Source organism: Corylus avellana, chromosome 11 (assembly GCF_965113065.1).
Source record: "Corylus avellana chromosome 11, dhCorAvel1.hap1.2, whole genome shotgun sequence".
Taxonomy (NCBI): domain Eukaryota; kingdom Viridiplantae; phylum Streptophyta; class Magnoliopsida; order Fagales; family Betulaceae; genus Corylus; species Corylus avellana.
The window spans coordinates 3,848,903-3,913,914 of NC_142500.1; the positions used below are offsets into that span (position 1 = coordinate 3,848,903).

General features: G+C 34.7%; 5 protein-coding genes across 5 annotated transcripts; 2 read left to right on the forward strand and 3 right to left on the reverse strand.

The window, feature by feature from the left end:
• Positions 1 to 6,943: 6,943 nt before the first annotated feature.
• LOC132165167 (uncharacterized) lies at positions 6,944 to 7,327 on the reverse strand. The gene has a single exon (XM_059575660.2). The coding sequence runs from the start codon at positions 7,325 to 7,327 to the stop codon at positions 6,944 to 6,946; it is 384 nt and encodes a 127-aa protein (XP_059431643.2).
• Positions 7,328 to 10,706: 3,379 nt separating this feature from the next.
• ABCG32 (pleiotropic drug resistance 4) lies at positions 10,707 to 25,128 on the forward strand. The gene is made up of 24 exons (XM_059576046.2): positions 10,707 to 11,213; positions 11,794 to 11,914; positions 12,036 to 12,124; positions 12,210 to 12,294; positions 12,797 to 12,956; positions 13,032 to 13,108; positions 13,209 to 13,262; positions 15,290 to 15,380; positions 15,492 to 15,793; positions 15,868 to 16,149; positions 16,570 to 16,886; positions 16,971 to 17,131; positions 17,211 to 17,314; positions 17,779 to 17,938; positions 18,059 to 18,181; positions 18,277 to 18,368; positions 18,450 to 18,782; positions 18,856 to 19,146; positions 19,394 to 19,477; positions 19,574 to 19,707; positions 19,804 to 20,031; positions 20,871 to 21,042; positions 21,128 to 21,382; positions 24,556 to 25,128. The coding sequence occupies exons 1-24, from the start codon at positions 10,939 to 10,941 to the stop codon at positions 24,826 to 24,828; spliced, it is 4,263 nt and encodes a 1,420-aa protein (XP_059432029.2). The 5' UTR covers positions 10,707 to 10,938; the 3' UTR covers positions 24,829 to 25,128.
• Positions 25,129 to 27,245: 2,117 nt separating this feature from the next.
• GA3OX3 (gibberellin 3-oxidase 3) lies at positions 27,246 to 29,602 on the forward strand. The gene is made up of 2 exons (XM_059575659.2): positions 27,246 to 27,727; positions 29,008 to 29,602. The coding sequence occupies exons 1-2, from the start codon at positions 27,246 to 27,248 to the stop codon at positions 29,600 to 29,602; spliced, it is 1,077 nt and encodes a 358-aa protein (XP_059431642.2).
• Positions 29,603 to 30,659: 1,057 nt separating this feature from the next.
• Positions 30,660 to 40,738, reverse strand: LOC132165467 (transcriptional corepressor LEUNIG). The gene is made up of 18 exons (XM_059576048.2): positions 40,470 to 40,738; positions 39,693 to 39,790; positions 39,463 to 39,572; positions 38,255 to 38,629; positions 38,083 to 38,171; positions 37,883 to 37,970; positions 37,684 to 37,759; positions 36,798 to 36,847; positions 36,076 to 36,363; positions 35,806 to 35,955; positions 35,104 to 35,346; positions 34,588 to 34,705; positions 34,357 to 34,466; positions 34,064 to 34,213; positions 33,301 to 33,453; positions 33,082 to 33,198; positions 31,514 to 31,720; positions 30,660 to 31,106 (listed from the first exon to the last, which is right to left on the reverse strand). Exons 1-18 carry the CDS (start codon positions 40,499 to 40,501, stop codon positions 30,963 to 30,965), a joined length of 2,598 nt encoding a protein of 865 aa, XP_059432031.2. The 5' UTR covers positions 40,502 to 40,738; the 3' UTR covers positions 30,660 to 30,962.
• An 11,296-nt stretch (positions 40,739 to 52,034) lies between these two features.
• On the reverse strand, positions 52,035 to 57,941 carry BASS2 (Sodium Bile acid symporter family). Its single transcript, XM_059576053.2, has 13 exons — positions 57,548 to 57,941; positions 57,191 to 57,305; positions 56,763 to 56,886; positions 56,568 to 56,609; positions 56,370 to 56,483; positions 56,226 to 56,288; positions 55,755 to 55,882; positions 54,614 to 54,695; positions 53,652 to 53,703; positions 53,418 to 53,515; positions 53,135 to 53,293; positions 52,435 to 52,524; positions 52,035 to 52,308 (listed from the first exon to the last, which is right to left on the reverse strand). The coding sequence occupies exons 1-13, from the start codon at positions 57,654 to 57,656 to the stop codon at positions 52,231 to 52,233; spliced, it is 1,254 nt and encodes a 417-aa protein (XP_059432036.2). The 5' UTR covers positions 57,657 to 57,941; the 3' UTR covers positions 52,035 to 52,230.
• Positions 57,942 to 65,012: the final 7,071 nt, after the last annotated feature.

The following is a 65,012-nucleotide window of genomic DNA, read 5'->3' on the forward strand; positions in this document are numbered from 1 at the left end:
AAAGACATGTTTTTATCTCGTTTAATAAGTGTTGTTTTTCTAACATCTTCGACACACTTGCTCAATAACAGTTTTGTACCTACTTGACAATATATAACTTAATTGCTGGATGAAAGTATATAAAAATTGAGATTCTTCATCAATTGCACATAAAAAAACTTTACAAAGTTCTTATCAACTTCCACGGGTTTTTGACATTACTCTCATAATGTTCAAAAACTTTCAATTTAAAGTATTGAACTTTTAATTTTTTGCAATATCTCACTTTTATTATAATTTTTCATTAAATCTTGTCAAAATTTTTTAAAAATACCCATGTTTTTTTTATTATAATAAAATAAAAATTTTAAAACTTTAAGCATCGGTTAGAATTTAAATAAATTTGTCAGAATATTTATGCCTTATTTTTTTCGAATTTTCAAATTAGATATATCATCTTTAAATACATAAAATAAACAGTATCCAATCCCTGTCGGAAAAATGAGGTCCTATTTTTTATCGAGACTTTGAGATTTTTTTTTTGGGCCACTAGAAATTGATTTGATAGCTATAATGCTATATAGGACAAACCTAGCCTAGCCCAATATCATCATGATCACTACTTGAAAGATGCTTCCAAAACACAGTTTTTTTGTTTTTAATAATTATTATTATCCTGGTCTCCAAAACAGATATAGTTATTTCAATGATTCAATAATAAATTCAGTTGCCTAATTATGTTGGCTATTAAATTTGAAGTATGATAATGACCACGAAAGTCCATGTGAAATTAAATGAGCCTCACCAACCCATTATCGCCACCCTTGAAAATGTACTACAGAATTAGAACTTTTTATAATTCTTTAAAATTTTAGATTCTTAAATTACGTAATTTATATCGTTTTTAAGAATCAAAACGTTTGAAAAATTATACATATTAAAAATGTGGCTTATTAATTGAGATAACCAAAAATATTTTTATTTTTAAAATGCTTTATTTTCACTTTTATAGAGACGATTCTTATTCATAAAATCAAAAGACATTTTTTTGGCCTAAAGCTTTTTTACAACATAGAGAGTAAGGGTCGGTTTATGAGTGCATTTTTTAAAAAATAATCTGTGTTTTTAAACCAAATCACAATTTTGGATTGTTTGGAATTGTGATTTTAAAATCGTGAAAAAATTCGCGATTTCTACAAGCTGATTATAGGGTACTTATTTGAAAATGCGCGAATTTAAACCAAAATCACTATTTCGCTTAAAACAATATTTGGCGCAATATTTATCTATTTGGCCATGAAATCATAATTATATGCTAATGTTATTCAAACATTCAATTGATAAAAAAAAAAGTACTTCTTAACATATTTTATCAAACACTTATGCGATTTTAAAAAGCAACGATGTCGAAAACTTAATTTTTAAAATCGCACTCTCAAACGGGCACTAAGAACTTGACGAAAATATACTCAATTTTCAATTATAATATACCACATTTTTAATAGGTGAAATTTTTCAAGCGTTTTAATGTTTACAAATAGTCAAAACTGCATAACTTGAGAATCTAAAATTTTAAAGAAATTGTAAAAAATCCCAAGCCACTACGACGTATCATTTCCCGGGAATGTTAGGCAAAATCCCAACCTTTTGCCTCAACCGGCTCCCTTCGCTTCAGCTTTTTAAGGGTAGCGGTTATTGTTTTTAAGCGAAAATTTGGAAAGAGTCGAGAGAATTTTCGAAGTTCGTGTTTCTTTTTTGCTTTAAATACCACTTTATGCTACCCTTACGATTTAGTTGTATTTTCTTGTTGATGAGTCCATTTCTTTTTTGGTGTTCTGATTAAAAGGAAAAGGAAAAGGAAGTAGCTGAGTTAGAAATTAGGGGAAGGCTGAATATTGGTAGACTTTGAACAGTCTTTGTGGAAACTTTGAAGCTAAAGCACATGGGTAGTTAATAAGCTTGCAGTTGAAGGTGGAGGTGAAGTTGGAGGAGATAGATTTCCTTGTCTTTCGTTGTCGATGATGGAAAGGCAGGGACAGCATGGTGCACTCTTCAATGCTGGGCCTTTTGCATTAACTTGCAATTAATAGGAATGACAATGTATAGGTTTAGCAAACCCTTTTCCGGCAATAGGATATTTTTCACTATATTTGAAAAATATTTTTATTTTTTTATTTTTTAAGGGGATAAAAATATTCATTCACTATAACTAACTGAATATTCTCCAGTTTAAATTAAGATTCTAATTCCATTTTCCTCCCCTCGATACTGTTTACGCTTTTTTTAAAAAATAAATAAATTAATTAACATCAAAATTTTATTTTTTATTATTATTCAAATAAAATAAAATAAAACTACAAAACAAAATTTTTTCACTTTTTAATACAAAACATTCAAAATTTTATACCACGTTGATTCACTGTGGTTACGATAGCAGAGGCAAAAATGATTTTTTTTTTTTTTTTAACAAGTTACATTATTTCGAGCATGTAGTTTTTGAAGATTTTATAAAGATTATCATTGAATTTTAAAGTGAGATTAATTTAATGTATATCAAAATTTGCTATTCAGATTAAGATCCAAAAATGATATTTATTCATTTCCAAAAAAAAAAAAAAATGATATTTATAAAAACACATATTCTTTTATGCAAGTAAAGGTAACTTTGGTATTACAATTAATATCATTAAAAGCTCCCTTCCCATTCCATTATGGGAGGGAGGATAGCATGGTTGCGACTTTTGCGCTTGCGCGGCCGCCTCTGCCCGGAAGAAATACCTAGAAAAGCTGAAGAAGATAAATAAATGTTATCTTTCCTAATAATGCATTTTATTTTGAGCTTACTAAAATATTTCCAAAAGAAACGTTAATATTATTATTAATGAGCCACGACAGAACACTTCCATTTAAGATGGTTCATTTTAGGTGCAAATCATAGCAGTAAAATAAATAAATAAGTGGCTTTTGGATTTAAGATGGGTCAGTCACACCCCAAACAGTGGTTCAGAAGTATTCAAACAACCCCTAATTAGGATTGGAGGTGACAAGCAAGGCTGGCAAAACAGGTACATGACACAACTCGATTACGAACCGTGAGTATCCGTTACATGATTAACGTATACAGGAACACGACCCGCTTAACTAAATGGGTTAGCGGGTCTGACACGATTATAATACGAAAAATAGCCGGGTAACCCGATATGACCCGTTTAAAATAAACGGGTCATATCAAGTAGACAAGACCCGACACGACCCGTGCTCTTAAAAGGCAACCCGACCTGATCCAACACATTAAAAACACTAAATCCTAAATTTTTTATTTTTTATTTAAAAAAATAAAAGACACAGAGAGCATGCAATTTTTTTGACAAAATCGGGGCAATACACTGATTCAACCATCTTAGCACAAAAAGACACAAACAACACGCCTTATGAAGTGGAGGTCACTCGTTCGAATCCCCCCTCCCCCTCTTGTGTGGACATGTCAAAAAAAAAAAAAAAAACATTTTTTTTTGTCAAAATCCCACTTAGAACATCAATCTTAATATAATGGACAAAACCAAATAATAAATTTTCCAACAAAGAAAGCACAATCTAATGAAGAGGCCAAAACTATCTTCTCCTTATCTTCCTCAAAATCAAAAACTAGAGCTGTACAGATCATCAGCATCAACCAGAACCTCCCACCACCACTGTTTCCACCTTTCAGAGCAAGAGAGAGAGTAAGAGATATACCGCCGTGACGGTGATGAGAGGTGGCTGACGGCGAGGAGGTGTGGCTAACGGCGACGGCGAAGAGACAGAGTGTAGACTGCAGAGAGGCTGAGAGAGAGAGAGAGTCGAGAGGGAGAGAGACCGAGAGTCTCAGAGCAAAAGAGAGAGGTGCGGGCGGCGTACTAGGCAAGGCGTAAGGCATTTAGGTGACTCTTTAGAGTTTTTTTGACCTTTTTTTTTTCTTTTTTTTTTTTACCGGGTTTGGCAGGTCGACTCGCTAGACACAAGATTAACCGGGTCTTAAACGGGTAGACTCGATCGATTAAAACCTAAACTCGATAAGGCCAAACTCGATACTTATTTTTTCGTATAGAGTTCGCGAGTCGTGTCAAAATTGTCAGTCTTAGATTGACAAGACCACTAATGGAAGTGATTATGACCATCCATGATAGCTCGGTGGTTGTCAAACCACCTCTGATTCTGGTTGTGACCACCTATGATAGCTTGGGGTGGCACAACTAATCATTATTATCGGGTGTAGTTTGACCACCTCAAGAGAGACCCACAAGCCTTTTTTTTCTCTTAAATTTTTTAATCATTGGCATGATGTGGACTGTTCATTTTAAATGAACGGTCTAACAGTGAATCCAAGTCCAAAACACCTCACGTGCTAGCTAGAAATCCTAATTAATTTCTTTTAATTTTGGAAGTCAAGCATATTTGTTTTCTTTTGTAGACTTTAGACAAACTTATAGATCCCATCCTCTACTCGAAACCATGATTTGATATGCGGCATAGATTCGAATGATTGATGAAAGAAATAGAAATATAAAATTTTAATATAATCATTATGATAAAATTTATTTTATATATAAGATTTTCTTTTTTGGAAAAAAAAAACCCCCAAAAAGCTTAGAAGGATCAAATTTATTTTTAGTTAGGGTGATGATTATAAGGATATTAGGAGTAAGTTTGAGGTTGCATTTCAGCAAAATAGAGCTTTTAAGTTAAAAATCATTTTTCGACAAAAGCTTCATTCTTAAACTTTTGTTAAAAGTCTGTTTTGACTATTTTTTTTTTGACTTTTTTAACTTTTAAAAGCGTTTTCAATATTTTTTTATCAAACGGGTTTTTTTTTTTTTTAAGCAAAATTTTGTGTGTAAAACTTACTTTTAGGGCCTGTTTGAGATTGCGTTTGAGTGGCTTAAAAGTGCTTTTAACACTAACACTCAAAAAGTCTGTTTGAAAAAAAAAAAAAAATTACTCAGTAAAAAAAATTAAAAGCGCTTTTAAGGGTTCAAAAAAGCCTAAAAATAACCAAAAAACACATTTGACAAAAACTTAAAAATGAAGCTTTTGTCCAAAAGCTCTTTTTGACTTAAAAACTCTATTTCTCAAACGCAATCTCAAACATGCTCTAAACGCATATTCTAACATGCAATAAGTCAATAAGATAACCTTACATACTTTTATTAGTAAATGAAGGTACCTTTAGGGTTAGAAAATCAGTTTATGGGGGGTAGTATAGGATCGGTAGTTGGCGAGAAAATCACCCGTTTGATCGAATATGCTACCAATCAATTTTTACCTCTTATTTTAGTATGTGCTTCTGGAGGAGCATGCATGCAAGAAGGAAGTTTGAGCTTGATGCAAATGACTAAAATATCTTCCGCTTTATATGATTATCAAGTAAATAAAAAGTTATTTTATGTATCAATCCTTACATCTTCTACTACTGGTGGGGTAATATATATATATATATATATATATATATATATATAAAAGCTTAAAAATGAAGTTTTTGTTCAAAAGTTTTTTTTGACTTAAAAGCTATATTTCTCAAACGCAATCTCAAACAGGTTCTAAACGCATACTCTAACGAGCAATAAGTCAATAAGATAACCTTACATACTTTTATTAGTAAATGAAAGTACCTTTAGGATTAGAAAATATATATATAAAAGCATTGTTTTTTTTTTTTTTTAACATGTCCGCACAAGAGGGGGGAAGGGGATTCGAACTAGTGACATCCACTTCATTAAGTGTGGTCTCAGTCGATTAAACTACCTCTTGGGGACATATATAAAAGCATTGTTATTCCAATATATCGATACATAAATGAAACTATCTCTAGAGTTTGCTTTCAAGGCTTTATTAATGTAATATATATATCGATACATAAATGAAACTATCTTTAGAGTTTGCTTTCAAGGCTTTATTAATGTAATATATATATATATATATATATATATATATAGTAGACATACTGTTTAGCCGCGCATTAAACGCTATGCTCATTATCTTGACTTCATGAGTGTTATAGCTGGCTTGCCAAGACCCGAACAAAAATGGCTTTGACTTTATACTCACATGCGTAGAGTTCAGTTAGTGAGATGCAGTACACTGATATGTATCAACAGTTATGCACACTAGTGTTAGAATATATATATATTTTTACTGTTTAAATAATTATTTAATTACATTTTATAATTAAATAACATTAGCGTGCATGATTGTTTATGTACGCCAGTGTGCTATAGATCACTGCTAGCTTGTAGAGTTCTTGTAGCCGTAGGTATTCTTGTACATAAACAAAATGATTAAGTACATGTTAGAGTGTGCGTTTGAGGAGCCTAACAGTTTGTTTAATATTCAAAAAGTTCGTTTTAAAAAAAGAAAGTATCAATTTGATAAAAAAAATTGAAAACGCTTTTAAGGGTCTAAAAAGCTTTAAAATGACCAACACGTATTTGAAAAAAGCTTAAAAATGAAACTTTTACCAAAAAAACGTTTTTTTACTAAAAAAATATATTTCTCAAACACAATTACAAATATGTTCTAAGAGTTTTACTCAACGTTTCCTTTTCAATACAAGACTAACACTAAAATTGTAATTGTTCCTCTTAATGGTCTAATTTTACAAAGGTAACACAATAGTTATGTCCTCATGATCATACACTAGTAGTACTGCCCGAATTATAATGTGTAAATTGCAAATTATGAACACTACCTTAAACAAATAATGTGTAACAACGGAAAAGGAGAATAAGCAGTAGTTTGAACGTCTGAAATCATAATTTTCTAGAATTATAAGAGCAGGTTTTTTTTTTTTTTTTTTGAAGAATAATTCGAAATCTTATTAAAGTTCAAAGAGAGCAGATCAATAAAGGAGGGATGTTTCCTCCTTTCTAATAATATCACCAATGCATGGTGGAATACAATGCCACCAATATTTATCAGTGACATGGGTTCAAGCCTCTTTTGCTAGATTATGGGCAGCGAAATTTGCTCCCCTAAGAACATGAACAAAACTTGATGTTGCGAGATCACTCATATAACGTTTCACATCTTCCACAAAATGACCATAGCTGCTCTCGCATGATCTAGTGGAGTTTATTGCATTCACAACCGTTAGAGCATCTCCCTCAAACATTACATTTGAAAATCCTAGCTCCTTAGCAAAGATCACGGCATGAAGGGCAGCAATTGCTTCAGCCACTGTAGGGTCCGCTGCTATCCTCTTTTTGATACCACGAGCAGCCACAAATTGCCCATTTGCATTCCTTGCTAGAAGTCCCAGCCCAACACAAGAATTTCCTTGATCTATGGTAGCGTCCCAGTTCACTTTTATCATATTCACCGGTGGTGGCCGGCTGCCAGTTGGCCGGGTCACCTTGTTGTATTGCACTGCTCATCCCCTCAGGCTGTGCATTTATCCGCTGAAAATACTCCAAACCAGCTGCGGCATTCGTGAACATTAAGGATTTTAGACTATTAAAAAATAATTGTTGGAAAACAGTCATTAATGTTAAAATTTGAACAAAAAATGACTGTTGGAAAAACAATTGTACATGTTAGAAAAGAAAAGATGCATTAGATTTTACTCGGGAAAATAATAGGTTAAAAAAGTGAAACAATCATTTTCATTTTTCGATCACATACAGTACTCGTCATACATCCACTTTGGTGGCGCTGAGCAGCACAATTTATGAACATTTATATCGGCACCTTTTTGAAAAATTCAAAAACGTACAAGACTCCCCACAAGAATAAAACATCATGTATGAAATTCAATACTTCAGAATTTTTAGATAATATTTCATTTCGGAACCGGATCCCCTCAAATTGAGGGAAGAATTGGAGAATCTCTAATTGTAAATTTTGGCTGTCCATTTTTATCAAAGAGCCCACATCACGCCATGTGTCTCAGTTAAATTAAATAATAAAATATTAATTAATTTTTAAAAAGAAAAATATTAAAATCAAATGATAAAAAACTAGGTGGTTGGCCACCCCAGTTGAGCAAAACGCCGGTCTAGGGTCGCTGAAGCCATCCCCAAGGGCCAAAAAAATTTCAAAAAATTTGTTTATCTGGCCCTTGGGAGTGGCTTCGGCCAAGCCACCCCATGACCCTTGGGGGTGGATCTGCCACCCTTAAGGTCCAAACCCATTATTAAAAAATGATGGGTTTGGACCTTGGGGGTGGCAAATCTACTCCCAATGGCCATGGGGATGGCTACCCTAAGGGCCAAATAAAAAAAAATTTTGAAATTTTTTTGGCCCTTGGGGGTGGCCGAACCACCGCCGCCGAAGCCACTCCTAGACTCAATTGAGGTGGCTGGCCAACCCAATTTTTTATTATTTGATTTTGATTTTGATTTTCTTTTTAAAAATTAATTAATATTTTATTATTTAATTTAAGTGGGACACGTGGCATGATGTGGATTGTTGGATAAAAATAGAAGGCTAGGATTCACAATTGGAGATTCTCCGATCTGCATCCGTTTCAAAATATCATTTCATTAAAAAACTTAAGAACCATGCATTAATGTTCTAATATTCATTTATTTTTGTTTTTATTAGAACTTACTAATCATGTGAGGGTAGTGTGTTTGTTAACAGACTCTCTCTTTCTTTTTTCTTTCTTTTTTTACTAAAAAAGTCAAAACATTATCAAATAACTTTCAATACAAGTCACTAAAAAATAAAAATAAAAAACCCTTACGTAGCTTCAATAAACTTCTCAACCCAAAAACAAAAAAAAAACATCCTTAATTAAGAAGTTATCTAACACAAATAATTTAGATGAAAATATTGGTTGGATGGATGTAATAATTAAAAGGGTTTCTGAAGCCGTGTTGTATATATTATTGTCAAAAAGCACTTGAGCTTTTGGGATGGCATAAAGTTGATGCTTGCGTCTGAGTAGCCTTTTGTTGGTCATCATTCATCGAGATGGACATTTGCTTGGTTGCGTCTTATAAATGCAAAAGAAAAACAGCAAATTTTGCTCTATATCTGGCCCATGACAAAAGAAAAAGTTACCTCAGGAGTTGCAGATTTCTGTGATAATTCACCGATTATTGAGAGATAAAGTTCACAGTTTGGTAAGAGTTGAAAAGACTTGTAGACGGAGTGGTAAATGCCGAAGGGTTGTTGTGCCAACTATGCATAAAATTCAACCTAGTTTATTCACCCCCGCCGGCCCTCAAAAGTAGATAGCCAGGATGGAGACGCATGGAGAGGTTAATCGGCTTTAAATGTAGCAAAATTCATTAGTGCTTTTTTAGTTTTAAACCAAGATATTAATGGCTTATTAAAAGATAGAAGCTTTTCTTTTTTTCTTTTTTTGGGTTGGTGGATAGAAGCTTATTTATAGCTTGCATGGCATGAAGTTGTACGCTAACAAGCTACACCAGAGTTACATATATAGTACTTTAGACGCGTAATTTGCATCCAACTATGACTATTGGTTTCCTGATTCATAATATTGCTCGTATTAATTTGTGTTTCTTATCACCTATAATTTAAATTTAAGAAAATAATTTTAAAAGAACATTGTTGGCTCCATGGATGCATTAGCAATTCAGTGGCGGAGCCATGGCACCCCAAAGCTTTAAAAAAAAAAAAAAATTTGTTATTTTTCTTCGAAGTTTCACACAGTACTTCCAAAACAAAGAAAAAAAAAAAAAAGAATTCTCTCCTACTTACGCAAGTTACCATTTGACACTTTCAAAAAAAATTTAGCGTCACCTTCAATATAAATTGTCTGGCTCCGCCACTGATTAGCATCGAAATATTTCAACTTTATTTTATATTTAGAAGGTAAACCTAATGGATATAAGATATAAGGATCATGATAACAATATTCAAACTCATCACTAGTGGGAAATTTTGCCTCCTTTTTTTCGTATTACCAAATAACTTTTTTCACATTATAAAATAACTTTATTTAATTACTTTTTGTAATAAAATATTTAAAATTAATATTTTATATCACATCAATTAATTTTTATTATTATTAAAAAAAAAAAAAAAAAACTAAGAATGATTTGCCAAAACACAGGCTTTATATATGCAATACCTTATTTTATTTTTATTGTATTGAATTGATCTGATAGTGTTTACCGATTATTATTATTTTTTTATATATATAATAATTAATTTAATGACTGATTGATTTTGTCAGATAGAAGATTCTGATGATGAGTCTTGACTCTTGATTCATCATCGGTCTCCAGCCAAGGTGAAATGACATCAACTGGGTAAATCCAAAAAGAGATCTTAAAAAAAAAAAAAAGTAAAAAAAAAAAAAAAAAAAAGAAAGGGATTTTTGGCTTTCCAATCTCCAATCTCCATGCATGCTGTGTGCCTGAAAGACGTGAAGTGAGGTGAAGAGATTATTAACTTTTGACAGTCACCCCGCGAGTCTCACGCTTCAGTAAAACAGTTAAAAATCGCTACTTTCCAACCGTTCAATTCAAATTCTGCCGTCAAGTCCAACGACACTCGCGTCTCCGGTCCAACACAGACATCTTCGTTTTAAATGACCAGAATAGCCTCATCCCATACGTGGTATTCCCCTATAGCGAGTGCAGGATCGTTTAGAAAAGCGCGAGTACGGATTGAGAGGAAACCCGCCACCTTTTTGTCTTTCCCGCGGCCATTAAATGAGTCACTCTGTGCCCAAACTGTATCACACTTTAACGTGCACAGCGGAGCTGAGAAAGAAAGAGAGGGCGCTCAACAAACAAAGACTTACTTGGAGAAACAGCCATTAATGCAGACCTCAACCACCAAACCTTAGAAGAAGTAGTAGTAGATATTCACACACTCCACACGCTCGCTCACCAAATTGCCAATCTCTCACATTCAAACCCTACTTTATACTAAACTCTCTCTCTCTCGCTCGCTCTGCGGTTTATCTCTTGGCCGAAGAAAGCATTTGGATAGATCTTGATCTGGATGTGGAACTCGGCGGAGAATGTGTTTGCTAGGTTGCCGTCGTTCAGGGAGGAGGGCGAGGATGAGGAGGCGCTCCGGTGGGCCGCGCTGGAGAGGCTGCCCACCTACGCTCGCGTGCGGAGAGGGATCTTCACGGACATTGTTGGAGACACCAAGGAGATCGACGTGAGCGAGCTCGAGGCCCAGGAGCAGAGGCTCGTGCTGGACCGGCTTATCAACTCGGTCGACGACGACCCCGAGCGGTTCTTCAATCGAATGAGGCGCCGATTCGACGCGTAATTCTCTGTTTGGATTCGGTTCTTGATTGTGCGGAACATTTTTCTTTCCACCTGTTTGGTTGCTGAGAAAATGTGGGAAATTAAGGAGAAGGAAATTTGAATTTCACATTAGAAAGAGAAAAAAAAAAAAAAAAAAAGCAAAAATTTGAAGTTAATTTCTCTGTTTTTCAGCAACGAACAGAGGATTTGGAGTTCACGGCATGGTCATTCTTGTACTTGCATTTTCTTTTCCTCTATCTATATAGTTTTCTTATAAGTAAAGGCTATAGGCAACCTTATAAAATCCTTAAACCTACTAGACATATAGCAAGTTCTTACAGTAACTGTTTCTTGTATATGATCTGAATTATTTGGCTTTTCCCATTTTTCAATTGTGATTCCGTTCCCGGTGTGCGTTATGCAGGAGTTCTGATTAATTTTGTGCTCTGTTTCAGTGTGAAATGTGTCGTCATTGTCTTTCTTAGTGTCATTTCTCCTCTCATAATAGATTATCTTCCAAGCTGAAGCTTTTGATTGGACATTTAATGTGGTTCATAGTTTATTGATTTTATTCCTTTCTCCAAATGTGGAATTACAGAGTAGATTTGGAGTTTCCGAAGATTGAAGTTCGATTTAAGAATTTAACGGTTGAATCTTTCGTCCACGTCGGAAGCAGAGCACTGCCAACAATTCCAAATTTTGTTTTCAACATGGCTGAGGTCGAATTTTACTCATTTTATAACCATTTTTTCCTAAGGGTCCAAGTTCATCCTATGGTTATTGTTTCATGTTATGGTTCTGATTACGTTTTCAAATTCGCTTTGTTCTAAAATTTCTTAGGAACTTTTAAGGCAGTTGCGGATATTACGGGGGAAGAGAAGCAAGTTGACAGTGTTATATGATATTAGTGGGGTTGTTAGACCTTCAAGGTGAATTTTAAAATTAAATCAGAACGCAGTTGTTCGATGTTCGTTCAGGTGTCTGTGTTTAATAAGGAGTTGTGCTATCTTATAGATTGACATTGTTATTGGGTCCTCCAAGCTCCGGAAAGACAACTCTACTGTTGGCTCTTGCTGGTCGCCTTGGAGCAGATTTGAAGGTATCGAAATATGTTCATCTTGCACAACCCTGAATATGATGCCTATATGCCTTTCTTCTTGGTAATCATGCTGTTCTGTTATAGTACAGAAAGAATTGCTTTATATGTCAAGTTATTTCTGACCCCCTGCAGGAATGACCTATTATTCGTCTCAGAATCATGGACTAATTTAATCACCATAAGCTGTTAAATTTTATGCATTTCAGCCTATACTTTGGTCTGTTCTGCCATAGTGAATGGTAATAATACTTAAATGGTTCTGAATAAAATAGACCGTGAGATGTTATGAAGTTGTGCTATATTGTTGGTTTGTTCACATCATTCTGATATTTGTTCATTAGATTAACAATCACGAACTATTGAGGCATCAAAAGGATGCATTTTTGAGATAATTCAAGTGATCACATTCAATTGATTTGCTGATTAAATGAAATTTGCTACTAATTTCCTTGTTGGATTTATCATTTGCTCTTTTCCACTGGTACCTTGATCCCCTCTGAAGATGTCAGGTAGAATCACATACAATGGACATGGCCTTAATGAGTTCGTTCCTCAGAGGACAGCTGCTTATGTGAGCCAACAGGATTGGCATGTTGCAGAAATGACTGTAAGGGAGACTCTTGAGTTTGCTGGTCGCTGTCAAGGTGTTGGATTCAAATATGGTAAGCTTTGGGTTTCATGTGTATGTCTATGGATTATGCTTATTTAGATGCTGATTTGTGCATACTTCTGCTCAGATATGCTATTGGAACTTGCAAGAAGAGAAAAGATTGCTGGGATAAAACCTGATGAAGATCTTGATATATTCATGAAGGTAATTACAATGGTTAGATGTGTCTGGTTTGGTGTCTTTTGTTTTTTGCTTGATAGTTTATTGCTGCTAAGATTGTTAATAATATAATTTCTTCCTGTAGGCATTAGCTTTGGGGGGCCAAGACACGAGCCTTGTAGTGGAGTACATCATGAAGGTATTCTCCAGCATGAAAATCTAGTTGGAAGTGAGTAGGATTACTTTAGGTTTATGAAAGGAAGTCTTGCACAGCTACATGAATAGTGCTTGTTAGGTAGTATTAGTTTTGCAAGCTTACATTATCCCAATTCAAGTTTAAAATGACACCAAACTATCTCATTTTCTAGCATGGTGTTGAACAATATAAAAGGACTCCTGCAGAAGACCATGCAAAATTAATGGGAAATCCAACTACATGATTATGTCAGTTCCCATCCTAGTTCCGCGGAAGGTCATCAATTGTAGAACTTTTATAATCCAAGTTCAAGCTCATTTAAGACAAACACCATCTTTTCATCAATCTAGAGCTAGGTTTTTTAAGCTAGTGCAAGGCGGTCCTATTCATGTCATGACTAGAGCCTGGTATATCCTGGCTGTCAAACAGACCCTTGAATTGTCCACAGATCTAAATCTTCAGCCACTGGTTTGTAAATTTCAAGTGATTTTGAGATGTTTCAACTACATTCAGGGCTACAACTTTTGCCCATTACTTTAAAAAATAACTCAACCAATTAGAAACTATCAGACTGTGAGCTGCCATTTCACCTCAAACCAATTGGTGTTTGAGGAAGCAAACTTAAGTCTTTTATGGACCTCAACATCGTGCTTAAAGGGCCTGTTTTTAGAGCGGTGGCAGGGAGTGGCATTGTGTCCTAACAATCCCTCCCTCACGATGGCACTCTCGTGACTCGATCCCATGACTTCCTGGCTCTAATACCATTTGTCGAACCATGAGCTGCCATTCCACTTGAAACCAATTGGTGTTAAGGAAGACAAACTCAAGTCTTTTTATGGACCTTGATATAGTGCTAGTGAGCCTGTTTTTAGAGCGGTCGCAGGGAGTGACATTGTGTCCCAATAGAAACTTGTCATAGACTTGTTCTATGTCAAGCTTGTCTTTTGAATATGAAAGAGGTTTCAGACTTGAGTGAATAGGTTGATAAGAACTGGTTTCATAGATTCCAATATCAAGGACATGACCTTTTGAAAAAGGCCATGAAATGGCATCAGTTCAAATTTCATGAATTCTCATGTAGGTTAAGCCACTAGGAACTGATATGTTTATGAAAAAACAAGTCTTTGGAGCTTTCTAGTAGTTCCCTTCAGTGGAATGTAAGCTTTATTAGAGTGGCTCACGATTGAGAGTTGAATGTCTTTGTTTCGTTCTTCAATTTGCTATATTCTTTTAGAGTGAGACAGGGAGGCGAGGACAAAATTCAGTGGGCTCCGTCCAAAAGAAGGTTGTTTGAAGTTAGATCCTCTTACAGTGTCCCTGTTCGTAATGACGACACTCCCTTCCCTTGGAAAGTATTTGGCAAATTATGGTTCCTTTGAGAGCGGTTTTCTTTACTTGGTCTGTGGCCCAAGGGAAGATCTTTACCATGGATAATCTTAGGAAGCGGTTTGTCATTGTGGTTGATTAGTGCTGTTTGTGTAAGAGGAACATGAAGATTTTGGATCATCTTCTCATTTGTGAGGTTGCTTGTGCCTTATAGAATGATATTTTCAGTCGTATTGAGTTGTCATGGATTATGCCTAGACGAGTAATAAACTTGTTTGCTGTTGGAGGGGGACTTTTGGTAGCATTTGGTTTGCAGTAGTGTGGAAGATAGTACCTTCTTGACCCTTGTGGTGTCTTTGGAGGGAAAGAAATTATAGAAGTTTCGAGGACCGCAAGTGAGTGGTGGTGGAATTTAGGTCTTTTTTACTTAATATTCTTTATCTTTGGAGAGTTGCGTCTGTTTATCCTTGTTTGCTTAGTTTTTATGACTTTCTTGTTCTTTTTTCTCCTTCTAGCTAAGTGTTTCTATTGTATGCTTTATGTGTACCTAGGTTGTGCCCTTTGCTTTTTAATGATATTTCGTTTACTTATTGAAAGAAAGCATGTCTTTATAGTTTATATAGTAGTTGTTAGAAAACTGGACATGGTAAGTTGTTACTGAATTTATTTCCTTAAAACATTATCGCTAATATATTATGGCAAAGATTTTAGGGTTGGACATCTGTGCTGACACATTGGTGGGAGATGAAATGCTCAAGGGGATCTCTGGGGGCCAAAAGAAGCGGCTTACAACAGGTGTTTACATTTTTAATTTTATTTTTAATTTTTAATTTTTTTTTACTTGTAGTGTACAGGTCAACTTCATATGTTTATTTATGGTGATTAAGCAGACATGTGATTTCCCAGGTGAATTACTAGTTGGTCCAGCGAGAGTGCTATTCATGGATGAGATATCAACTGGGCTTGATAGTTCTACTACTTGTCAAATCATCAAATATCTTAAGCATTCAACTCGTGCACTTGATGCCACGGCTGTAATTTCTCTGCTTCAACCATCTCCCGAGACCTACGAGTTGTTTGATGATGTTATACTTTTGTGTGAGGGCCAGATTGTATACCAGGGACCTCGTGATGCTGCTCTTGATTTTTTCAAATACATGGGATTTATTTGCCCTGTGCGAAAGAATGTGGCAGACTTCTTGCAAGAAGTAAGTGGTGGAGAACTTGAGACGTGACTTTCTGCTATATTATGAGGTAACTTTGTTCAAATTTTTGTACACAGGTTACATCGAAGAAAGACCAAGAGCAGTACTGGTATGTTCTGGATCGCCCATACCGGTACATACCTGCAGGAAAATTTGCTGAAGCTTTTCGTTCATATCCTGCTGGGAAGAATTTGTCTGAGGAATTGGAGGTTCCTTTTGATAAACGCTACAATCATCCAGCAGCCTTGTCAACATTTAACTACGGAGCAAAAAGGCGTGAACTTCTCAAGATCAGCTTTCACTGGCAGAGGCTTCTCATGAAACGAAACTCGTTTATTTATGTCTTCAAATTCATTCAGGTAGTACAAGTTATTAATTATTACAACAATCTTAAATCATATCCTAGGATTCTGAGGTGTTTTTGTTGATATGTCAACTTCTTGGTCACCAAAGCAGGTATAAACTGCTTAGCTTTCAGATTTTATTCTTAAATCCATTTAGTTTTGTTTTGTGTCAGATATATGAAATTGTGTTTACTTCTTTGGCCAATTATCAATAGTAAGTTCCAAAATTGTACATATAAAAACCGAAGGTATTTTCGATGATATGTCAACATGTTATATTAACTTCTTTGTCACCAAAGCAGGCCATTTATATCACTTACAGTTTTGACTTTTATTTGCAAGGCCATTTTTGTGTTGGTTGGGTAAATTATCTGAAACAAGGAATTCTAATGAAATTCTAGTGCTGATTCTCAAGTACAATGTACTGTTTTACAGCTTCTTTTGGTTGCTTTGATCACAATGAGTGTTTTTTTCCGGACAACAATGCACCATAATACAATTGATGATGGAGGCATATATCTTGGGGCACTGTACTTTTCCATGGTTATTATTCTTTTTAATGGCTTTACCGAGGTGTCAATGTTGGTGGCTAAGCTTCCAGTGGTTTACAAGCATAGGGACTTGCACTTCTACCCAAGCTGGGCTTATACCCTTCCTTCTTGGGTCTTAAGTATTCCAACTTCGCTCATAGAGTCTGGTTTCTGGGTGGCAATCACATACTACGTGATTGGATATGATCCTTCAATTACTAGGTAAATCTTATGTTCACATGAAGTTCTGAATGTATTCTGACAGTTGATTTGGGATGGATTGTTATTTAACCCTTGAATATGCAGGTTTTTTCGGCAGTTCTTGTTATACTTCTTTCTGCACCAAATGTCAATATCTCTCTTCCGTCTAATGGGATCCTTGGGCCGGAACATGATAGTTGCCAACACATTTGGATCATTTGCTATGCTGGTTGTCATGACTCTTGGAGGGTTTATCATTTCAAGAGGTCAACAGGCATTCTTTCAATGTCTATGTTTTATCTGTTATTTCTTATGTATATTCATTTTCTTGTTACATTGTGACAGATGATGTACCAAGTTGGTGGATCTGGGGATTCTGGTTTTCTCCTTTGATGTATGCTCAAAATGCAGCTTCCAATAATGAATTCCATGGACATTCCTGGGATAAGGTACTATGACTATATCATCTTCTGTTCCATCTTCCTTGCTAGCGCTGGGATTTGTTGGTGTTTATTACCAAAAGGACAAAAAAAGAAATGAAAAGAATAGAAAAGGAAAGCTTGCGATTTTGCTAGTCTGGCAAGAATATGATGACATTTTGTAGAGAAAATTGAAAGGAATAGCATGATCGCTAAATTACATTCAAGGAGAGTCCAGATGCATCTGATATGTTATCCTTTCAACTTAGTTTTGTTCATGAATTCTAAGACATTATTATCTTTTAGTGTGATTATATCAGATGAAAGGTTATATTGAGATGTTCCAACAAAGTTTTCCTATACCAAGTTGTCTTGTATAATCTTCTATGGTGTAAAAGGAGCAATTTCGTGTCATATCTTTCAGTTGAGTTACTGTTCTAACAGTTTAAATTCTATCTTGAAACTTATAATTGTCTGTTACCTTATTTCTGTAGAGAGACAGGAACAACATGAGCTCACCACTAGGTGAGGCATTACTAAGAGCACGCGGTTTGTTTCCAGAGAGCTACTGGTACTGGATTGGTGTCGGTGCTCTGATTGGATACACAGTTTTGTTCAACATCCTGTTCACATTCTTTCTAGCTTACCTTAATCGTAAGCCATTTCTTTTTGTTAACAAGTTTACTAATAACTCCCTTATTGCACTGCATATTGGGCAAATAAGGTTAGATATGAAATAAAGGCTAATCAATATGTTCTTTTATATGCGTACAGCTTTGGGGAAACAACAATCAGTAGTTTCTAAGGAAGAGCTGCAAGAGAGGGAAAGGAGAAGAAAAGGCGAAACAGTTGTTGTTGAGCTGCGGCAGTTCTTGCAGCATTCGGGGTCATTAAGTGGTTGGGAAAACAAAATACATTGACTTTCTTTCATATTTTCTTTCTTCAGTTATTATTCCAAATTCTGACTCATTAGTTTATCATCAATTTGGCAGCAAAACATTTTAGGCAGAAAGGCATGGTTCTCCCATTTCAACCACTCTCTATGACTTTCAGCAATATCAATTACTATGTGGATGTCCCTATGGTGGGTATATAACTCCATTCCTTTACTCCATTTTGAAAAGCATGTTGACTACTCAATTTTCTGATCAAAGTACTACTTCAGGAATTGAAGCAACAAGGGATAGCAGAAGATAGATTGCAGCTGTTGGTTAATGTTACGGGAGTATTTAGACCTGGTGTTCTTACAGCATTGGTTGGTGTCAGTGGTGCTGGGAAAACCACCCTCATGGATGTATTAGCTGGTAGAAAAACTGGTGGGGTCATAGAAGGGAGCATACATATATCTGGTTATCCAAAAAGGCAGGAAACTTTTGCAAGAATTTCTGGTTACTGTGAGCAGACTGATGTCCATTCCCCTTGCTTGACTGTTCTGGAATCACTTTTGTTCTCTGCTTGGCTTCGGTTACCATCAGATGTTACCTTGGAGATTCAAAGGGTAAATATAAAAAATGTTTTGTCATATTTTGTATGCCTTGGGTTCAATATTACTGGAGGGTTGAATTTTGCAGGCCTTTGTTGAGGAGGTGATGGAACTTGTAGAGCTTACTCCACTGAGTGGAGCATTGGTTGGTCTACCTGGAGTTGATGGTTTGTCAACAGAACAGAGAAAAAGATTAACGATTGCTGTTGAACTGGTTGCCAATCCTTCTATAGTGTTCATGGATGAGCCCACATCAGGGTTGGATGCAAGGGCTGCAGCCATTGTGATGAGAACTGTGAGGAATATTGTAAATACTGGGCGAACTATAGTGTGTACAATCCATCAGCCCAGCATAGACATTTTTGAATCCTTTGACGAGGTAGTTATATGCATGTGTGTGTATGTGCATTACACACACACACACACATCTTCGAAGTGTGTGTATTAAAATTCCCCTAGGTTCTAGCTGGTGCATTTTCCGTCTCACAAAGATTTGCTGGTGCTTTGGTCACATCTGTACAGTGTAGAGACAGACCAAGTACAACATTTTATAACCAAGTGTTTCTAGATTGTTATGGTATATTCATTGATCCTCCCCTAATCTCATTACTCATATGTCAATGCAGCTTTTGTTTATGAAGCGTGGAGGAGAGCTCATATATGCTGGTCCCCTCGGGCCCAAGTCTCATGAGCTCATCAAATATTTTGAGGTCTGGTCTGCATGTTCATCTCTTAGTATATGTGATCTTGAAATGGTTATGATTTTGTCCCCAATTATCTGATGGTATAAATATTTGCTTCTGTAGGCAGTTGAAGGAGTGCCAAAAATCATGCCTGGATATAATCCTTCTACATGGATGCTTGAGGTTACTTCTTCTGCTGAAGAGAATCGTCTTGGAGTGGACTTTGCGGAAATTTACCGAAAATCAAATTTATTTCAGTATGCGCAGTTCCTGTGAATTCTTGCTATTGATTTTACTTTTTAGATAGAACTATTCCTTTCCTTGTATAACTTGGCTCTCATCTTCCATTTCAGACTTAATAGAGAGTTGGTTGAAAGCCTAAGCAAGCCGAGTAGTACTTCAAAAGAATTGAACTTCCCAACAAAGTATTCAAAGTCATTCTTTTACCAGTTTTTGGCTTGTCTTTGGAAGCAAAATCTGTCTTATTGGCGAAACCCGCAATACACTGCAGTTCGCTTCTTCTATACTGTCATCATCGCATTGATGCTTGGAACAATATGTTGGAGATTTGGTGCTAAAAGGTTTTCTTTATCTTTTGAAATATTTTTAGCTCTAGATTTTTATGAAAACCTTCTTTAGATAATTTGGTCCTTGGCTATTGAGTGCATTAGTACCACGTAATTTGCGTCATCACATGCTCCCCGCTAACTAGTTCTGTTACTTTTCGTGACTTGGAACTTGTCCAATAATGCTGCTGCTGCTGCTGCTTTAGGAGGATTAACAGAAACAGTCAAGTAATGGGGAGAATAAATTTATAAGTACATCTATCTAGTCATTTCAGTGGCAGATTTCTAGTATCAATGCCATGAACATGTACTGTTGGCATGGTGAATGGATCTTTTAAATTCTTAAATTGAGTGTCTTTCTCATTTGTAACAATCCGATGTTGTTTGACCATAACTAACACAAACCGCAAAGCTCTCTTAGGTAGCAGCAACTGAGAACAAGATTAATCGTTAAGTTGAGATGGTTTAGTCGCTTGCAATGAAGATCAATGGGTGTGCCAAGGCTTGATATGCTTTTGAATGGAAGTGCAGCAAATACGAGGACAAGGCAAAACAGAACAAGGGTCAAAGCTGCAAAGAGACATTTTGATGGCAGCTTATGATATAAGAGTAGAAATTTGCCAACTCTAAGACGAAGTCATATTTTGTTGGACTGATTTAAAGCTGTATAGTGCTATCCACATTCTAATTCGGTCATATTTCACTGGGGGCTGACGGTCAATTGGCAAAGTCTAGTCAGAAGTGGAGCATAGAACGTTGCCTACTGTTAATTTTTCCCTGAAGAATCTTCTTATGGTCTAAATGCCAGTCTGTACCATCAGATTCTTAACTCTTTTTTTTTTTTTTTGTGACAGGGAGACCCAGCAGAATTTATTTAATGCCATGGGATCAATGTATGCGGCTATCCTGTTCATTGGAATTACCAATGCCACTGCTGTTCAACCTGTTGTTTCTGTTGAGAGATTTGTTTCATATCGAGAGAGAGCAGCAGGGATTTATTCAGCTTTACCATTTGCATTTGCTCAGGTTTCCTTCTGATATTTTTTCATTATTCCTACTCATTGCAAAACATTGGATTCCTTAAAGTTAGCTAATGTTTCCCTGTGTGCAGGTTGTCATTGAGTTCCCCTATGTGTTTGCACAGACAATTATCTACTGCACAATTTTCTACTCCCTGGCTTCGTTTGAGTGGACTGTCTTCAAATTTATTTGGTACATATACTTTATGTATTTCACTATGCTGTACTTCACCTTCTATGGGATGATGACAACTGCTGTAACGCCAAATCATAATGTGGCTGCCATCATTGCTGCTCCATTTTATATGCTATGGAACCTTTTCAGCGGCTTTATGATTCCTCACAAGGTAATGAAGTGATATATTTCTTGCTTCTATAGTATCGGATTTTTTTCTTAATCAGACCTGCATGCCATGATTGTCTTGGATTTTTATATATTGATCAAAAGGAAATCTGCACGTCATTACTCACTTAATCACTCAAATTATTACATAGCATTCTTTGTTTAGGAACTCCTAGATATAAAAGCTGATGCTGTATTGTGCGCCAGTGTCTGATAGGAAGGATATATTAAATTTTTAGACCCAAAACTTACGGGCTGGATCATTCTTATCATTTGATTGGCTGATTTGTGGGCTAGAATCCAGTTTTGTAGTGTACTGATAATTCTCTTGGCTTGTCAACTTTTTATAGTGAGAATAACATGGCTATATAGTGAAATTATAGAGAACGTTTTTTCTTAAAGTTTATCAAAATCAATCTCCACCAATGAATTTAAAAAAAAAATTGTTTTAGACCCCAAATTACAACAATTCAGATTATAAAGCGAATCAGTGATTAAGCCAATAAAATCACCCCAACCAAACAATCATAAAACAAAATGAACACAAGGATTTGGTGATGAAGTAGAAATTTTTTGAAGAACTCTTCAATAGTAAAACTACTTTAAGGGCCAGCCAACTCCAAAGTTATCCACTATAGAAGATTCATGTTACAAATTAGTCAACTTACAAAACCTTTGTAACCCAAGGCTCAATTTGTAACCCTGGAAAGCAACGCATTCACTTTCCATTGCAGTAACTTCAGAACTTCTGGCCTTTTTTTATAGGAATCACCTTCAAGAACAACCTTGTTTGCTATAACCCAAAATTCTGGTGGCTGAAGGTATTTCTGTGGTTTGGTTTATAATAATAAACAAGGAGAAGAATCAAATATGTTTAGGCTCAATGGTGTTTATAGAACTCTTCAAGAACAATGTAATACTACCTCTCTTTGTATGTGAAAATCATAGGTCATTAGGCTTTTATAGGCAGAGAGAAAACTGAAGTTTCAAGTCTAAGTCGACTAATAATTAATTTTGTCTACGGTCAGTTGGATCTATCCAAGTTTAAGTTGGATTGATCTAACTTTAGGGTAGGCTTTCCTTGTACAGTGTCATGGGTTGTCATGATGGTTTCTGTTTCCCTTGGAAAAGTATTTGGTGAACTAAGGTTCCATTGAGGGTGGTCTTTTTTGGTTGGTTGCCAGCTCTATGAAAGATCTTTACCATGGACAATCTTCGAAAGCGGCACGTCATTGTGGTTAATTGATGTTGTTTGTTTAAAAAGAATAGGGAGTCTGTGGACCATCGTTTGCTTCATTGTGAGGTTGCTTGTGCCATTTGGAATGTTTTCTTTAGTTAATTTGGGTTGTCTTGGGTCATGCCTAGACGAGTAGTCAATTTGTATGCTTGTTGGAGGACTGCTAGCAACACTTGGAGTGCTGTTGTGTGGAAGATGGTGCTTTGTGAAGAAATTAATAATCAAATGAGAAAAATAAAATAATAGCGAAATTAAAATAAAAGGGACACAAAGATTTTTACGTGGTTCGGTCTATGATCTACGTCCATAGATAAAGCCCTAAATGCTACATTATGCTTTTATTCACAATACATGATACTCCTATTTATAGGAGAATTGGGGTAGAATAAGTTTGGTAATCAAATCAAAATAATTTGATTACCATCAAATCTAAATACAATCAAATCAATTAGATTTGATTATCATCAAATCTGATTATAGGAGATTACAATTAATTACAATGAAATCAAATCCCCTAATATTCTCTAACACTTTGGTACTTTTTGTGGTATATATGGAGGGAATGAATGATAAAAGGTTTGATGATCGTGAGAGGATTTTGGAAATTAAGTCTTTATTTTTCAACACATTATATCTTTGCACAACTACTTTTGTTTCTCCTTTGGTGATTAGTTATCATGTTTTTCTTGTCCTTTTTGCCTGTATTAGCTAGGTAACTTCTCTTGTATACTTTTTGTGTACTTAGGGGCACTTTACACTTTATGATGTCTCGATTACTTATATAAAAAAAGTTTTTGATCAAACGAACTTCAAATGAGGCTGCTATCAGGCTCTTGGTTTTTTGCATGGTTGGATCGATCCAAGCTTAAAGGTTTTCAGATTTTGATCGAACGAGATTCAATCGAACCATATGCAATTGAACTTGCGATCGAAGTTTCCAAATCTCCAATTCCAAATCTTCTTGAACCCTGGTTTGAACCAACCTCAACCCTAAACCTAAACTTACAACTATTGTGCGTGGGCCCATGTGGGTCCAGCTCACAACACATTAAAATCCCATGTTAAGTGGAGTGGTCTTTCAACCTAATGAGCTGCACAATAAAAAAAAGGACACCATAAAAAAATAACTGAAAGCTGAAAGAAAAGAAAGAGAAAAGTTTGAAAACGTGAGGTGCGGCACCAAGAAAGAGAGGAAAAAAAAAAAAAAACACAAACAGTGAGCAGTGTTGCGCTGCTCGGAGAGAGAGAGAAAAAGGGATTTGTTTTTTCTTGTATTTGGATGTGGTTTTTTTATAGGGAGGAAGAATAAAGGTTTCTTTATTCAAGAACAAATTGTGGGTTTCTTTATGAGGTGTCTTTGGGTGCTACAACAATAGGGAGGTGTAGTATTCCGAGTGGGAATCTCACTGTGGTATTGGTTTCACCATATTAAGGTGGTTTGTGGTGAGATTATAATTTTTTTTAGGACAGAAATTTCCTCCAAACCGATCTAGAGGAAATATCCTCCAACCCATATAAAATAGTGACAAGTGTTTGTAAATATTTAATAGGCACTTTAAATTTAGTCTAAATTAATAAACTGCTATTAATGACGTTAAGAATTTAATGTGTAGTTTAAATGTTTATAAACAATTGGCACTATTTTACATGAGTTTGAGAATATTTCCTCCAGACCGGTTTGAAATAAATTTCTCTCAATTTTTTTCCTAGAGAGTTTATATTGTTGTATTTCCCAATTTGCTGTGAACTTAAGTTCTGAGCATAAAATTGAGTGTTGTAAACTCTATTTTATTATAGTGGATTGATTTGATTTGCTCTGTAGTTTTTTCCTCTACACTGAAGGGTTTTCCATGTAAATTTTGGTTTGTTCTTGTGTTGGTTCACTTCTTTTTTTCTTTTTTTCTGGCATACATGTCATAAGTTGATTCACTTCTTTTCAGAGAATCCCGATATGGTGGAGATGGTATTATTGGGCAAACCCAATAGCCTGGAGTCTGTATGGCCTCCTAACTTCACAATATGGTGATGACAATGGACTGGTGAAGCTAGCAGATGGAATTCACTTGGTGCCTGTAAGGCAGTTACTCAAGGATGGCTTTGGGTATAGGCATGATTTCTTGGGTATTGCTGGGGTTATGGTGGTTGCTTTCTGCTTACTTTTTGCAGTCGTTTTTGCTTTTGCAATAAAATCCTTCAACTTCCAAAGGAGATGACCGGTTGAAGTTGTGTGCCATTAAGAATTGTGTTAGAATTGATGCATGCTTTCACAAGTATATCATCAGGTTCTGTGGCCTGCGAAATAAATATACCAACATGATTTTCTAGAATGTATTTTTTGTTTTACTATAGTAAAGATAACATGTAGTTAGTTATATGTGTTAATATTATTGTTTATTATACAGAATTTACTTATAAATGTTATGAAGTCAGATACCATTGGCATGTAATATTTTTTTTCTCCATAACGATTGGAGGGCTCAAAACCATTATTATGATGCATTGTGCTTTTCACTGGTCCCTCGTAATTTCTTTGGCATTATTGCACCTGTATTGTATATGTTATTCACACATAATGTTTAACTTATTTCTACTTTTTACCCCTTAATTCTTTCATCCTTGTCAAACAGGCCAGGATATTCTTTGATTTTGTTGAATTAGGTGTGCCGCATCATATTGTTAGCAGCCATTCTTAGGAATAGGTCCTATCAAATAAAAGAACGGTTCTAAGGGTATTCCGCAAACCAAATGAGTGCCAAGTCTTTCCTCCTCGCTCCTCACTAACGTAATTTTGTATATAGAAAGCCAAATGAGTTCACACATTGTAGACTCGTAACACTAATAAGGTTATAGACCTACATACAACCTACCACGTCCCGTAAGAATTCCCATTCCTACAAAGCTAAAGTGTATGAAATCCAATAACTTAGTGACCATTTAACAATATTTGGGCCTATCATTCTAGGTTGTCTCAAGCCTGTTTTAGCAAACCAAAACCCACAATCATTGTAAGCCCAGTAAAATAAAATAAAAAATGTTATAGTATCTCTATAGCTCACACGGTCACACCCCATTCTGAGCGCAGTGGTATATTGATTACTGTGTTTATTAACTGACCAGGATCTATATATAGAATTAGATCTAGAGAATATTTAGTTAGTTATAGTGGAGGGGTATTTTTGTTTTTTCAATTTTTGAGGGGACAAAAATACCCTTCAAGTACTAACTGAATATTCTCCAATTCTTCATAGAGGATCCTATTTCCCTATATATATATGCAAGAGGCAATGACGAGGCATGACAAATTTTCCCAGGAATAATATGGTTCTTACCATTGATATTATAAACTACTCATGTATAGACTACCACATTAATTAGCTCTTAGCATGGTCCTTAGAGCTTTTTATGGAATAGCACTTTGGTTTTGGCTTAATTTACGAATGGTAGATAAAGCTGAAAGAACAGTCAAAGCTTTGGCAATGTCATTGATATTAAGAACAATTAATCAATGTTGAAATAACAGTCACTGGGCTTTCGTAGAAAGAAAAAAAATGCGATTTTAAATTAGATCGTAAAGAATGTATCATTCAAGAGTGCATTTCTTTTGTTTTTTTTTTAAATTGTGATTAGAAAACGTAAAAAAATCTGCATTTTCAATCGCAGGTAATGGGAAGTGTTAAAAAAATGCACAATTTTACAGACTAAAATGTGATTTTAAAGGCATAACAATGAGGCAAGTTAAGCACTTTTACAAGATAGAACAACACATGGCATACATACTATAGGTAAGATGGAGTTTGAAACGGACTACACATCGCACCGGATTTAATGCAGATTCTTGCTGCTGATACAATTGGCCGGCCCTATATATATGAACCAGAACTGTACTTATCAGTACTTACTGATCTCTTCATGTTTTTTTGAGAAAATCTTACTTATATATCTCTTGTACGTACACACCTCTTATATGTATTAAAAATTTGCACAAAAAGTGAAATCATGCAAATAACAGTATTCTTTCTAAATAAAATCTTGCACATATTCAATCTTAAAAAAAAGTATCCAAGAGGGAAATTGCATAGAGTTTACTGCATCTACTGCTTCAAAAAATAGCAGTCTGCATCATAATATATATATTCTTTTCGAATGAGTCATATAACTTACATAAGAATATTTTTGAGATTAATTAATGGGATGGCATTAGTGGCTATTTTTAATTTCTTTATTTCAATTAACATAAGTCGCTTTATATTATATTTATATATAATAGAATTCTATGGGGTTATGTTATATTTTAACAACTGAAAAATATGATTTAAAAGTTAAAAAAAGCCTTCATTCCGGAAATGGCTATAACGCGTAGGATGCCTTGAAATGAGAAGAGGAAGTTGCTTATTTCTTGTAACAATAGCTGTAGCTGTAGCCTGTATGTATACATATTTTCCCCACTTACAATACAGACAAAATCGTCTAGAGAAAGGTTCTCAAACCCAGTTAACACAAGAGACGACACTCCAGAGCTCTCTCTCCCACTTCAACAAAAGACAACGGTCAAAAATCTCTCTCTCTCTCTCTCTCTCTCTCTCAAAACAAACAAAACCCTTCTCTCTCTCTCTCTCTCTCTCTCTCTAGGATGAATTCAATCTCAGAATCCTTCAAAAGCAACCCTGTCAACCTCGACCGGATCATCCCGTTAGACTTCAAGGCTGTTTTGAAACTACCCGACTCTCACACGTGGAGCCTATCAACCGCCGACCACCCACCCACGACAGACCCATTTGGCGCCGGGTCGGTGCCCGTGATAGACCTTACCGACCCGAATGCGGTGTTGCTCACACGACAGGCCTGCGAGCAATGGGGGGTGTTTCAAGTCACCAACCACGGCATTCCCGTTGACCTTCTTATAGAGCTAGAGTTCCAAACGCGGCGTTTGTTCTCTCTCCCGCTGGACCAAAAACTCCTTGCAGTCCGATCGCCGGAGGCCTTCACCGGCTACGGCCTGGCCCGCATTTCTACCTTCTTTCCCAAGCTAATGTGGTCGGAGGGGTTCTCAATAACGGGGTCTCCGATGGAACATGCTCGCCAACTTTGGCCACATGACCACACAAAATTCTGGTACGTGCATCGCGTGCATGCCCTTCACTGTTGTATTAGCAAATTTTTGTCTTCTTTCTGTTAGTAGTCGCCACGTCAAGCAGTGTAGGGCCGGGTGATCTTAGAAAGGAATATCCGAATATGGGTATTTTTGTAGTTTTGTGCATTCGTTGCTTCCGATAAAACGACGGCTCGGCCTTTTAATGCCTGACGTGGCGAGTTGTGAGTGGCCTGGAACTCATCTGAGAATTACGCGTGCTGCAACGGAGCAGAACTCGTGTTAAAATGAGGGTTGGGTGCACACAGATCGGTGCATGCACCAATCCATGCTTTGAGTTTCACGTAGCATTCAAAATACCAATTGGCAATGCCTCATCCATCTGGCCCACCCGCAATAGGCGGGTTTGAGCTGAATTTTTGGGCCCTGGTTATAGTGGGCCTGGGTTTCCACTTAGGATCTACAGAACTCCCGAAACCCTATTCAAAATTATTTATTTTTGCTAATAAAAATATAGTTTCTATCATTACTTTATACACGAAAACACATTTTGCACCTTTTTGTTTTCATGTCTACACATTTTTTCTTTCATATTTGATTGATAAATTGTGTGGTTATTATATGAAGAGTTATATAAGTAATTCAAGAGAGTTTCAACAACAAAGAGCTATTTTAGTGTATAGTGTTCTGTTGGCGCTTTCAATGATAATAAAGTCAATTTATTGGATTATTTGGGTTGTTAAGTTTATATTGGTCATATACTTTTACGATCAGAAGTACTGTCTTATATGGCTTAGTTGAAATGTTAATTTTATGTATATAAGTTATTGGGCACTTCTCCCCTTTCAAGAGTCTCATATAAGTGTTTCACATGTTTTAACTACTATCTTAACCTTAGTTCTATCGACAACCCACTATATGGATACTCGATAGTAATTCTTTCTCTTTTGAAGGCTCCACTTATTTATATTCAATGACTTAATACTATGCCCATACATAATACCAAAATATTTTAATTTAGCCATCAATTGCTCCTTCCAGGTCTTAGCCACAAAGTTGCAACCATTTGGTGTCGTACTCGACTTGGTGGCGGCTTTGATACCAAAATTTTTTTTAGCAAACTCGCCCCTAGCAGTAACATTTTTTGGATCCTGGCTCCTACCCATAATAATTTATGGCTATGTCCCTGACTAGGAGTCTCAATTGTGATTATTCCTATTAAGTTTGTATATATTATGAGTAAAGGCTTTGTTTATATATTAAGTGTCTCTTAATTAAACATCTACTTTACAATTTCATGCAGTGATGTAATGGAAGAGTACCAAAGGGAAATCGGGGACCTGACAGAAAGGATTCTGGGCCTGATGCTTGGGTCATTGGGCTTAACCCGTGATGATGTGAGATGGTTTAAGCCTAAAGATGGGAGGAAACATTCCCAAGCCCTGCTCCATTTAAACTCATACCCGGTTTGTCCCGACCCGAGCCAGGCCATGGGCTTGGCCCCTCACACAGACTCATCATTGCTCACTTTGCTGCACCAATGCAGCACCGGTGGGCTCCAAGTCCTTAGAGACAATGTCGGGTGGGTGCCGGTGCATCCTATCGCCGGTGCACTTGTTGTCAATACCGGTGATCTAATGCACATACTCTCCAACGGCCAATTCAAAAGTGCAATGCATCAAGTGTTTGTCAACGAAACACATCATCGCGTCTCGATCGCTTACTTCTATGGCCCACCGGGCGATGTTAACATATCACCGCCGACGAAGTTGACCAACCATAAACATCCGCCTCTCTATCGGCCGGTGACATGGAAGGAATATCTTGATGCCAAGGCAATGCATTTCAACAAGGCACTTGACTTGATACGAAATGATGTGCATATTGCTAATAGGTGAACACGATAACAGAAAGTGCAAATTTTCTCTAACATAAAACTCTTGTTTGAAGAGAGAGAAGCTTCGGGGAGGTTTCTTTTTCTTTGCCTTCCCCCCCCTCCCCCCCCCCCCCTCTTTTTTTCTTTGCTTTTCAATTGCAACAAAGTCATATCTATGGAGTTTTGTCCGCCATCTCGGCACACATGCCCTCTCTTCACCACCATCGCACGCGCCACATCCATTTCCACTTCGTTTTATCTTCTCCGGTGCTCGAACAATGTTTTTCATGCTTGGTTTCCTCATTTTCGCTATGGAGAGTCCAATCTTGTTGCAAGTTATTTTGTCTTTTAACAGAGGACTCTTCATTGAGTTTTTTTGCAAACCGCTTTGTGCGGCTCTGAAAAAAGTCCGACTTGTCTACGGTTCTTCTAGAACTATAGACAAAACCATTTCCTGCTAATTGATCCTTTTGGACCGAATCGAGAATTTGTTCCTGAATTTGTACTGCATTTACCATTTGGACTTTGTTGTCTGAAGTACCCAACCCTTTTAGTTATTCACTTTCCCTTATTTAATTAAAAAGAAAAAAGAAAAAGAACAAGGCATTAACAAATAATTAAAAACAAAAAATATTCAAAACTACTTCTCTAAAAAGCGTTATCATGCGCATCCTATATAGTTAGTGGATTTCACTTTTTGTCCTCAAGAAATTCATAATTGACAGGCATTGGTGAAGCCCAGATGACAAAATGGAACACTAAAATATTCAAAGAACAACCACAATTTTGATCCCACTAATTCCTTGTCTTACGTTTATTCTTTTGACATTCAGATAATAGAGAGAATCTTTGATATTCCACCGGCATCGAGAGACACAATAGCTGTCTTTGCTAGTGTCAGTGCGATGCCAGTATTGTGTTTGCCTTTAGTTTATTCTATTTAAGTTTATGGATGCAAAAGGTTGATGAACACAAGTAGGCCAGAACCACAACAATCGCAGCAACCTCTAGTATGCAGGATTGTTTAATAGGATTCTAATAGAAGACTCAACTGCTGAGAATCCACATTCATGAAAACATAGAGAGAAATGTGACAGGATATTATATTAACAAAAACTGACTATTCTGTAAACAGCATTTACATCTTCCCCATATGAGTCTGAACAAAAACTGTATCCAGCATTTTCAACCAGATTTACAAAGTCAGCTCTGATGCAAAAGATGACTTCCTTCAGTTAACTTGGGGGGGTGGGGGACTAGGGTTAGGATCTAAATACTTTCTTGCTAAGCAGACAAATATAAACAACTACAAAAGCATCCAAGGAAAACCTGTTGAGTATTTCTGAGTATATGAATTTTGTTGGGACGAAAAAGCGGTTAAGTCACTTCCAGAGCTTGACACACTTGTCATGACTAGCCGAAGCTACCAAACCCGTAACATTTGATACAGCCAAGGCAGAGACTAGTTTGTCATGCGCATGTAAAGTCATTGTCTTGTTCTTGTTTGGGTTCCACAGTTCCAGAGTCTGGAAATCCACACAATTCCACATAAAAAAGCAAAACTCCATGTCAGCAGCTTGAAAACAAGGACATGCTACTTAGATCATCTCTCATGTAACAAAAGTTGCTATGACACTCAACAGATAAGAATACAATGTACCACACTTCTTCTCATGGAGCAATCCAGTTCCAAGCAATAAAAACCTTATATAAAAAACATGCATTGCAACAAAGGCATAAGTAATACCAATCTGAGACCCAATCCTATGCAATAAAACTGCAATTGTCACAATATTGTGTATGGCTAAATTATGAGATGAAATTGCATGAAAAAGGCAGAACAGTTATCTTGCATCCTACATGGTCAAAATGCAAACCTTAACTGCTATGTAGCTAACTTGAAATTGCAAGAAAAGATAGAACTATGACTTGCCTCGTAACAGCCGATGACCAACAGATAAGGATAAGAAGGATGGAAAACACAGGTACGAAATTTGTTGCCGGTACAGCTCAACTCATGAATGCATTCCCCTTTGTTCCCAGAGCCAATTGTCCACACTCTGACCAAGTCATCACTCACAGATGCCAGATATTCGCCAGAAGGATCCCAGCAGATGGAATGGACAAGGTTTTTATGGCCCTAAAATGATAGTCACAGATTCAAAAAAAGAAAAGAAAATGTCGATAATGATGGGAGGTCATTACTCCATGCCAAGGAAGCATGGAAGTGCCAAGGAAGCATGGAAGAAAAGTAACATAGCAATATAAAATATGCATGTGCGACTTCCACATCATATCATTAGAATAATTCAAGAAAATAATAAGTTGCAGTATTAGCCATGTCATTGTCCAAAGGCAACAGCAGACCATAGGGAAAAAAATAATACGAAAAAAAAAATAATACAAAAACAAAAAAACACCTTCAATTTGCTTATAAGAATGCTCCCAATTCTATATACAAGGCAAATAATGAATAACAATACTCTTCTTTGATCATCTTGTGGGCAGCCCTTTGGGGAGACGGTTTGAAGAAAAGCCTCAAATTATTAAAATTCATATTTCTAGAAAATGACAAAATTCCGATAACTTCGAAAATTTCAAATTACATCAATCAAAACCTTTTTTTTTTTTTCTGGATAAGTAATACCAATCAAAACTAATTGAGATCATAATAATAGAAAGGAAAATTTACTGTATTAGTCCTTTTTGAATATTTTTCAAATCAATGCCTGAGTTTTTATTTTCATCTTTTAGCATCTTGAGTTTATCCCCATTATCAAATTGATCCTTCCATCTGATTCCGTCAATTTTGTTTTTGATGGAGCACATATAAAATCACAATTCTACCATTTTTCAAAAGAATGAAAAAAAATAAAATAAAAAAATCAAAGGAGTTTGGCTCCGAGCCACCCCTTATTTTTATCTTTTTCTTTTGAAAAAGGGTATAATTGTAAATTTATACAGGCTCTAAAAATATCGACAAAATCTGTACGGAATTGGATGGAATAATTGATTTGATAACGGGAATGAATTCAAGGAGCTTAGAGATAAAAATAGAAACTCATGGAATGATTTGAAGAATAACAAAAACTTAGGGACTCCAGAGAAAAAAGAAAAGAGAAAAAAAAAAAAAAAAAAAAAAGGAACCACCAAAACAAACATATGGAGAAACTAGCATACAACAGAGACAGAACGATTTGGTAACGAAAATTGGTTTTCAAACTTTGGAGTGTGGACGTGCAAAGCCTGGCTAAAAAAGTCCTCTAGGAAAAGTACACATTAATCTCATAGAAATCTTAATGACTCAGTGAAAAAAGTTGAATAAGGTCAATCAAGCCAGTTGCCAAAAGAATCACCAAATTGAACCTCTGGACGGAGAAATTGAAATACAAAGGAGACATAAGAGCACTGTCTGACAGCAAAAAAATGTTCTTGGCACTTTTTGAGTTTGGACCTATAAAGCCAGGTAAAAGAAAAGCATCAGGAAAGATGACAACCAACCTGTAACTTAATCCTGCATACTTGGGTCTCTACATCAAATATGGATACAAAATTCTCTGATGCAGCAGCAAGAATTCTCCCAAGACAAGGTTGAAATCTAATCTGGGTCGCACCACCCTGACAAAATTTGAAGGGGCGTTGAGGGGGCTGTTAACATAGCTACATTGAGATCGAGTGATACAATTTATCTTGAAGATGAATAAACAACATATTCTATACCTTGAAAACGCCAGCACAACTGCCATTCTTGATACTCCAGTATCTTATCTCACTATTATCACAAGAGCAGATAAGGTCTTCTTTACTAGGGTGGAAGTCCAATGCCAAAACAGTTGAAGAGTGGCCCATAAAAGTACGAAGTGAATAACTAGGCTGCAAAGTATTGATGTATCCATTAGTTCTTGGTGAACAATAAGAGGATGTCAAATGGTAAAGATAAGATTGATTCTATCACTGATCTCAAAAGCAAAGTCATGTAAGAAAATCAGAAGAGGACATTAGTGAAGTTCACCTTCCAAAGTTATATTTCTATTTATAGCGAGTCAATTTTTTATCACTCAATCCAACATAATCTTATTCCAGTCATCAGAGGTGGGCTTATTAAAAAGAGAAGTTAATTACAGAGTAATACGATTGTTAATTATCAGGTCACTGATGCAATTATACCAGTTGATAGACTTTGATATTTGGTTGATTTCTATGATACAGTCAAAGTTCAATTCCAGAATTCCACTTAATTCGTTCAAAAATAAAAGTATTTCTTCCGTATCTTTTTGCATCTAACATTAGTTTGTTCAGTAATGACCACAAAACTGAAGTGAAATTGGTAAAAAAGAAAAAAGAAAAAAGGTAACGCAATAAGACATACTTGAACATGAAATGAGTCTAAGGGACTAGTCAGGAACCATTGAGAGGTTAGCAGATTGCACTTGCAGTAACAATATTAAATAAGAAATGAAAAAAGAGGAATATGTAAACTAACATTATCAGTGTCCCAAACCCGGACAGTTTTGTCAGCTGAAGATGTAGCAAGCCTTGACATGCTTGGACTGAAACGGACATCAGTTATCCCATGAGAATGTTCTTCAAGTGTAGACTTCATAGCAAAGGATTCTGTGCACCACAATACAGCCTGCACCACAAAGTCATCAGACAAAAAGGTTTCTGTTGTCTTTTCCATAATAAAAAATAATTCAGTCTGAAGTTTCCCTGTGCAAATGATTGCAGCACTAGAAAAATGCTTAATAAAACAATCCAATCAAATCAAATTCTTACCTTTCTATCATGCCCACCTGTAGCAAGCAATTTCCCATCTGATGAGAAGTGACAACATTCAACTTTACTTGTACTTGCTGGAATAAGCCGGACTTCCGTAAATGTAAAACCTAATATTAAGACAAAAACATTAAACCCTTGGATTCCATTGATATAGTTACACAAACCAAAGAATTACATGATCAGACAAACAGAAGTATCAACTATTATAAAAGCCACAATCCATCATACCTTTGCTGACGTCAGAAGACCGACCAACTCTATCCATAGGGTCTGCAGCTTCAGGAGATAAAAATGAATCGACATTATCCTCCAAAGATCCATCATCCACAAAACAGTCTGCATCAGCCTGCAGTAGATTATGTACTGAGATTTTAAGTGCCACAATCTCCACCCCACCTCCCCCCCACCCAAAAGAAACAAAAAAAAAACTCTTTTTACTTTTTTGTTGTTATGTTTAAACCTAAGATCATGTAGAACCATAACGAACTTCAGGTCTAAACCAATATGCCCTTCCAGCCATGACCCTCGGGCTGCCAATGACAATTTCTTGCAAGTAAATTACCCATAACTTTTTTTTACAGAGGACACATTGAATAATTCTTGAACGTGAGTACTTTAACCACACCTTATTCCTACATCATGCAACTTTTTTTTTATAAGTACATCATGCAACTGGTAAATAGAAGATCAGGAAAACTATCCAAAATGAAATTACCATGAAGACAGTAAAGTAAGGTTGCTCACCAACTGATTTGGTGCTGATGTAAGTGAGTCCATGCCATCAGAACCAAACATAAGCAGAGACTTCGAGGAACCACCATTGTGTGGCAAATTTGGTATTGACATCACATCTCCGGGGGTGTGAGTAGAAGGTGTTGAAGGAGAACTTTGGGATGGTCCTGTGGTGTTTGCAGTCCCACAGCTATTGGCAGGACCTGAAGATGATACTGGCTGCTTTCTCTTTCGCCCAATTTGACTTTTTGGAGCCTTGAATGAACAAAAAGAATATTTCAGAAACCAAACCAGGTTATATTCAGTGATTATCAAGTTCACGGTGACGGATTCAAGTTATGAAAACCACTTGACATAGCATATAGAGATCCTAATTAAAACAGATAACAATAATTATATAAGAGGTGACAAAAGATGCAGATGTTATGAGAAACTAAAGGATGTGAGAACTAGAAGGTTATATATGTTTGGCCTTGGAAGTCCAAATTATAAAAAAACAATGAATAAATAAAATAAATCTGAGTTTAGGATCTATGTAAATTCATGGCAAATTCTACCATACAGAATAAACTTTGCAAAACATTTTGTTCTATTTGGAGAATGAAGAACTGTTCTGCAACAACTATTCCAAAAACCAGAAAGAAAAAGGAATCACAACAGGAAAATTGTGTAGCTAATACAGTCTACAAATACTGAAGCTAATAAATCACAAACCTGATCATTTCCTTGAAAGGTATTTGAAATGCTACCATCCCCTGTGATGCTGCCAGCACCATTCATTTTATCTTGCTGCTGGAATTGGTGGTTTGAATTCAGAGACTGTTGACTAGAAAGTGGATGCTGCGAATAATGTTGCTGCTGTAACTGAATAGTATTCAACATTAGATAAGCAAGAAATACTGAAGCTTAAACGCCATTAAACTATCAAAAAGAGCTAAAGATGATAAGATCGACTGACTCTGAAGTGCAGGAACAAAATGATACCTTCATTAGCAGTTCTGTGTCTGCACGTGGTAATTGCACTGGTGATCCAATATTTGGAACTATATTGCCAGCAGAATTTAGCTGTCCATCCTTTCCAAGACCCATATTTTGATTGTTAAGAAGCATTCTCAGTCTTCTGCATTCCAAATCATTAGCAGATGGAGATGCCAAGTTTTGCTGTGCCTGAAGCATTAGTTGCTGCTGTAACTGAAGTCGATTGAAAGGCTGAGGAGACTGCATCAAAGACTTATGCTGCTGAAGAAGCCCAGGTCGAAGCTGCTCCAGCCCCTAGAAAAGGTAAGTTTTCAGAAAAGAGAACATATTCTGTCCGTTTATAATGTCATATACCATTTACCGAACCGTTAAATAGAAAATGTAAAATGTAAGTTTTATTCCATGCAGCAAGTATGAACAATAATTGACAGATGTCAAAAAAGAAAGGGGATCTGGGGGAACTTGCCTTCATTCTGCCTACCTCTTTCCTAAGAGATGAAGTTGAATAAAAGTGGAAGCAATCATTTTCCTTTTCAATGACAATTTCCCTTGATAGGTTATATATTAAGAGGAATATGTCATATTAATTTTGGCACATTCTACCCCAACTAGTGTTTGGCTGATGGGGGATGAACCGACCAAATTAGAACTAAAGGTAATCCAATTTGAAAACAGATATACAATTGTATGTCTAGAGGGAATACAAAAGCGTAGGTTTTAAGTCTTACCGTCAAAGGCCACCCTTTTAAAGTCAAACTGTTACTGCCTTGATTTGATCCTAAAACAACATGAGAATAAAGCAATCAATGAACATCATAAAATTTACAATCTAAATCAGACATTAACAAAAATAATTAAATCATGAAGTTTCATGTCACGTGGCCCAAAACATGAAAACATACAGGATCATGGAACTTAAAAAAGAATTTCTAGGAACTTGTAGGGATTTCACCACTTATACATGTTTCTAAATTCGAAGGGAATTGTTTATTTGCAACTAACTACATAAATGACAAATATTGACAACACATCCATCGATATTCATTTAAAGTTGTCTTATGTATAAGAGGAAACTCCTAGTTTATTTCCTTTCTCGATTGGTCTTCCAAATCATCACAAATATAAGAATAATTGCCAACCTATCAATAGTTTAGACTCATTGTGCTTCACGCTTTAAGTGTGCCTAGCCACGCTTTTAACAACACCTTGAACATCAGAAGTTATGTTCTCCATTCAATGAGTTGAAACTATCAAGAATTGATGACTCAATCAGATATAGATGCTTGATACATGAATAAAAAGATATTCCATTATAAATATTCATAAGATAAGGGGGTCAACAACCACATTATTTATTAAAAGAACAAAAAAAAAAAAAAAAAAACACTAAAGCATCAAGAATTGATGACTCAATCAGATATAGATGCTTGATACATGAATAAAAAGATATTCCATTATAAATATTCATAAGATAAGGAGGTCAAAAACCACATTATTTATTAAAAGAAAAAAAAAACACTAAAGCTGTAAAATCATAGGACCTATAAAATGAGCACAACAAAATGAGAAAATAGAAACAAACAACTAGATTCAAAGGACACTTTTGATCCATACCATAAACTCCAATACATGATCCTTCTGGACCAGTAGCTCTACGATTCATCATTGAATTCATCTCACACTTTATGTCCTGTTTCAAGCAGAGAAGACTACCAGAAATAAGAAAAACCACTCTGAAGGAATCACAGAAAAGCAAAATAAATAATAATAATAATAACAATAATGATGATGATGACTCAATGACAATGATTACCTGTGCAGGCCCTGGAAGCTGCTGACTTCGACTTTGAACTTGCTGAGGATTTCCAGATATACTCCCAGGTATACCGTGAAGTGTTTGCCTGCAGAACAAGGGTTCACCGACTCTCAAATTGGACAAATTGGACTCAATTACAGAAGTAGTATGCAACTGAATCATGGTGAAAAGAAATAAAATCATTAAAAAAAAATTACCCTGGAGGCTGGCCACCTGCTACAGCTGCCTTCAGCATTGAGGTGTGATTTGGATCCAGAAGCTGTCCCACATTATCATCTAACCTTTGCTGCATAATAATGTTTAATAAGCAGCTGCAGGAATAATAAAATAAGAATAAACACATTTTGAATCTATCACAGAACCTGATACCTTCATGCCTCCATCATCCAAGGCATCCCTCTGGAGTGGAATCTTCAGTCTTTCCTCATACAATTTTGTTGCCAAGGCATTTGCAGTTGCATGGTTCTGCCTCATAAGAGGGTCACTGCTTACAAGCCCATGGGAAGTGCCATTTAGAAGCTGACTCCCATCTCTCCGTTGCTGCTGCTGCTGTTGCTGCTGTTGCTGCTGCTGTTGCTGTTGTTGTTGCTGCTGTTGTTGTTGTTGCTGCTGCTGCTGCTGCTGCTGAGCATGCCTCTGCATCAAGAGCTGCTGCATTTGCATCTGCTGATGCTGCTGGGGTTTCTGATGTTGCTGCTGCTGCTGCTGCTGCTGCTGCTGCTCCTGAGCCTTTGCCAATTGAGTCTGAATTCCACATAAATCTCCAGCTTATTTAGGCATCTCTCAAAAATAGCAGACACGGAACAAATAGAGATCCCACAGAATCCAATGAAAAAACATTGTAACGTACTATTAATTTTATGAATCCAAAAAAAAAGACCTAATAATGTTTGATATGTAGGCCAAACTCCCAGTACTCTCAACCCCACAGCAGATTCATTTAAAAAATCTATTCCATAAAAATACTCCAAAGAGATAAAATTACAACTTTTAAATGTTAGATGTCAAGGCCACAGAGTTCATCAGTAAATGTTTCAGAATAAAAACTTCCTGTGTCCATTGAAAATCCAGTAAAGGTTTATCCACTAGGAGTTAAACTTTGTTTGTAAAACAGTAAATTACAAAGACACCAACCATTGTTTTCAAGAAAAAATCCAAAAGAACAAAGCAAATATAATTTGAGAAAAATGTTACTTAGGCCCATCATATTGTGGTTTAAAATGTGTAGGCAATAGAATATTAAGACCAATAACTACAATTTCAGGAAATACCCAAGACTTACTGTACAAAAAAAAAAAAACCTTTTCTTTTTGGGGTTGGTGGGGGGGGAGAGAGAAAAAAAAAACACACATGATCCATAAGCAACTGCAGAAAATATTATGAAGACAGTTATATGCATCAATTAAAAGCACATATTTTATGGAGATTTTCTTTTTTAAGTGGAAAAATTGAATTTCTCTTGTCAGAATCCACTTGCTATAACAAAAAGGGTTTGCAAAATTCCTGGAAACTTTCATAGCCACACCCTTCCCCACCCCAACAGAAAACGAAAGGTTGATCAAAACTGTTAAACCCACCCCGATGTATGATGCTGCTGCTTCTGAGTGCTTCTCATTTGTCTTTGCAATAAATATGTCCCAAAAGACAGACCACCATTCGAAAAGAAAGCCACCAGGTGCATCAATAGCTGAAGTAAATGTAAGCACAAAAACAACTTTAATCATGAATGTGATGGTATAAAGAATACTGTGCCAAATCCAGAATATATTGAATTTATTTTCCTCAACAAAGCTTCACATATTCTTACCAACAGGATCTGAACAGACTTTTCCTTCCGCTAGAAAAGCTTTTGCAGAAGCATGTAATTTCCTCTTCATAAAATAATCATATATATACACATCCAGCCTATCATACAAGGACCAAAAGCATCCCACCAGTCAGAAATTCAGAAAATTTAAATCCTTTGAGAATAGTTTGAAGAATAACAGCAGCACGGTCTAAGAATGATAAATACAAAGCAAAAATGGATACAAAGCCGCCATTCAAACACCTACAAAATAAGGACAATAATGTCCAAATGATTAAAAAAAAACCAGCCCTGGAAATTCAGAAAGTTCAAAAACTTTTGAGAAAGTGGAGACCAACTGCGGCACATACTGAAATTAAAAATTTCCATACTAAAGTTAAGTCAGTTTGAAACCAGAAATTACAAACCCTCCACCCAACTGAACCTTACAAAAAATTTTGGGTTAGTTGGATTTTTCATGGTCTGATTGCTGAGCAATGTGCAGAAAAATTCTCTATTTGAATCTTAAGTTTTGCATTATTTGGGAGGAAACCCACCACCACCACCACTCAACCAAGCCTAAGAAGACCAAAACAATATCAACATCAAACAACCCCCAGAAAGGAAAGAAACAAAATTTAAAAACCATAACCAAAAATAAAAAAGAAACCGAGACCATTTGAACCAAAGTCCTAAAGGATGAAAACCCAGATTTTCAAAGACAAAAACAACGTACCAAAATCGTTTATTTGCATAAAAATTTACATTTACTTGACCCAAAAAAAAAAGAAGTCTCACATTTTATCAGCCTCCCAGTTGGTCTGCGACATGATTACAATATCGTAATCTGCACAATATCCAAAACCTTCAGAACTGCGAATAAGAAATCTTAGTGGAACTCTTTTACGTTAGATTTCTCGCAAGAACAAATGTTCTCTGGATTATCGGACGAAGCTTTTGAAGTGTTTTCCACACAATTTGAGGACGATAAGCTTGGTGTATAAATTATAATGAAAGAGAGAGAGAGAGAGTAATATAAAATATTGAGTGCTAATTTCTGGCTTCTTCTTTTTCTTCTTTCTTTTATTCTCTTTGGCCTTTTGCAATGTTCTGGCGTAGTGCCAAAACTTCACGCAACCAATGCTCTGCAGAGTGGCGCCCTTTCTTTTAACGACAGTCTTTGTTTGCCACAAGTGCTTTATTGACTTAATTGCTTCATGTCATGCAAATATGCATTTCCCACATTTAAAAATTACAATTCTCGAATATAATAAAATTATTTTTATTTATTTTTTAATAAATGTCATTATCTTACTTTTAATTTCACTATAAAATAATAGTCAAACTGTTAAAAAAAATTTCTGGTAAACTTGATGTGATTTATTTTTAGCTTATTAATAATATTTTTGTTTTGAAAACAAAAAATAAAATATTTGAAAAACATAGCCAACTCTTACTTGGTCCACAATCTTTTTTTTTTTTTTTTAATGTAAATATTGATTTCCGGTCAAATAAGCAACGAATTGAGCTTCATAAAACCGCAAAAAGTAATTTGAAATCCGAAAAAATAATTTTCAGTTATTCGAGTAGTGATTTTTAGCACACCGGCATGCTGAACAGTAAGCACGTCGGTGTAAAAATATTATTAAAATAATATTTAAACAGTAAAAAAATAAAATAAAATAATATTTTAACACCGACATGCTTAAACAATAAGCATGCCGGTGTGCTAAAAATCACTACTCCAGTCATCCTATTAAACATTTTGACTTCATTTCTAAATCTTATGGTTTTGTCAAATTAGCCTCCTTGTCCTGCTTTGATTTCTTAGTCAGCAACGTCAAAATTGAGGCGTTGTCCATGTCATTAAAAATTTCCCTAAATTAAATAAGGTATGCTAGAGTGCAATATAATGACTTGCACTCTACCATACCTACATTTAGCCCATATTTAGTGACTTGTGGGAAAGAGAATTGAAATTTAAATTTCAAATTTAAATCCTCTCTTTCATGTGATTATCTATTTGTCACGTCACTAAAAAGGGGTCACATGTGGGCATTATATTGCACTAAAGCATTTTTCACATTAAATTTAACGGATTTCATTAAGAGAAATGCTAGAATCTAATAAAAACTTCATATTTTGCCTATAAAAGTTTACGTGACAAGATGCCACATTATTTTTTTTTTAGAGAAAAAGACAAAATAAAAAGAAGATGATGTGACATCTTACCATATAAACTCTTATGAGCAAAATATAAAATTTTTATTATATTCTAACATATCTCTTTCGTTAATATGCCACGTAAGAGCCCATACAATCCTAACATGTGTCACTCATAGTAAAAAAAAAATATATATATATATATATATATTTGGATGTTTTTTTTTATCTGGTGTGAAGGCTAGGCACAGTAAATAGAATGCCAAATGTGGAAAAGTAGTGAGCAGCAGCAGTAGTTGTGATAATGGCAATTGCAGTGCAGCAGAAGTGTTACAGCAAGTTGGAACTGGGAAAAAGCATTAATGCAGAGAGAGACAGAAATAGTCACCTACCCATAAAAAAAAACAAAAAAAAAAAAAACAGATTAATAAGATTTTCAAAAATTAATTGAAGAAGGCTTTATTGATTTAATTATAATAATAAATTTTCAAAAATAGTTAATAGAAATAACAATCGAATTTAAAGAAATACCAATTTCAAGCAATTGTTGGTGCTGACATGAACTAAGTAGGACATTACTCATTCATTAAAGCAAATCTCTATATATTATAACAATGTTATTTTAATATTCCAGATATTTTTATCAAAATATATATATATATACCAGATATTTAATTCCAAAAACAAAGAAAAAGAACCTTGTCCTTTTCACTCAGTCCTTTTTTTATTTTATTATTATTTTATGTGATCAATTATTGTTCTTATGGCCATATAAGTATGATTAAGAGATGATTCCTTAAGATACAAGCTTTATTTACTTTTCACCCAATGGAATATCATAATGGAACCGGAAAAAGGCATAATCAATTTGCTTTTTAAGTATAACAAAAAACAAAAATGCTTTATTAAGAAATTGGCAGAATTCTGACACTGCCTGCTTTACCTCTTTATTAAAAAGGGATCTAATTTAAAAATAATAATAAAAAAATTTTATGCTTATACTTTACAAATTGAGAGCTTTTATACATCTATCTTTTGACTTTTTTCTTTTTTTTTTTCTTTTTTGGAAGGATTAAATTATGAATTTGTAGAGATTGACAAAATATGGAAAACAACAACATGTCTCTTACAAATTTATGAACTTGATCACTCTGTCAGTAAATAGTCAACAAATTTAACAAAAATTTTGCCACTTGGAGGGTGATATCCATCAACTTGGGGACAGGGTCCAGCCACCCCTTAAAGAGGTTTTGAGGATGGTTAGTAAGGGTGAAAAGGGGAGCGATTATTAACCGCTTGCCAATCGCTAATTACACCAACTATTAAACGCTTTTGAAAGCGATTAGAAAAAATTATTAACTGCCTAGGCAGTTACAGTTAGTAGTTTTGAACGCTAACCCCCAATATATATAAAAATGTATAAAAATCTAAAAACAATATCGTATATAGTATGATATTATCGTATTATCATATAAATGACATCGTTTATATATATTTTTATTTTTTTAAAAAAAAAGTAATTAGCGGTTATTAGAGTTACTAACCACCTAGGCTATTAATATATTTTACTAATTGTCTAGATAGTTATAGTTAGCGAATTTTAATCAATAACGGTTAATCATAACCGTCTTTTCACCCCTACTGATTAGACCATTCTTAGCCTAGGTGATGGCTTGGCCACCCACTTAAGGAAGAAAGTTTAAGTGGTTCAGGCACCCTCTCACATGAGGGATGATTTCACCAACTCTTAGACATGTTTCACCCTGAAAAACTCTCTAAATGTAATTTTTCAGATTTAATTATTTTATACATAGCCAAAGTTATTGTTTTTCCTTCTATAGTTAAACTAAATTTATTTTTCAGATTCAATTCCACTACATATGGCCATAATTATTGGTTTTCCTTCTTGAGCTACCTTAAATTTACTTTTCATATTCAGTTCTTTAATATAGATAGAGCCATAATTATAGAATTTTTTTTTTTTTTTTCCTATTCTCCATAATTATTGACTTCCTTCTTCAACTAGTCTCCCTTCAAAATTAAAGACCTGGAAGAAAAAAAAAAAATTAGTAAATCCTTCAAATTTTTCCTTACAAAGTCTGGCCTAAATTAATGCTAGATTATTATTCCCATAATACGTCCAGCCACCCCAAATTTTATTTTTATTTTAAAAAGTCTCCTTCCATAATTACACGAATTCACCCAGAAACGCAACTCAAAAAAATTTCATCCAGAAATAAAGCACATAGATATTTCTAGAAAGGAAATTGAATTTTGTCAGAAAATCTTTCAAACTTTTCTTACAAGCCTAACCAGAATTATAAAAGAGGGATGATACAACCCAAATTTTTTTGCCCTTAACTTTTACCTTCTTTTTTATTTTAAAAAATAAAAAATAAAAAATGGAAAAAATGTCTGAAGCAACCCTATTCACTTTTTTGTCCGTCTTTTATTTGGTATTTGTTTAAAAATAAAAATGATATTTTTCTTCGTAAAAATGATCATTTAAAAAAAAATGTCATTATTATGAAGAAAAAAAATACCATTTTTAATTTTTTTTAAATACCAAATAAAAGAAGGACAAAAAAATAGATAGAGTTGCTTCAGACATTTTTTTTCCATTTTTTATTTTTTATTCCTTAAAATAAAATAATTTTTTTTAAAAAAATGGCAAAAGTTGAACTCATGTTGGGCAAAACAGTTGGGCCTTTAGCATTTTATAAAAAGATAAATGCTTTTTTTTTTTTTTTTTTGAGAAACATATCATACTCATTCATTGATAAAAGTTGTGAGCCTAAAGTTCTTACAAACAGAGCAAAAAGCTCGGAAGTAAATCATAGCCGAAGCTAAAAATACAGTCATCAACAACAGACCAAATCAACCAAAACACAGCATCCGCTAACCTATGACTAAATATCAGGTTGAAAACTCAGATCTGCATCAAACAGATAAATGTTATTAGCATTATTTCAACATTCTCAGCTGAATTGGCATTCTCAGCTTTTTTTTTTTTCTTTTTTTTTTTCTTTTCTTTTTAATTAAGGGTGGATTGAGAATACTAACTCAGCTTAGAATGCTGAGAGAATACAAGGAGAATGCTAAATAACATTTCTCTTATAAAAAAGTTTTCCCTTCCATGGCCGACCACCCCATGATTAAGGTCACGTTTGGTATACAAAATATACCCATGGAATAGAATGGCTATTTTTATATTATATTTATTCTTTTGTTTGATTGTACACCATTTCTAGGAATAGCTATTCCTCTAGAGAAATACATATTCTATTTGTTTGGTTGCACATCATTTATAGGAATAGTTATTACCCTACGAATAAGAAAACCTATTTCACTAAAAATAAATAAATAAATAAGAGAGGAATAGTTATTCATTGAAAAATGGAATGTATTTTATTATTTTTTTTTGGTTGTAAACCTAAATAAATATATATATAATTTTTTTTCAAAAAAAAAAAAGAAGAGGAAACTTCATTTAACCTCCATGAACTGTCATCAATTTGCAATTATCCCTCTAAACTTTAAAAACTCTTAATTTAGTATATCAAGATTTCAATTTTATTTTTTTCAATTTCAAGGGGTATCTCAGGACCACCATTCTTGAAGATCATTAGTTTGAATCTTCCTCCCCTCCTTTCTCTCACTTTGTACGAACATGTAAAAAAACAATGGAATTGAACAAAAAAAAAAAAAAAAAAAAAAAACCACCTTATTTCTTCTTTTTAAAAATTTCAAATTAATTTTTAAAATATATATATATTTTTTTTAAAAAAAAAAACCCTTGACTTCAGGGGGTGGTTGAACTCCCACTGCAGGACCTTGGGGTGGTCGCACCACCCTAGTGGATTTGGGCGTGGCCAAGACCACCCTTGATGCTCATCGGGGGTGACCCCCAAAGGTCGTCATGGGTGGCCACGAGTGGTCGTACCACCTCTGGAGCACCTTGAGGGTCCACCCCAAGGTTCTAGAGGGGTGGTGCGAGCACCTCCAAGTCCTGTAGTGGGTGGTCAGCCACCCAATAACAATTCAATGTTTTCAATATATATTTTTTAAAAGGGTGGAATTTTTTTTTTTCCCCCGAAAAATGTTGTTTATTCATTAAGAGTACTAGCATTAGCTTCCATTTGATTTTCCCTAAGTTTATGCACAAAACTACTTTTTGTTTCCTTATGAAAATATATTTTATAATATATTCCCTTGCCTTTTCCTATACCATTCAAATATTATGTATTTTTACAAAATACAAGTTCCTTACCCACCCTCACTTTTTTTACAAAATTCCAACACAATCCAAATTAAAGACAAAAAGATGGAAGAGGAGAGAGAGAAAAGATAAATGTTTATATTAAAATAATGTACAAGAATCACTTTTGGTTTCCTACACATTGGGAAACACTGTAGCAACCTTTGAGGGTTGATTAAATATAGAGAATCTTATGTGAGTAGGTTTTTGTGGTTTTTTTTTTTTTAATTTTCCCTAAACATAAGGAATGAAATATCCTATAAGGCATCTGCTGCTAGTGCTATAAGGAATAGTTATTCCTCTTTTTTTTTTTTTTTTTATAGGAATATATATTAATTTTATTTTTTAGAGGAATATGCATTCCTCTTTTTTTTTTTTTAAAGAGGAATATGTATTCATCTTCTTAGAGCACTAGCAGGAGCTTCCCAACCGTTTTCCCTCAATTTAAGAAATAAAACTACTTTTTGATTAATTGTAAAAAAAACACTTCACAATAGATATCTTTATATTTCTCTATATGAATTAAATACTATTTTTTTTTATCATTGCAACCAGTGAGAGAGGATAGAGGAGAGATAAATGTTGGGACATGTGAAGGAGATAAGAAAGAGAATTATTTGTTTATAATTTAATAAAGCATTGGGTATCTACCGTGTTTTCCAATGCATTGGGAAACACTATAGATACCCTTTGGTGTAGGTTAAATATAATGCTTTTGATGTTGGTGTGTTTTTGTGTTTTTTTTTTAAAAAAATTTCTCTAAACATAGGAAATGGAATGACATATAGGGCATCTGCTGCTAGTGCTCTATGGAATAACTATTCATAAGAAATAAGTCCCTACCGAATAAAAGAATGGAATAGCCATTCAATTTATGGGGTATATTTTGTGAATCAAACGGGTCCTAAAAGTATATATGTTGTCGACCTTTCTAGAATTGCCCTCTTTCTCTTTTCATCTAGACAACACCAATAAGTCTTCTCTATAGGCTTCACCGATCTTCGTTTCTGGCGGGTTGCTTTAGATCTAGTTTGTAAATCTAGATCTTGGTATAGATCTAATCTCTTCATCTTTAGATCTGATCGTCTTCTTCGGCCAAGGCTTGTTTTCTGAAGGAATGTCTACGATGTTGTGCTCTTCCGTTGCTGCTTGTGGGGTTTTTGTTTTTTATTTTGTTTTTTATTTTGTTTGTCCTGGCCTTCGGGTTGAGGATGGATTTGTTGTCCTAGCCTTCGGGGATGAATTTGTTGTCCTGGCTTTTGGGTTGAGGATGGAGTAGATCGGTGTAGGGACTTAACTCTCACGGCGAGATTTTTAGTTTCTAGTTGTTTTTTATTCTTGTTTTGTATTTGTGATACCCATGTATTAGATCTAGTCTGCACGAAGCAGATCTGTTCCTTAAATGTAATTGTACATGGGTTAGTGAAAGCTTGAAGTCATTTTTATGACTTTGTAACCTTTATAGCTTTTGGCTATGATTTTTAAGAGTTGTATGCTTTGTGGTGTAAGAGTATATGTGTTGTCACTAAACTACATAGAGCCTATTTGAGATTGCGTTTGAGAAATAGAGCTTTTAAGTCAAAATTAACTTTTAGGCAAAAACTTCATTTTTAAGCTTTTGCTAAAAGTGTTTTTGGCAATTTTTAAGTTTTTTGGATATTTAAAAGTGCTTTTAATTCTTTTACCAAACGAGTACTTTTTTCTTTAAACAGACTTTTTGAATGTTAAAAGCACTTTAAAGCCCTTCAATCACAATCTTAAACATGCCCATAATATAAAGGACAAAGTTTTCCTTCAAACTGGGTTGAAAAAATTTCAACCTAGTTTATAAAAGTGATATGTGTCCATTTTTTTAATAACATGTGAGATGCACATGAGTTTTTAATAAAATGTATTTCAACTTTGTCCTCACTATTAAAAAAATATATGTATCTCACATGTTCAAGAGACACATGTCATTTTTACAAGCTAGATTGAAGAAAATTCCTCCAACCCAGTTTGGAGGAAAACTTTGTCCTAATATAAATTGATATTTTATTCAACCTTCTTTCATTTTGATAATAGTTATTCATATTTGTAATGGAATAGTCAATATCTCCCTAAAGAAATTTTTGGAAAAGTCTCCCACCATAATTGCACAGATTTTTTGAAAATAAAAATCCTTAAACAATTATGGCAATGAATTAATTCAAGTTAGAAAATTTAGGGGAATTTTCCCTCCTTTCCAAGGACGGCCAACAACCCATTTACTTCACCATCAGTATTTCAATTTCCAAATGAACTAAAATTAGCATTTAATTTAATTTAATATTTTCTTGACCGAAAGCCACATAAAAAAGTGATTTGACGTTATTTATTGCAAAATAATGAGAGTTCTCTTTATTTTTCAAGTCAATAGGAAGGGGAAAGGGGATAGGGGATAGGATTTGGGTTGGAATCCAAATCACCTCAAGTTCATTTTGAATCGAAAAATATTCAGTTAGGACCATAAATAAGATATCTGCTCCATTAATATAAATAATAATAATAAAATATTATTTATACTTTAAAAATAATTAAAAAATATTTAAAAAAAACTAAGAGGGTAAGGGTGCCCAGACCACCACAGAAGCCACCCTAGACCGACCCCCGGCTACCCACCTTTTTTTATTATTTTAATTTTTATTTATTTTTTAAATATTAATTAATATTTTTTTATTTTTTTTATTAAGAGGACACACGGCACATTTGTGGCACTATGATTTATTTAAAGAAATTCAAGCCATGAACTGGATACCCTCTAGCCCATTATGGACTGGAGAGGATCCGGATCCGAGTTTTCTTTTAAGTTTTTAGAAAAGTTATTTATTGCAAAGTAATTTTCTTCCTGAAAAACTTGTTTAACTCAATCGTACGGTTTCAAAAAGATGGAACAAGATCATCTTTTAGACCGGAGAATATCTAGTTCATGGAAGAAGAAATCCTAAAGCTACAAATGAGATACTTGTCCCACCAATAAAAAATAATAATAAAATATTATTTCATATTAAAAAAAAATATAAAATAAAATAATAAAATAATAAGGGGTGGTTAGCCACCCCCTAGGACCAAACTAAAAAAATAATTAAAAAAATTCCGTTTGGTGGCTTTGGCCACCCCCGAGCCCAACGAGGGTGGTTCGGCCACCCCTAAGGGCCAAACAAATTTTATTTATTTTTTATTTTTTATTTTTCGTTTGGCCTATGGGGGTGGCCGGACTACCCCCGTTGGGCCTGGTGGTGGCTTCGGCCACCCCCAATGGCCAAATGATTTTTTTTTTTTTTTTTTAATTTGGCCCTTGGGGGTGGCCAGATCACGGGTGGCCAACCACCCCTTATTTTATTATTATTATTATTATTTTTTTTTTTAATATGAAATAATATTTTATTATTATTTTTGGTTAGTGGGACATGTGTCTCATTTATGGCTCTAGGATGTTTAAGAATAAATTATAGCCATGAACTGAATATTCTCCAGTTCAAATTCGACTAGAGAGGATCCTGTTCCCAAAAAGATTGGGTATATTAGTAAATGTCATAATAAATAATAAAATTTGTACAAACGACTAAACGGAACCGGATCCTCCCCAGTCTAAAAATGGTTAGAATTTCTTATATGTGGCCATAAATAAGACACATGTCCAACTAATAAAAATATAATAAAATATTATTTATAGTTTTAAAAAATATTAAAAAACAAAAAATTAAAAAACTTATGGGATGGCAGGCCACCCCTGTTGGGCCTAGGTGTGGTCCATTTATAGCCCCATGATTTCTTAGAAGAAATCCTGACCATTAATAGGAGATTCTCCAATCCAAAATGGACTGAAAAGGATCCGATGGATCATAAATTCAGAATCTCCTACAATTTCTTTAAAATTATAGATTATCAAATTATGTAATTTATGTTCTTTTTATGCATCGAAACACTTGAAAAATTATACCTATTAAAAATGTGGCATGTTATTAAGGTAACTAAAAATAATTTTCCTATAAAAAAGCTTCATATTTACTTTTGTAGAGATTTTTTTTTATTTTTTATTTTTTTTTTCATATAAACAAAAGACAATTTTTCGTTCAAAGCTTTTTTAGAACATAGAAAACAAGAATCTGGTGAAAATATATTCAATTTTCAATTGTAACATATCTCATTTTAATAGGTGTCATTTTCCAAGTGTTTCGATGTCTAAAAAGACCAAAATTAAGTAATTTGAAAATTTACTATTTTTTAAAAATTGTAAGAGATCCTAATCCAGGATTGAGTCCCAATTAAACATGCTCTCATCTAATTCCATTTAATGCATCTTAATATTCTATCTCTTTGGTAAACTTCGAGTTCCATTGCTTACTTTGATTTCAAGTCCATTTGAAATCCAAAAATAATAATGTTTAGTCATCCTATTGAATATTTTGACTTCCTTTCTAAATCTTATGGCTTTCTCAAATTACCCTCCTTGTCTTGACTTGATTTCTGCACATTCAAATTAAATTAGTTTTCAACGTCAAAACTGAGGTGCTGTACGTCCATTTTAAAATTCAACTGGCATTAAAAGATAAATTCGTGATAGTCTCACTCATTTCAATATTTTTTAACCCCTTTTTCTTTTTTCTTTTTTCTTTTTTTTTAAAAAAACATTTAACAAATTATTCAAATTATAAAATATTTAAAATTATTTTTATTTTTATGTCACATCAAAATCTCTTTCCAAATAATTATTTATTTTTTATTTACAAAGCATTAAGAGCCAAATCACGTCATCCTTTAATTATGTGGTGATAGGGTGAGGCACGTGAAGCATCTGCAGAGCAAAAAGAATGGTAATTGCATGTGGAAAAAGCAGGGAGCAGTAAGTAATTGTTGTGGTCATGGCAAATGCAGTGCAGACCATGAAATAGCTTTTCGGAATGGAGAGGAGGATCCTATATATTCTTAGACATTCTTCACTTTTCTTTTTATTTTTCTATTTCTTGTCCAAATCTAAAGCTCAATTAGGAGTAAGGATATACAGAGAAAATAGTCACCTATCCACTGACTTCCATTATTATAAAAATAAAATAAAATTCAAGAACGGATAAATACTGTTACATCATCTCAATAGAATGATGATGTGTTTTTTTATCTTTTTCCTAGTTGAAATAATATAGAAGTAATGCTAGAAACCAAAATCTCACTATTATTTTACTCTGCTGACGTGACAATATCAATTAGCCCTTGTTAAAAAAAAAATAAAAAAAATTCCGTGGTTGATTTGCACTGCCTCGTTAGCAAGGTAAAATAAAAACATAATTTTTTAGTATTACTCATAATATATATAGTTGTGTGGTTGCCTAAATATATTTGTAGTAGATTTTTTTCTCTGCCAGATTTGTTTTATCGACAGATTTCGATTAGTTCCGAAACGATGTTGTTCTGTTGTTCTGTCTAGGGCTAGAAAGCACTTGCATTTGGTGCAAAATGGGCATTGTTCCCTTTTAGTGGAACAATATCGTTCGTTCCTGAGCTGAAAGGCGCCTTTTGATTGGCCTCTGCTGGCCAAAACGATGTCGTTTTGACTAGGAAATGAGTCTTCTTCTTCTTCCTCCACCGGCTCTACCATTAAAGGGAATTGTATCAAATAGAATATAAATGATTTGGAAGAATGATCTAGTTGGGGTGGGTGGATTTCCAAGAGGACAAAGAGAAACCAAATTGTCCTAATGAATTGTGTGTAAAATATTTTTGACACCGTCGGTTAATAGTTGCATTATTTCTCTTTTCATACAAGAACATGGAAATGATCACCGTCCATAAAGATAATTAGGTATAGAACTGACCAAATTTATATATAGTCCTAATGAATTGTGTGTAAAATCTTTTTGACATCGTCGGTCAACAGTTGCATTGTTTCTCTTTTCATAAAAAAACATGGAAATTATCACCGTCTATAAAGATAATTAGGTATAGAACTGATATATATATTTGTTTTGACAAGTAATGGGTTCCTCAACCAACGAACATTTCTATGATTTTTCACAGTAAAACAAGGAGGTTCAGTTTCAATGCTTATGACCCAGAAACAACTACCTGAAACCAAAACTTTCACATCTCCTCAAATTGTCAAAAAATAAAGACCTAGACTTCTCATTCCTTGAAGTCATCCTTGTCATCAATAGGTATTGGCCTGTTCCTCCAAAACACAGCAAGGCCACTCCCACCAAGCTGTAAAGGAGAGAGTGTGAATCAATAAGATTGTGAGTAGTAATTAAATTCCAAAGAATAATATAATACAAGGGTTTGCAGAAAATCAAAACAGTAAGTTTGAGCAAGTGCAAGAAAGATGATTACCGCCATGCAAACAACGCTAACAGCAGAAGGGACAGCAACAAGGGGATTTGTAAAGTGCTTCTGGGCAAGCAAAAACCCAAGTGCAGAGCTCTGAAGACACAAAAGAAAGATAAACCAACATTACCAAGCTGCACATAAGTTTATCTACTAATACAACATCTTAGTCATAAACAGGTGATATGATTTGTTGTGGCATTGTGGAAATTTTATTCAACTCAATTAGGTATAGCACTTTCAGTTGCTAAACCACTATCTCTCATACACACACACACAATTGGCAACAGGAAACCAATAAAAGAATAGGAAAACAGTAACTCATCCATGCAAACAACACTAGGATGAACAGATTCTAAGATCAAATTTGAACATATTCTTGATGACTTGGCCATGTTCAGCATTAAGCATTATCCCCTGACAGCATTATGGTGCAGCGTTGCACATAAAATGAGACTATTGGGCTTTTCGATAGTCCTCTTCTTATTTTCATTGGTCTGAGGTTATTCAAGGTTGAGGAATTTACTACTTTATTTTTAATGACTAATTGACCAATTTAACCTGCACCAGGCACACAAAGAACCTTTTTTATATTCAGCATTTCCATATCTCTGGGTTAAGAATAATTTGGGTGGCAGGGCCAAGATCCCCAGCCCACCAAAAATCATAAGGGATATTGGCATAAAGATAATCAGAAGATGTTTACCTGCATCCCACATTCTATAGAAATAGTACGAGACGTGGATTCACCAAATGATATTTTTGAAATCCAATAACCAAGAGCAAATGCAGCAGCGTGTAAAAAAGCCACTGGTAGTATTAATTGTGTTCCTTGAGCTTTTAAGACATCTGAAACTTGCCCAATCTTAAAAACATAAAATATCAAAGTAAGTTACTCCCCATGCGAAGCAACTATCAACATAATACTGAAATGGAATGCTAAAGCTGTAAAAATAACATAAAATTAACAGAATATTTTCAGATCTTACTGGGCTTGCACAGAGAAGGGTGGTGAGAACAACTCCAATCAAAGGTGTTAGAGTCACTATCTTCGAAGTGAATTTGGGGAAGAATTCATTTGCCAACACTGCCACAGAAAACAGAACTAAATCATATATGTACAGATGCCTTAACCCCTGAGATAAGCTTCATTGGTAGTAGAGAAATTGAAAATTCCTATGCAACTGACTACAGCATATAAATTCTAAACACCATTTAGTTACCTCCGATAATTGTTGGCACTAAAACGACTTGAAAGGTGCTAATTGCCAGACCCTGCAAAGATGGCAGGGCCACCAAAATCCAAGTTAAATTTCTGTATGGACTAGATATGCATAAATGATTTCCACCCCATATATTTCTCAAGTTCAGCTGAATAGGATGACAGTGATTCGGTGAACGTTGTTATATTTGTTTATAATGCAAATTTGCATTCACTTATGGTAAGAGATGAGTTTGGTTTGCCAACTTGTGAATTTATAGATGACATTTTACAACCTCATCTATACTCCAATAATGTATGTTATATTTTGTTGATAAACATTACCATGCGATCAACAAATATGAACAATCAAGGTGGATACAGTGACATTTGTTTCTAAACCATTGGCTGGTAAAATGTTAATTTCTAAGCTACAAGTGGGCAAAGTGCCACATTTTCCCAAGGCATTTGATTCACACCTGCATATTTTGAAGGCAAGGTTTGATAGATGTATTGGCACGGACCTAAAGTGGGAAGGAAAAAAAATGCGACTTTCTAAACCATAGGTTGGCAAATCGAACTTGCCTCATCATATTAGAGGTGGGCAAAGTGTTGTTTCCCCTGAGGAATATTTTAAAAATCTTTTACTAAATGTTATTGATAGCCATTTTAGTCAGTCTGGAATATGAACTGGAAGACCCCTAACAGGACCATCAAACAGCTCTGTAACAGGACATTTTAAACAATTTGGCAGGTTCTCATTGCGAAGTGAACAAATATGTAATTGGGTTGTTAGAATTGGAAACCCCAAGGTGGTTCCACACCAGCCTCGGACAGTGCTAGCAGCAGATTGCAGTCTGGCCAGATGTCCACGTGACCAACAAAATAAAGGATATTGGTTTTTTTTTTTTAAGATCCAAACTTTTGCTTCACACAAATCCAAGAATTATTTATTGGCGTATTTACCAATTACATCCAACTTACCACAGCATCAACTGGAACAAGCTGACCAGCCAGAAGCTTAGTGAGGAGTGGCGTCATAATAATAGCTCCAACGGTTGAACACCTACAGAAGTCCAGAATGATTATGAAGTTAAAAGTACCCACATATACCCTACAAATAATAAAATGAACTGTAAGATATACTTTCTGTTGTTATAATTAAATCCATTCAACTGTCGTCTTTTTTTTTTTTTTTTCCGATAAGTAAACTGTTGTTACTTGTTCAACATTATACTTCTCAAGTAACAACCATATAAATTGAGCGCTACAGAAGTACATTGGAGATTTTTACCATGTATATCCTTCACCAGCATCTTAACCTTCGTGTTCAAAAGCATGCTCAATATGGTTTCCTTTTTTCTCTGCTACAAATGTGCTTTGGTAAGTCATGCCAAGTAAAAAAGTTTTTAAATACTTTGTTTTGATTATTACTACAAAGAGATGCCACTTGTTTGATTTCCAAATGCACTGTGTCTGACATCCATTAGAATGCAGTATCTAACTTTGATCTTCCATATAGATCCATACAATCAGGCCCTTGCTGGTACAGTATTTCATCTCTCTCTCTCTCTCTCACACACCACACACTCACAGACATCTGAGTGCTCAAAAATTATATTACAAGATTCAAAACAAATTTTAGACAATAAGAATTATTAAATGAGAAATTTAGTTACAAAATACTGAATAGATTACAAAATTATATCAAACGATTTATAAACCTTTAACAAAGAAAAACAATAAATATACCACCTTTTATCTTCTTTTTATACTCCTTGGGCTAATATATACACTTGGATCACTCATCTCAATGCTTGTCAAACGAAAAATTTGGTAAACATGGTGCAGAGACCTTTATTATGTCAAAGAGAGCTTAATAGCTTACTTCTGGAAGAAAGAAAAAAGGAGAGTTTTAAAAGCTAAATAAATAAAGAACCCGATTCAGGGCAAGTATCTTGAGTTTTCCCAGCTAAATGACACCAAGTAGTGTAGATATATATTTAAAGGTTCAGTATTATGGCCAATTCTGTGAATGAGCACAAAACATAAAATGAAATTCAAGAGCAGCAAAAAATTGTCAGTCGGCTCAGGCCTATAAAGGTATTTGAACAGTTGAGCTTACGTCGTCATGAGAACAGAAAGTGCCACATTTCCCTTAGATATGTAAGTTGCAACATTTGATGCCTGACCTCCAGGGCAGCATGAGACCAAAATAAGACCAGTTGCAAGAGGTGCAGACAGTTTTAGAGTCTGAAAATCATAGAGATAAATTATCATAGCAATAAATTTCATCAAGGTTATTGTAATACATAATAACTACACTAGGAGTTTTTTCCAGATTACACAATACCATATATGTTAAGAGTTCTATTCTCAAAGATAAATTAGGTAAACCCAACACCCCTCCCCCTTTTAAGAAGATAGATTCTTTCTGGTTAGGATAAAAATGGACTCCATATTGATAAACATAATGTTTCTGTTATCTAGTTATCATGGATTTCAATACCTAAATGACACATTTAAAAAATAAAAAATAAAATAAGTCAACAAGCTGCTAAATGACATCCAAATGCTAACAATTTCGATGAAGTACCATTGCAATGACGAAGCCCAACATGGGTTTAATCAAGTATTGAGCAAGAAATCCTACGCCCACCTACAACAATAAAACTCAATAATATGATATTGGTAAAACAAAAAAGAGATCAAATTGAGAAAGTGAAAAAATAATTCTTACTGTCCATGGATTCTGCAAACAACGTCTGAAATCCTCAAATGTTAATGTCAATCCCATCGAAAGCATGAGGAAACCTAGGCCAAGCGTAAAAAGGTCTGTCTCCAACCATGTTACCTGTAGGAAGACCCCAAATTCAACTGATTAACCAACAGTCAATTTGTCATCCACCAAAGCAGCAGAAGAAGGGTAAGATATTACAGCAGCCGGCTTGTAGATGCCAATAATGGTGCCCAATATGACCTGTTAATGTCAGTAGATTTAGATTTTGAAAGGAATCCTTAGGAAAGAAATATTTGAAATGCAAATAGAATAGGAAAAGTATGACACTTAAAAACATTGAAAAACAAAAATGAGCCAGAAACACAAGTTGTGCTGCCAAAATGTAACACGTACCCACAAAGGAAAAAGAGTCGTCAAAGTCTCAACTATTCTTTCGTACGTACTCATTCTGCTGGGGGTGCTACCAGGAACATCTCCAGATACATTTGTTGTGGCCTTGCACAAAACTTGAGATTTCCTAAATATAGGAGTAAAGAAATTATTCATAATATTAAGGATATACAGAGGGGTTGCACCAACAAGCCCATAAGAGTATGAAAAGATGATCCTATGATTATATTCTCCAGGAAGGCTTTGTTTGGTTATTTTCACAAACAACCAAAAACACTCAAAACTGTCACACCCACACCCCCCCCCCCCCCCCCCCCAAAAAAAAAAAAAAAACACTTCTTCCACTTTGGCCTGTTCATATATGCTCGCTCTGTTTAAGCTAACATCAATTTAATTGAAGCCCGTAAACACACACTTCGTTTTAATGATACCTTGAAGTTTGAATGCTTAAAGAAGGGGTTGTAAGAGCAACTATTTGAGTCCATGGCTTGTTTCGAATTGCCAAACATCTTCTATTCTTAGCTTCAGGAAATCCACCTCTTGCATCTAACATCTCAAATCATTAGAAAAAAAAAAAAAATTGAAAAAAGAATTCAAAATTTGCAACTCAGCGACTAAATGCCACAACTAAGAATAACAAAAATGCTCTAAAGAAGTAATCTGCAGACTCCCCCAAAGTACCAAATTCCCAAACGAGAACTCAAAAGATTAGAAACCATGTGCCATACAAGCAAATAAACAGAACACCATAAGCAAACAATCCCAAACAAGCAAAAAATCAAACATACCCAGATTGGTTTGAAGCCTCCTAGCAGGAAAAGAAGAGCTCGGTCTGTACAAAGCGTCATGTGTCCCTAACTTACAGTCCTTGAGAACAAATCTAGACATGGACGCCATTGAGGCAAGCAAATAGCAGGCTCAATCAAAAGGAAGGGATCAAATGTGAACAGGGTTTTAATGCGGGAAGCGATAGGGGAAGTTTTCACAAGGGACATGGAGGTAGGTTCGCTCCGAAACTGACAAGTGGATATATGTGTCAGTCGTGGAAATCGATGCACCACACAAACACAACACGCTCTCCAATCTTTGGGTCATCCAAATGCTTTGCAAAACGAAACCAATTGCTTTTTGGTGATGGCGGCCGAAGTTGTCGTTTGTGCTGACTCCCAGTTTACATGGCCTACATAAATGGGGAGCTCCCATATCTTCTGAGAGATGTAGCTGTCTAAACAGAAAATGATAGCTTCGTACCCATAGAAAAGGAAATGAGTCCATGATCGATATCTAAGTAGTTTCATATTTGGACTGTCATTCATAAAAATAAAAATAAAAGTTAGCCAAATATCTATCTATAAATGGTATCTTTTTCTATAAGCTAATTATGGGATAATTTTGCAGTAGGATTTGGAACTGGGAAATGTTCTTTGCATTTTGATTTTCGTGTACAATTATGTTGAGTTGGCATTTTCTATTGAATTTTTTTTTTTTACTCCTTTTAATTAATAATAGATAAATATAACAAATGGTGATAGAAAAAGCATTGACCCAATCAGTAGTTTACTAAATTACCCAATTCAATAGTTTCTTTTATTTAAAAAAAAAAAACTTCACTTTACATCATGAACTTTCACGCGATTTGACAAACTCCCTATAAACTTTCAAATCTTTCAATTTGGACCCCTGAACTTTCAATTGTTCTCAATGTGGACCCCTTTGTCAATTTTAGTCGCTAAAAATACCAAAAAAGACCAAAATATCCATGATTTTTGTTTTTTTAAATAAAAAAAAAATTTTGAAATTAAGGGTAAAGTTGAAATTTTATACAAAAATCAAGGATATAAACGTCATGTAACGTTTAAAATCTGACGGAGGGTCTACATTGAGAGTAATTGAAAGTTCAGGGGTCTAAAATGAGAGATTTGAAAATTTTGAAGGTTTGTCAAATCGTGTGGAAGTTAAAGGAGCTAAATTGAAGTTTCTCTTTATTTTTATTTTTGATAATTTAAAGGAATTACGTGGACTTAAAAAAAAAAAAAACTTGTACGATCATATTAGTCTATGTTGTGAGGCGAGCACAAAAGGTAAAACGCTTCAGCCCAATGGGCCTGTCGACTGCGAGAAAGGAGCCGAATGCCAGTACAATAGTCAAGCATCGCACCTTGGACGGAAGAAACTTTCAGTAATGGGCCCATATTTCCAACGTTGTACTCTACAGCCCACTATCACTTGAGCTTACATGTAAATTTTATGAGCTCTAATACCATTTCCAATCTAACTATCTCATTATATATAATCAAATTAGAAGCCTCGTGTAAGAGAAGCTTGAGGTTTTTTGGGCCTGAGATTATGTCACATGCAAGCCTAGAGTTTGGGGGGCTGCACCTTACAAGTGGCAACTTTTTTCTTTTTTTTTTTTTTTTTCAATAAAAATTTTGGAGGGGTTGGGGAATAATGCGACAAGTCCCTGGAGTTCCTCTAAGAACGATGTGACTATTAAAATTACCATTGAATTTGTAATTGATCATTATTGAATTTTGATCAAATGGTGATTTTAATAGCTACATCATTCTTGGCGGAACTCAAGAAGAATACAAGAGGGACTTCTAGAATTATTCGGGGTTGGGACCCTATCTCCAACATTGATAACAACTGCGATATTTGAAATTGTCAATATAAATTTTGTCGTTAATAATTCTTAATTTATAGTATTTTTTGTGATAGAATTTAGGGTTTGAAAACAATAAGCTCACTAACAAAAATATATTTCGTAACACTAATGTTGCTGTGGACATTATTAGGAGTCTTATTAGAATTTGGATTAACAATTTTATTTGAGAAAACTTCACTTAACCTCTTTAAACTTTTATCGCTTTTGCAATCTATCTTCTAAAGTTTAAAAACTTTTAATTTAGCGTATTTAACTTTAAAAAAAAAAATGCAATGTCACATTTTCATTAGGATTTTCTGTTAAATCTTAACGGAGGAAGTCAAAATACCCAATTCTTTTTTCTTTTTCTTTTTTTTTTTTTAAAAAAAAAAGAAAGAAAGAAAGAAAGAAAAAACAAAAACTTTCTGGCCGAGCCGACCCCGTGGGTTCCCTTTTTTTTTAGAATTTTAATTATTTAATTTTTAAATACAATGGTATAAGAGACATTTTACCATTACTCTATTTGATATGGGTGACACTGTAATTTATTTATTTTTTTATTTTTTTAAGTTGAATATAAATCGAGAGTTTTTAAAGGACAAAAGTTTTCTAAATAAAATATGTGATCCTTAAAGCTTATTATTTTATCTTATCGCCATTTTGACACGCCAACCCAACACATCACATTTTGGGTTTCAACCTTAATACGCATGTGCTTGTATTGTATGTGTTCAAATCAAGTTCTGGTCTGTTCATGGAACATTCAACGTACCTGTGTTTCAACAATTGCACTAGAGTCTAGAGATGTGGTCCAGTCTTTCATGCATGGACAGAAAACATGGAAGACTTGGAAAAAGTTCTCATCAACTCACAAATTAAAACCTCAAGTCAAATGTCAATCGCGAGTGGCTGGCATAAGACTTTTTGAAGCATTGTTTTGTTCTGATCACCAGCTATAACACTCTTGACATTCTTCCCTTTGGTTGCAGGCCATTGGCGGCTAAAATGAAAGGCTCTGTGTTGATGCAATATTTGTTATGTTGTGGTAAAGAGTGTTCAAACGTGTCTGCACCAATTGGAAGCAAGCTTTTGCTGTAGCAACAGCTCAGTGTAAAGAGGGCAAACATGTGGGATCAGGAAAGCAAAAAAACCAGCCAAACTGGTTAAGGGGAGGGGGAGGCAGAGGACAAATGATTTTGCAGAGCATATTTCTGGTTGTTTTATAGCGGCGTGAGATGATTGGCGACAAAACAGTGATTTGCACATTTTGTATGAAAGGCAAAGCTCTCTAGAATTTGTTCATGTGCCGAAGGGGAAAAGATGCCCAGATAATTCCAAACCACTTTTCTCTGCATTTTCTGTCTTTTCGTTGAAAAAACTTGTAACAGCCAATCAACACTCATCATGCTATGCTTCCCCACTTTTCGTATTCCCTTCAATTCATAAACGTTAAAACTTGTGCCTCTTTTAGTTACTGAAATGCTGGGCTGCTCTGCTCGCTGCCATTGTGGGGAGTAGCTGCAAATCCAGAAAACAGAGGAAATAATTACTCTGTTTTCCTAATCCAGAGGACCAGAACCTCCCTTTATTAAAGAGAAATAAAGGGTGATGAGCATTCCAAGCTCATTTCCAGGGTATCTACATTTACAATATCAGGGCCTGCCAACTAGCCACCGGGGCCTGGCTGAAATCTACCATGCATGTTGGGCTAGGCTGGAATTCATAAATCTATGTCTGAGCCTGGCCTGGCCCTACCTTAAACTCTCAAAAGTAAGGATGACAATTCGTATTCACATGTCGGGTTTGAATGGTGTCGAAACATGGGTGTAAAACTATATAGGTTAGCCAAAATTTGATCTATTAGATTAAACAAATCAAACTCTTCATTCCTAACTAAATAATTCTGGATTTGGTTCGTATCGAATTTACAGATCGAATAAAAACTGATCAAATCTTTCAACTTTAACCCAATAACTTTGCATCAATAAAAACTGGTCGACATGATGAGATTGCCCAACTAAAATGTACCTTCAATTTAACCGAAAATGGGTGCTCTCAACTCACCTGCCGACCCACAATTACAAAGCTTGGTTGGAAGTACGAGTGTGCCATCTTTATGGTGGACTAGGCAGTGGCGAGAGGTGACTGCTGTGGTTGCGGGGGCTTGATTAGAGGGCATTGGGTCAATCCTTGCAGATTTTTAACATATTTATATATACGTGGTCCATTTACCACCTTAATTGTAAGGCTTGTTTTTTAGAGCAGAGCATGGGGCCTTGAACAAGTAGGAGGGAGGGTACCTTCCTTGTTTCGGTCACATCTTTGTTGAAAGCCAAACCCTACACAAACTGGCTTTACCCTATCTTCAGTCAATATCAATGGTAAGAGGGGAACACCCCCCCCTCCCTTTGTAGGACTACATAATTATTTTTAATTTAAAGCACGTAATCAGTCTCTTTGATTACACTTACTGAAATCGGTAAGGTTGTTGATGGCCTCTACTACTACTAAGTCGTACCCTCGTTTCGGTCACATCTTTGTTGAAAGCCAAACCCTACACAAACTGGCTTTACCCTATCTTCAGTCAATATCAATGGTAAGAGGGGAACACCCCCCCTCCCTTTGTAGGACTACATAATTATTTTTAGTTTAAAGCACGTAATCAGTCTCTTTGATTACACTTACTGAAATCGGTAAGGTTGTTGATGGCCTCTACTACTACTAAGTCTACAAACCTTCCAGACCACTGCAACTTTCGGCACTGACATATTTAACCGACTTTATGGTTAGCTACGTTAAGGCATGTTTGGGTGTGCATTTAAGAAGTTTAAAGTGCGTTTAACACTTAAAAAGTCTATTTGAAGAAAAAAGTATTCATCTAATAAAAAATACTAAAAACGCTTTTAATGGTCCAAAAAGTTTAAAAATTGCCAAAACACACTTTTAACTTAAAAACTATATTTTTCAAACGCAACCCTAAATCGGCTTTTATGAGATGTTTATGATTGCGTTATAAAGCTTAAAAAGTACTTTTAGTACTTAAAAAGTTGTCGCAAACAAAAGCTGGCATGTTTGGTAAAAAATTTCAGAAGTTATTCTTTCACTTTTTTACTTTAAAATGGCAAAAATATACTTTTGACAAAACTTTAAAAATGAAGCTTTTACTAAAAAAAATGTTTTTTTTTTTTAACTTAAAAGATATATTTCTCAAACACACTCATAAACATGCTCTTTCCTCCTTTAACTTTCATCCTTTTGCAGTGTCTATCTAATGTTTTCAATTTTACAATATCTCCCCAATTTACCGGAAAATTTGTAATTTTGTCCCCATCACAAAACTTAAAATTACACATAATATTAAAAAAAGTTACTGACCTTTTTTATTTTTTATTAACTTATAGATGGTATTTTTGTTATTTTGGGTAATATAAATGGGAAATTGCAACACCAATAGTAGATTGGGGGAAACATTACACAAATTGAAACATTATGGGAGATATTGCCAAAAAAAAAAAGGTAGTTAAAGGGAGATAAATGTAACGCTCCAAACTTAATACTTCCTATAGCAACTGGTCCTTATATATATATATATATAGAGAGAGAGAGAGAGAGAGAGAGAGAGATCTCGAATTACAATAGGTTTACATTCATGTCTAATCTGTGTCAATTTTGGCTTGAATGGAGCCTACTAAAGATGAGTTCTTTTCAAGAAGGGGAGACTCATGGTGGATGTTACATCAAATTCAACTGATCCAAAGATAAAGATTTGATTTGATTTTTATTCTAATTTTAATTAAGACTTTATTTTATTTTCTTTCTAAGAATTAATTATTATTTTCTCTACTACTAGGACTGGGTTTAGTTTTATTATAAGAGTAGATTTACTTTCTCTACAAGTATTTTTCTTATATATATATATATATAAGTTTGCAATGTAAAAGATATAATTGAATTATTATTAAAACTGAAAAATTTTCAAATACTTTGCAGAGTTTATCATTCTTTAAACTTGAGGACTTGTTCTATCAAGGCCCAAACAGTTTTGATTTGTGCAACCACGTCACATGTGAAAAAGGTTGTTATTTTGACAAACAAAAACTTGGAAAAATATATATAATGAAAATAAAAGTCCCTCTTACAAGTCATTGGCAATAGTCTCAATTATTTTCTTCCCTTGAAAGCCACAACTCCAGACCCTTGGGTCACAACCTTATGAATGGCCACCAGTCATAATCTACCTAGTTCTGTTTTTTTTTTGGTTTCCCTTCCACCCCTTTCTACATTTGAAAGTGAAACACTAATAAAAGTCTTTTTACTGTCAGAGTTTTTCTTAAAGCATTCTCAGTAGCTTTTTAGTCATTTTTCCTATATTTAAGGATTCAATTACTTTTTACTTCCCTATGTCAAAATACATCACAATAGCTTCTCTTAATCATTCATTATATCATTAAAATATTTATTTATTTTTAATTATATTATATATATGAGATGAGAGATAAGAGAGAATTGTAAGACATGAGAGGAGAGAGGAGAGAAGAGAGAGAATTATTATTATTTTTTTAATTTTAATAATCATAATGATTGTAATAGTGGAACCCAAAACATTGGGTTTTACTGTAGTAATCTTAATGTTTAGGGTTCATTTAGAGAATCTGCTGTGGAATTTTTTTGCAATTTTTTGGACATATTTCCTAAACTTAGAGAACAAATTCCTTTATAAAGAGTCTGCTGGGAATGCTCTTAGAGACATAGCCAGCCACATAAATTAGCACATGGCTTGTAAAATTCAAGGGAGTTTTAAGGTACAAATACCTTCATAATTTTTAGTTTTTATTTTTTATTTTTTATTTTTAAATCTGGCCATGAGAAATAATCTCACATCGAGTCAATCCTCCTCAACCCGAAGGTTAGGAAACAAATTCCTCATCGACCCAAAGGCTAGGAGACACGTTGCAACATTGGCCACAATTAATTAAATTAACACCAACTAAACTTTAATCATAATCACCACATTAAATATCCAACGGGTTGGGGGCCATTGCCTCTCATTTATTTATTTTGATATGTCCATACAATAGAAGGAAGATAAAAGATTCGAATTAGTGACTTCCGCTTTATGAGACGTTTACAGCTGATTGAATTACTCCTTGGGACCATTGCCTCTGATTTTTTTTTTTTTAAAAAAAAAAGAAGAAAAAAACTCTTTTAAAATAGTTACTTATAATTAAATATATAGATTATTGGACCTAAAAATTAAGCTATATTTACTAACACAATCAAAACCGACTCATGCTTTATGAAGTTTTCTCTTAAATATATCCAATAAAAATAAAACAGTGCGTAAAATAACAAGGGTCGAGCCCAATCATCAGAAAGTGTGACACTGACACATGGTCACATTTCGTGGCAATGGAATGGTCAATGGACCATCATCATCAACCTCTTTTATTTATTTATTTATTTATTTATCGGATGAGTAATTGTTTTAGGGGTCCACTTTCTGGACAAAAAGGTTTTGTAAAAGAGATATTTAGGATTTTTTTTTTTTCTTGTGTCATATAAAAAAAAAAATAGTGTGGCTAAGAATTTAGCAACATTTTTGTTTT

Coding starts and splice junctions, on each gene's coding strand:
- ABCG32 (XM_059576046.2), top strand. CDS start 10,939: ATGTGGAACTCGGCGGAGAATGTGTTTGCTAGGTTGCCGTCGTTCAGG. Junction 11,214..11,793: donor ATGAGGCGCCGATTCGACGC/GTAATTCTCTGT, acceptor GTGGAATTACAG/AGTAGATTTGGAGTTTCCGA. Junction 19,147..19,393: donor TTTTTGAATCCTTTGACGAG/GTAGTTATATGC, acceptor ATGTCAATGCAG/CTTTTGTTTATGAAGCGTGG.
- LOC132165167 (XM_059575660.2), bottom strand. CDS start 7,327: ATGATAAAAGTGAACTGGGACGCTACCATAGATCAAGGAAATTCTTGT.
- LOC132165467 (XM_059576048.2), bottom strand. CDS start 40,501: ATGTCGCAGACCAACTGGGAGGCTGATAAAAT. Junction 39,573..39,692: donor AGTCTGTTCAGATCCTGTTG/GTAAGAATATGT, acceptor CATTTACTTCAG/CTATTGATGCACCTGGTGGC. Junction 38,172..38,254: donor TGGATGATGGAGGCATGAAG/GTATCAGGTTCT, acceptor ATTATTATGCAG/CAAAGGTTAGATGATAATGT.
- BASS2 (XM_059576053.2), bottom strand. CDS start 57,656: ATGGCGTCCATGTCTAGATTTGTTCTCAAGGACTGTAAGTTAGGGACA. Junction 53,294..53,417: donor CCCTTCTCTGTGCAAGCCCA/GTAAGATCTGAA, acceptor TATGTTTTTAAG/ATTGGGCAAGTTTCAGATGT. Junction 52,525..53,134: donor CTATAGAATGTGGGATGCAG/GTAAACATCTTC, acceptor TTGTGTCTTCAG/AGCTCTGCACTTGGGTTTTT.
- GA3OX3 (XM_059575659.2), top strand. CDS start 27,246: ATGAATTCAATCTCAGAATCCTTCAAAAGCAACCCTGTCAACCTCGAC. Junction 27,728..29,007: donor CATGACCACACAAAATTCTG/GTACGTGCATCG, acceptor AATTTCATGCAG/TGATGTAATGGAAGAGTACC.